The sequence below is a fragment of the Camelina sativa genome, chromosome 17 (genome assembly GCF_030686135.1).
Source record: "Camelina sativa cultivar CO46 ecotype springtype chromosome 17, ASM3068613v1".
NCBI lineage: Eukaryota > Viridiplantae > Streptophyta > Magnoliopsida > Brassicales > Brassicaceae > Camelina > Camelina sativa.
This window is the reverse complement of record NC_141896.1, coordinates 35,472,397-35,528,804: the sequence shown is the minus strand read 5'-3', so window position 1 is coordinate 35,528,804 and position 56,408 is coordinate 35,472,397. Positions and strand designations below refer to the sequence as shown.

General features: G+C 33.1%; 5 protein-coding genes, 1 long non-coding RNA gene, 2 other non-coding genes and 2 pseudogenes across 13 annotated transcripts; 4 read left to right on the top strand and 6 right to left on the bottom strand.

Annotated features, from left to right (window-relative positions):
* The first annotated feature begins 2,683 nt into the window (after positions 1 to 2,683).
* On the top strand, positions 2,684 to 4,083 carry LOC104757394 (aspartic proteinase CDR1 pseudogene; annotated as a pseudogene). The gene has a single exon (XR_015587713.1). The product of XR_015587713.1 is annotated as an aspartic proteinase CDR1 pseudogene (transcript).
* A 2,413-nt stretch (positions 4,084 to 6,496) lies between these two features.
* LOC104757395 (leucine--tRNA ligase, cytoplasmic pseudogene) lies at positions 6,497 to 10,046 on the bottom strand (annotated as a pseudogene). The gene is made up of 2 exons (XR_015587328.1): positions 9,907 to 10,046; positions 6,497 to 9,795 (listed from the first exon to the last, which is right to left on the bottom strand). The product of XR_015587328.1 is annotated as a leucine--tRNA ligase, cytoplasmic pseudogene (transcript).
* Positions 10,047 to 12,133: 2,087 nt separating this feature from the next.
* Positions 12,134 to 17,094, bottom strand: LOC104742546 (uncharacterized). 4 transcript variants are annotated; one of them, XR_015587326.1, is made up of 13 exons: positions 16,663 to 17,073; positions 16,134 to 16,551; positions 15,586 to 15,663; positions 15,297 to 15,454; positions 14,496 to 14,571; positions 14,278 to 14,345; positions 13,889 to 14,138; positions 13,456 to 13,572; positions 13,266 to 13,369; positions 13,123 to 13,176; positions 12,954 to 13,037; positions 12,674 to 12,837; positions 12,134 to 12,554 (listed from the first exon to the last, which is right to left on the bottom strand). XR_015587326.1 is itself a non-coding variant. In XM_087496243.1 (13 exons), exons 2-13 carry the CDS (start codon positions 16,438 to 16,440, stop codon positions 12,407 to 12,409), a joined length of 1,611 nt encoding a protein of 536 aa, XP_087352369.1. In that variant the 5' UTR covers positions 16,441 to 16,551; positions 16,663 to 17,094; the 3' UTR covers positions 12,134 to 12,406. The 4 variants fall into 4 exon arrangements, 2 of the variants coding, with proteins under 2 accessions (XP_087352369.1, XP_087352370.1); XR_015587327.1 differs by having other exon boundaries at positions 16,134 to 16,569; positions 16,663 to 17,058; XM_087496243.1 differs by having other exon boundaries at positions 13,266 to 13,372; positions 16,663 to 17,094.
* A 3,748-nt stretch (positions 17,095 to 20,842) lies between these two features.
* On the bottom strand, positions 20,843 to 21,427 carry LOC104757396 (uncharacterized). The gene has a single exon (XM_010480134.2). The coding sequence runs from the start codon at positions 21,379 to 21,381 to the stop codon at positions 20,989 to 20,991; it is 393 nt and encodes a 130-aa protein (XP_010478436.2). The 5' UTR covers positions 21,382 to 21,427; the 3' UTR covers positions 20,843 to 20,988.
* Positions 21,428 to 28,882: 7,455 nt separating this feature from the next.
* LOC104757397 (branched-chain-amino-acid aminotransferase 6-like) lies at positions 28,883 to 31,186 on the top strand. The gene is made up of 9 exons (XM_010480135.3): positions 28,883 to 29,037; positions 29,212 to 29,392; positions 29,587 to 29,763; positions 29,845 to 29,976; positions 30,079 to 30,174; positions 30,278 to 30,394; positions 30,491 to 30,586; positions 30,669 to 30,781; positions 30,870 to 31,186. Exons 1-9 carry the CDS (start codon positions 29,000 to 29,002, stop codon positions 30,997 to 30,999), a joined length of 1,080 nt encoding a protein of 359 aa, XP_010478437.2. The 5' UTR covers positions 28,883 to 28,999; the 3' UTR covers positions 31,000 to 31,186.
* A 151-nt stretch (positions 31,187 to 31,337) lies between these two features.
* On the bottom strand, positions 31,338 to 31,417 carry TRNAL-UAG (transfer RNA leucine (anticodon UAG)). The gene has a single exon. It is a non-coding gene; the product is annotated as a tRNA-Leu (tRNA).
* An 8,144-nt stretch (positions 31,418 to 39,561) lies between these two features.
* Positions 39,562 to 42,101, top strand: LOC104757398 (putative branched-chain-amino-acid aminotransferase 7). The gene is made up of 9 exons (XM_010480136.3): positions 39,562 to 39,811; positions 40,030 to 40,207; positions 40,312 to 40,488; positions 40,586 to 40,717; positions 40,935 to 41,030; positions 41,129 to 41,245; positions 41,349 to 41,444; positions 41,542 to 41,654; positions 41,778 to 42,101. Exons 1-9 carry the CDS (start codon positions 39,768 to 39,770, stop codon positions 41,893 to 41,895), a joined length of 1,071 nt encoding a protein of 356 aa, XP_010478438.1. The 5' UTR covers positions 39,562 to 39,767; the 3' UTR covers positions 41,896 to 42,101.
* A 238-nt stretch (positions 42,102 to 42,339) lies between these two features.
* TRNAL-UAG (transfer RNA leucine (anticodon UAG)) lies at positions 42,340 to 42,419 on the bottom strand. The gene has a single exon. It is a non-coding gene; the product is annotated as a tRNA-Leu (tRNA).
* A 2,324-nt stretch (positions 42,420 to 44,743) lies between these two features.
* On the bottom strand, positions 44,744 to 45,638 carry LOC104757399 (pathogenesis-related leaf protein 6-like). Its single transcript, XM_010480137.2, has 2 exons — positions 45,239 to 45,638; positions 44,744 to 45,079 (listed from the first exon to the last, which is right to left on the bottom strand). The coding sequence occupies exons 1-2, from the start codon at positions 45,570 to 45,572 to the stop codon at positions 44,931 to 44,933; spliced, it is 483 nt and encodes a 160-aa protein (XP_010478439.1). The 5' UTR covers positions 45,573 to 45,638; the 3' UTR covers positions 44,744 to 44,930.
* Positions 45,639 to 52,913: 7,275 nt separating this feature from the next.
* On the top strand, positions 52,914 to 55,401 carry LOC104757400 (uncharacterized). Its single transcript, XR_015587749.1, has 3 exons — positions 52,914 to 54,633; positions 54,764 to 54,824; positions 54,959 to 55,401. It is a non-coding gene; the product is annotated as an uncharacterized LOC104757400 (long non-coding RNA).
* The last annotated feature ends 1,007 nt before the right edge of the window (positions 55,402 to 56,408 follow it).

The following is a 56,408-nucleotide window of genomic DNA, read 5'->3' as shown; positions in this document are numbered from 1 at the left end:
CCCCACGGTGATCAGCGGATGGCGGACCAGTAGTGATGGAGTCTCTTCAAGCAACAAAACCAACGGCATCATGCGAGTGCTCTCGCTTCTTAACAGAGGAGAGCCTTTGTTCCTCACGAATCACACGTGAGTAAGCCTGCTCCAAATCTGGAGAAGGGTCGGCATCGACAATGGAGGTGATCACGTTTGCAAATCTGGATTCATCAAGACCCATAACAAACTGGTTCACCTTTTCTTCTTCACGCTCCTTGGCCACCGTTTCATAAACTCCACAAGTACAACCACCGCAAGAACGAACAGGAAGTGGTTTGTATGTGTACAACTCATCCCATAAACCAGCAATTTTCCCGTAATAATCAATCACAGGCTGACCATCTTGGCGACACAAAGCAATTTGAGAACGAAGGTGGTTAACACGAACCTTATTCCCGATGGAAAACCTTTTTCTCAAATTTTCCCAAAGCTCATGTGCATTAGTGAGAAAAAAAACATTTGAGCGTACACGCGGCGCAATCGATGTCCACAACCACCCAATGACCATGGAGTTCACCGAAGTCCATGACTCCAAGTCGGAGCTACCAGCCCTTGGTCTCTTCAACGTACCATCGATAAAACCCATCTTCTTCTTAGCCCGAAGTGCGTTGATCATCTCAGCAGCCCACTCATTATAATTGTCTCCAGTCAAGGTAACTGCAGTGATCATCGCTCCTGGATTGTCATTAGAAGAAGTGGTATATGCCGTCATCATCGTGTTATCTCCACCAGCGGAGCTGACGGCGAGAACACCGGATGAAGTAGATGATTGTGTGCCTACTGTCGCCATAGCACACAATAACCAAAAACAGAGTAATCAAAAACAAACGATCCAACCGAATCAAAGAGATCTCGTCAAAAGATTCGAAACAAGAAACAAGGAAACAAGAAATCTTGAAAAGAGATTCAAAACAAGAAGCTCATATCAACTGATCTAAAGAATAGGTTTCAGGATTTTGTGCTCTGATACCGTGTAGAACAAAGAGAATAAAGAGAATATTTGTGTGTTTTGATTTCAACGGCATTACATTCGTTTATATACATGACACAGTATCTTGGCAAACCCTATACAAGATTTGTCGGCCAAGCTAAATAACAGAAGACATTAACCAAGGCCCATAGGCCCAATAGATTCTAGACCTTTTGTTCTTCTTGTAACAGTTCTTGAATAGGCGTGTACGCAGCAGCAATGCATAGATTCTGCAATAATACCCACAAAAATAAATGAATCTATATTATGAAAGATGGTCAACTCTCTCCATCTGAGTGACACATCAGCTGTGGAGAGAGTGCCACATGTCTATCCTCATTAAAAGCAAAGAGACATATTCATGTATTTTATTCTTTTTTATATCACAAAAACAGTTTCAATATTTACATAAAATATTTAGAGAGGCTTATAACATGTCCCAAGAAAGTAGATGCATCACCAAAAGACAAAAAGGGCATCGGGATTGAATCAAAAAGCCACTTCTTCCTCTTGGCGTAAACCATTCTTCCTCTTGGCGTAAACCATGAATCTATGGATATATCGTTTAGGAGTTACAATTTGTCAATAGTTTGAAGAGTTGCAGCAGTGATAGAGATATTTGTTAATAATGTAGAGAAATTCATGAAAGTTTGTCCCTAAATTTTTTTTGAAGAAGATTGGAGTTTTGTTCACTATCAAATGGAAGATAATTGAATAAAATTGTAGAATGTTGATTTAGCAAAATACAGAGACAAAGAGAAAGGGATTTTTATATTCTAATATTTAAAAGGTTTCAAAAAGAAAATTAAATGAAATTCTTATAAAAAAATTCTAGAGTTATATTCATGAAATTGAAGAGATAGCATGAAAGGAAGATGTCTATCTTAATTATATCTATTAAAGAGCTAACCAAGCTGCAATCTTGAAAAATTAAAATGTTAGTATTTCATAGTATATAACTGAGAAGCTAAAAAACTCTTTATTACAAAATATGCATCCTTAGATCAAGCTTTCATTTGGAATATTTTTTAAAAAGTTTTAGACAAGAATTGTAGAATGTTTAAGCTCTCCAAACAAAGTTGTTCATGCATGTATCTAATAATTCAATTGCAAAATGAAAAAACCTATTTGAAGTATTAAAAAAATCAAAGTCAAAATTATATTTTTCAAGATTTCCACAATTAAAAAATAGATAAACTCTACATAAAAAAAACCAAATTAATAGCAAAATTGTTTAGAAAACGGTAAACCATAAGCTCGCGCATAGCACTGGTATTCATGAATAAAGAAAGAACTTACAAGTGCCGTCACAAGCTGGGAATAAATAAAAACGGATACCAGCCTTCAGATCACTACCAGAATAACCTTCAGTTTCCTTTGCAAGTTTGTCGAACTGGAAACCAGATTCAAGATTTTCTGGAGTTAGAAATATTTTCAGTATCTTTGACCTGTTTTCCGCATCTGGTAAGTCGACATATATCCTAGAGTCCACCGGAAATAAAAAGCTTTCAATTAGAAGACGATTCACAGATTACCGTTAGGAGAAAATATTAACTACAATCTTCACAAATGGAAATGGAAGTCAAATCAGATGTTACCGACTTGGTAGACGACGAATCACAGCATCATCAAGATCAAAGGGATAAATATATGCGCATCAATGCTTAACATTGCACTGTGTCTCAAAACCCCCAAAAAAAAAAAAAAAAAAAAAAACAGTTCTTCGATCATATGTCTCTTGCAACTACGATGATCTCTCTCTTTCTTCAAATCATAATAATATGTTTTATCTTTACCACCACAGCCTCATCACCTCACGGCTTCACCATCGACTTGATCCAGCGTCGCTCCAATGCATCTTCTTCTCGAGTCAGCTCTGATACTCAGCTCGGATCACCTTACGCTAACACCGTCTTTGATGAATTCGAGTATCTAATGAAACTACAGATAGGTACTCCTCCTTTCGAGATCGAAGCTGTCTTAGACACAGGAAGCGAACTCGTATGGACACAATGTTTGCCTTGTACTAACTGTTACGACCAATACGCTCCCATATTCGACCCTTCGAAATCCTCAACCTTCAAAGAGAAAAGATGCAATGACCACTCTTGCCCTTACGATCTTGTCTACTTAGACGGAAGCTATACCAAGGGAACCTTAGCAACCGAGACAGTCACGATCCATTCAACATCAGGGGAACCCTTTGTGATGCCTCAAACCATTATTGGTTGTAGCCACAATAGCTCAGGGATTAAAAGACCGAGTTCTTCGGGCATTGTTGGTCTAGCCTGGGGACCTTTATCGCTCGTCACTCAGATGGGAGGGGAGTACCCAGGTTTCATCTCTTACTGCTTCTCTGGTAAAGGAACTAGTAAGATCAACTTTGGAGGGAATGCTATTATAGCAGGAGATGGTGTTGTATCAACCACTATGTTTGTGACCACAGCAAAACCCGGTTTCTATTACCTAAACCTAGACGCGGTCAGCGTTGGGGACACCCGCATTGAAACATTGGGGACACCGTTTCATGCGTTGGAAGGGAACATGGTGATAGACTCTGGAACCACTTACACGTTTTTGCCTGAGAGCTACTGTAACCTTGTAAGAGAGGCAGTGGAAAAAGTTGTGAAAGCGGATCGAGTAGTTGACACGAGCGGCAATAACTGGTTGTGCTACAATTCGGACACCATAGAGATATTTCCGGTGATCACAATGCATTTTTCTGGCGGTGCGGATCTTGTCTTGGAAAAGTACAATATGTATGTGGAATCGGGGGGAGGAGGACTGTTTTGTTTGGCTATTTTATGTGGTAGTGCGACACAAGAAGCTATCTTTGGGAATAGGGCACAGAATAATTTTTGGGTGAGTTATGATTCTTCGTCACTGCTGGTTTCTTTTAAGCCCACCGATTGTTCTGCGTTGTGGAGTTGAAGAAACAAAGCAAGAGAGTGTCTCTTTACGAACTTTTTATTATTGTTTTTTACTTATCGGCTTGTTATTTATATTGTTCCTTTCAATAAGCACAAAATGAACATGGATATGTTTAATTGAATAATATAATATGCGAAGGTATCAATACAATAAAAGTAGAAGGGTGTTTCTCTCCAGTGTTGACACCTCAGCCTCAACATTGAAGCTGATGTTGACACATCAGTTAAAAACAACAACCTATATAATTATAACAATTAATACATGTCATCTTTTTTTGTCTAGGTGGAATGTCTTATTGTTTGTATCGATCAATTTCTCTAGCGAAAGTGGTTCGGACGAGGTCCGGTATCACTAATAACACGACTTTTCCGTTGTCGTGTGCTTGCCATCAACACAGCTTTTCCTTTGCCTTGTTCTTGCCGTTAACATGGTTTTTTGTGGCCATGTTTCTTTTGTTGTTTCAAATACTTTTTTTAACAAACTGTTATTTCAAATACTCATGTTGACATGTTGAAGATTTCAAGCTTGCGTGATTATAGACTGGGAGGGTTTGCTCTTTGCATGATCTAATTTCCTCTGCCTTGATTTGCTTTGCCGATGAGGTTTTGCTTGAGACTCTAGCGTGTTTTTTGGCGATGTTATGTGGTTTTGCTTGGATCCACAAGCTAATTTCCCTCTTCTGTTTCGTAAAATTAAGAGATTCAATTGAATACGGCTTGTGTAGACTACTCATTTTTCTAATTTTTTTTACCCGATTCGCTAATTCCATTGTCTTTTTAGCAACTGGATGAAATTAGTAGATTGAGCTTTGTCATGTAACCCGTTTGTTTCTGGTTTTAAAGGTTTTTTATTTTGGTTGTAAAATGCAAAAGCATCAAATGTGCTTGTGTTGGTGGTGTTGAGATTTCAGATGATAAGAGAATTGGTCGATGACCTTGGGAATTTTGTATTTGGTGGTATGGTGCTCGTTTTATATGGTAACATTAATGCCAGAGGCTTTGGATTACCATATTGGTCGTTATCTTCTAATATGTAATGTGATTTATTTTCTTTGTTTGTCATTTGGTTTTGTGCAATTAGAGAGGTACGGAGAGATTGAGCCATGGAGAGAGAGGTTAACTAATGAGACTTTATAAACCTTCCAGTTGTTGTGAGCGACTCCATGGAGGGAAGAGGGAAAGATGGAGCAAGAATTTGAGAAAAATGATTTAGTCCAGTTACGGAGTTTATTGACCGGATCTTCTAGAAACTGTGCAAGAAAGAGAGGAGCGATCTCCATAATGATCATAGTGAAGTGCAGGGCCATAAGACCAAGTACAAGATAATACAAGTTAAATATATGGAAAAATATAAAGAAATAAGAATAAGTAATAGGTTAGAGGAAAAGAAAAATTGGAATAAGAATAACTCACAAGCCCCAAGTTGGTTAGAGGAAAAGAAAAATTGTTTGATTAGAATAACAAAAAATAATAATGATGGAACAAATAATAACTAAAATACAAAAACAAAAAATTACCATTGACCATGATAAAAAACTTTGTTAATTATAATAGTGTAATTCTCATAAATACCACTAAAATAGGTTTTTCTAAAAATACCACTTTAGTTTTATTTTCCAAAAATTTCATTAAAATGAATTTTTTCGAAAAATACCACAAACTTATACTAAAGTTTTTATATTTAAAAGTAAACCCTAAATCCTACCCCCTAAAAACTATACCCAAATCTAAATTTATCAACCCAAACATAGAAAAATAAATTCTACATACTAGATTTTCAATTTTTTTTTTGTGTGTTTGTGGTATTTTTGGAAGAAAAAACTTAAAGTTTGGTATTTTTGAAAAAAAATTAAGATGTGGTATTTTGAGGAATTTCTCATTATAATATTTGATTCCAAACAACAGAAAAACAAATATTATTTCAAGAAAATACAAAACAAAAACACATAATAAAATACAAAATCTAAAAACAACCCGCGGTGCAGCGCGGGTACCAACCTAGTGTTGCTTAAAGAATCTAAAATGTTGTATTGGCAAATGATAATGTTATGTTTTGAATAGCAGAAAGAGATCTATATATAAAAGGAAACGTAAAACAACAATGACCAAGAAAGAGAGATATACTTGTATAATTAGAAAGAAAAAGAAGTTAGAAGAAGAATTATTTATCGGTCAACTGTTCGGTTCGAGAACCGATATCCGATAATGCTTGTATAATCGTATTTGTCCATCAGCTCAAATTGTCCCTTTTATTAGTAATAATTTAGACATTGAGATTATGGGTAGTGGCGACCGTTACAATTGAATAACAAAGGATTTTAAGAATACTCTAAAATCCTTAGAATGCCAAATTCAATATCCCTCTAAAAGCTCAAATTGTCCCTTTTATTAGTAATAATTTAGACATTGAGATTATGGGTAGTGGCGACCGTTACACAATCTCTTGATACAAGAAGAAAACTATTAAATCCATTTGGACACTGAGATATGGGTAGTGGCGAGTTAAGTAACCAAGTTTCATTTTTATCTATATATAAAACATAACTTTTGTAAAAAGATTAAATAGTTAAACGTCAGTGAAAAGTGACTTTGGTATGAAAGTGTACGTATAGTGTTAGAAAACAAAAATACAATTGTAGGACACAATGAACTGTACACAAACGAGTGTATGTAATGATGGGAGAGAGGGGTATGGGCTCAGTGCTATATCTTTTTTGTATCATTTTCAAATTTGATGTAAACTATAATGGAACACGAAACCTTCTAGAAGAATGAGTATTTAGGGCCTGAGCGCCAATAGATTTAGCCTTGTCCTTCTTGAACTTAAGGAAAGACATGCACTGTTCATGTTCAAATGTTTCTTCTGGTCGCTCCTTCTGTAATATCTCCTTTAGTTCTGCAAGTATCTCTTCATCAGGGGCAAAACGACAGGTTTGTTGGTTAAATTTTCTTTGCATGATATTGAGGCAGTGAGCTCTCCATCCATCAAATTGCTCGTTCACATATACTAGGCCTTTTAACTTCCTCTCTGGCACTGCTGTTACTTGAGCACCTTTCTTAGCAGCCCTCCTGGAACCCAAGAGCTGTTTTTGTAGAAGCTTTCTCATTAATACTATAGAATCTTGCAAATATTTGTTAGCAGTCTTGAGAACCAAATCTGGCTCATTTGATGTAGGCCAGCCAGCTGCCACCACACAACCTTCCTTCTTAAAAAGTTTCCTCCATACATATTCTGCAAACTGGGGACAGATTGGTTCAATGAGGCGTGTTTGCACATCCATGAATTTCAGTATCAAGTCATGGTTCATATTTCCGTCACTGCCACAGGAAATTCTATACTCATCTCGAGCAGCTTGTAAGTCGTAAAACCCATTCTTAAGTGCCTCCCTAAACAAACAATCTTTGTAAGCTTTTTCAGTCAACCTGATAGCAATGTTTATGTCATTTTCAAACACTTTATCAGCATATGTAGATGGAGGTCCCGTTCTCAAAGAAGATTCAGCAGCCAGAATATCTTCTTCCATCCATTTGAGCTGTTTCGTCAGCTTCAAAATTGCAGCATTTGCAGTTTCAAACACAAAGTTTGCATCGTCAAGGCCATCACCAGCATCAGCCAAAGAAAACCTTGTAGCACTGGCAGAGAATTCCTGGATAGCCTGGCGCAGGGTTCTGAAATTTCCAGTTGACTTTGACATTTTCTCAGAGTTGAGCATAATGTGACCATTACATCTGATGGCACGTGGCCAGTTACGACTCTCCATTAGTGCAGTGTGGTTGTAGATGAAAAATGTCAAATGATTCTGAATAAGATCCTTTCCTGAAACACGAAGATCTAGCGGGTACCAATAGTCAAACTCCTGCTTCATCTTACTTAAAACAGCTGAAGGAATATCAGTTGATTTTGGGTACGGACCATCACAGAAGAGATAATCCCAAACTTCATCATTCATCTGCTGAGGACGGATCAAAGACTTGTTGCCTTTATACATATCTCCATCGTGAAAGATATGAGCAACTGTATAATAGGCCATATAAATAGATGAATCAGATAAAGATTCAACAAGGAACTGCTCATCCCAGGGAATACGAGTTCCTAAACCAAAAGACCGTGAGCAAGCCCACTGATTGAGCCAGCTCAAAGTGTGCTCGAAGCCATGCCTTGTTTCTTCAGAGTAGAGATTCATTTTTGATAAGCATTCCTCAGCCATTTTCCTCCATTCTGATTCGCCGTAAGCTATGTACCACTGATCTGTAAGAGCCACAACACATTCATCACCCGATCTTGACATCACTGGCTTCTCGGGTTCACTGTATACGATAGCCTCGCCAGACTCTATGAGCTTTGTCTTGACAATGGGCTTGATTTCTTGAACTTTCCTACCAGCAAACTCTCCAATAAGCATTGTTCCTTCGGTGAATCCTTTCAGGTAAGTCAACCTCTTCGCCTCTGCAAGCTTGTCCTTATCATTTGGACTTTGAATTTTCAGATCCAGGCAAACCTTTTCGGCAGCCTTATCCCCAAATTCTGGGATGTTGATAACGGGTACGATATCAGAGGGTACCCACTCGTCTTTCACACCGTACTTTGCTCGACGATCAGGCTTTGCTTTTAAATCACGTAAAGCCATGTAGTCATCAGGGGAATCACTAGGAACGCTGGTGACAATACCAGTACCTTTGTTGGTCAGAATCGTTAACATGGGGAGAGCATAGATGATCTCGTTCACTGACAGAGGAGACTTCAAAGGGAGTCCAATCAGGTCATACCCGGTCAACTCAACCAAGCAGGAAGGCTTCTGAGGGATCTTTGAGAAGTTCTGGTAGGCAAGGTTGATTGCAGATCTCTCAGTAAGAATGAATACGTCAGTTTCACTGATTTCATAAGCTCCATATTTCCCATCAGGTAGCACCCAAGCGTTTGTTTGTCCATACATGGTCTCAGGCCTCAAAGTAGCTGCAGCCAAAAATACTCTCTTTCCTTCCAAAGGACCCAATTTTAGAGGAAATGGTTTCACTACTTCCATCTTTATGAGAGTATACTCTTGAGGCTGAACACCTTCACCAGTAGCACGGTCGTGATCAGCACAAGGCTGGCCATCTAAAGGTGAGAAAATTGTGTACCTACGGTCTTTGACAATCTTTCCCATAGATTTCAACTTCCTCATCTGCCACCTCACAAAGGCATCGAAAAAAGGATTAACATCAGTAGTCACGAATGAGCGTCTCCAATCACAGCCCAAACCATATGCCTTGAGGTCTTCAACAGCCAAAGGGGGAAAGTAATACAACCATTCATATGGATCTTGGAATCTTGCAATCTCACTGTCAGTAAGACCAAAGCTGCGCATAATCTCCCACTGATAAACCTGTCCACCAGATTTCGCAGCCACCTTAGACTTCTTTCCCTTGAACTGACCCGGTAAAGCTGGTTCATCACTGCTCTCCTCCTGAACTGTAGGAGCTTGGTTGGTATTGTTATCATCAGCAGGGAAGACAGGAGGGTTTCCAAACTGTTGGATCTCACGAGAAAGCTTATCCGCGGAAGCCTTGATTGGCATACCAGTACAGTGGAAACCAAAAGGAAGAAGCACGTTGGCACCTCTTAGCCTATGGTAAGCAGAAGCAAAATCAACCTTGGAGAGAGAGAAGGCATGACCAATGTGTAGATAACCATTCATATATGGGAAAGGGAAAGAGGAGAAGAACTTCTCTCCTGGCTTTGGAGGATTCTCACGAGATTCAGCCCTGAAAACATCCTCATCTTCCCACCACTTTCGAACAGCTTTTTCAATCTCAAGAAGACGATCTCTGCTCGCGAAGCTGTTTTTGTTTTTGGTTCCAGGTGCCATTAAGTGACCGTGCCTGCCCCCAAACAGAATCAAACCAAAAAGCAAACCTCAGATGATCGAAACAAAAGCAAATTTGAGTCCCTTTTTTTGTGGAAACACTAAAGAGAAGATATGCGTATCATACCTTGGAGATGAACTTGCAGGAATCACGAATCGATTTGACCGCGAAAGCAATCGGAGATTTGACAGAGACTGAGCCAGCGGAATCTGAAACACGCGAGAGAGAGAAGCTTAGTGGAAGGAGAGAAAGATATACGTCTAGACACGCAAGTCATAAAGATTTAGGGTTTTATTCCCTCTTTCAATTTTGGACATTTTCTATTTTAATTACTTTTCAAAGAAATTACTCCTAATCCATTTTTTTGGGAGATTTTAGATTTTATATTTTTGGAAATTACTCCTAATACTCTCTAGGATGTTTTTGGAAATTACTCCTAGAGAGTCTCTAGGATGTTAAAAGAAAAAAAAATCACGAATAAATAATTATGAGTTTATAGTAAATACTGTAGGATCCGACTAGGGGAATTCAAATACTGAGCGGTGCCTTGAACTTCACGAATAGGTCTACGTTCCCGATTTAACAAATTACCAAGATTGTGCCTAATTAGTAATTTCCTCTTCACTTTTCTTACAACTTGATTTTGAACTTCTGAAAATTTAATGTATTTAGTATATTTAGATACGTGAGTTTATTTAATATATTTAGATGAAATTATATATAATTGATGACAATTATAAAATATTAACTTCTGAAAATTTTAAGTTATTATTTAGATAATAATTTTAATAAGAAAATCTTAAGTTAAGAAAATTTGATTAAAAGAATCATGAACCAGTTTTGGTTTCTCATATTCAATTGAACACCACCACTTATGTCTTCGTGTTTTTCATTTACTATTTATATTCTTTCTCGTCATCTTCATTTTCAATTTTGTATGGTAGTTGTCATCGTTACTTTCACAATTGCTTCTTCGTTATACTCTTATTATTTTTAATAAGAAAAACTTAAGTTAAGAAAATTTGATCCAAAAGAATCATGAACCAATTTTGGTTTCTCATATTCAATTGAACACCACCACTTATGTCTTCGTATTTTTTTCATTTACTTCTCGTCATCTTCATTTTCAATTTTGCATGCATGATAGTTGTAATCGTTACTTTCACCGTTGTTTATTCGTTATACTCTTATTCTTTTTCTTCTTGTCTCATTTCCCGCTTTCTTCCACTCGATAATTATCGAGAACATTTTTGTTTTAAATACTATGTGAACATCTTAAGAAAAAATGTTAATTAGTGATATGTCTAATTCTTATTGGTGGATTAAAATCTCATGTGGACAGCCTTATAAGCTTATAACTCCTATTTTTTTATTAGTATATATTTGCTCTCATTATCTATATATACATTTTCCAAGTACATTTAGCAAATAAATGCTGAAGTTGCCACCTATTTACAATCATGCCATTGTTTTAAATATTTATATTTTTTAATAAGATTTATTAAATTATGATATAGTTACCTATTTTTGTAAACAATTATTCCTCCATAATCCTAACTTTCCAAAAAAATCGGAACCACTACTATTTACATTAAATACTAATTTGATAATTAATTAAATAAATATAACTTTCATTAAACTTGAAAAAAAATTTCTTCCTAATCAAATAATAATATTTTTGCGGGTTAAATTCATTAAATATGTTGCTGGTCAGACCTCACATGGCGGATTAATACATATTATCACGTTTTCACCATTAAAACAAAACTAGAATAATTGAATTAGTAAAATGTTCACATATCCTAATTTTGTAAACTCAAGCGGGACATATGGGTGCAGACTATATACTCCCATGGGTTTTGTAGGATAATTTTTTGCGGGTTAAAGTCATTAGATCTGTTCTAGAAGCGACCTGACATTACGGGATTGAACTAATGCTAAAAATATAAATTTATTTAATATATTATAGATTTTTAACTCACAAAATAATTAACCATATATCCTATGAAACTCGTGAAAGTATATACACGTCCGTAACCGTTTCAGTACATACATTTTATTAATTTTTAATGGTATAAATCTTTTAACTTATAAAATATTTTAAAAAAACATAACTAATATTAATGATAATTATTTCAAAAACAAATGTACATATATTTACTAAAATATTTAAATGTTTTAGAAAAAAAAAAAAAAAAAAATTAGTCCCGCGGTGTACCGCAAGTTCAAACCTAGTTCCTTAATACAAACATTAACATTACTTTTATGTTACTTAACAATTTGTTCTCATAGTTACTTTATGTTCCCAAAACTGATGAAAAATTACTGTAAGTAACCATTAAATAGGAAACAGTTTGTGATTCAAGATTTAAGATCTTTATCAAAACACAGCAAAAGAAAATTAAATATACAGTACAGTAAACCGAAGCAGAAAATATCATTTGTCTTTTAATAAACTAGTAATTAAAAAAAAAAGGTTTGTGGTAAATTTCTGCTTGAAAAACTATTGAGAAAAAAAAAAAAAAAAAAAAAAACAAATCATTGCATGAGATGATCTCTATATAGAGATACCAGAAACTATTTGAAAAATGATTTACCAAAATGAATATCTCACCAAGAGCGTGGTTCAGCTACGAATCCAAGACGGCTCCAAACCAAAAAGCTTATCTCCACGGTTTTGAGCACCTGATGCCCGAGGTGGCGGTGCATGTACAGTAATTGGAAGAACCCATTCGCTTTTTTCCCGCTCCAGTACTAACAACGGATGTTCGTACCTGTAATTACCACAAAACAGAACCAGAAACTGACTTTACAACTTGAGCACTTCAAAAGACTCAACCAGAGAATGAATCTTTTCAGTAGAAATCCGTTTTGGATATTCGGAGTAATATACCTGCTTAAGTGCACATTCTTTGGAGTAGTTAGGAACTCAAACCGAAGAATCCATTGCACAGAAACACGGGGTGTAGAAAACGACATTGGACCGTCCGTGGGAATTGAAAAAAGAAAGCTGGTTTGAATAAGGTCTGCCACCACCTCATGGTGATCGCTTTGTACCTTTTGAGGAAAAACAAATGTTGTAGTGTAAGATTGCAATTGTAAGGACATAGCATCCAGCTTAAAAAGAAAAGAAACAACATCCATCGCCAAATTATACTACGCTGCATTTGTACCTTAGTAAGCGTTGGAGAATTTCTCCTTGATGGATGAACAAATCTCCTGTTTATTGTCTCTAAAGTTTCTAGAGTAACCGAGACCTAAAAAAAGATACGGATCATCAGATCCAAATAGACCTCAATATAGCAGAATGTACACCAGAAGGTTTGTCTTGTATGGATTTACCTCGAGGCATCTTCTGGCTCCTTCTTCATGGAAGAAGGTAAGAGTTCCACCTATCTGCAAAAACAAAATTCATTCATGAAAACAGTGGTAAGATGCAGGCAATGTTTTAAACGAATGTGGGAAGAGATGAAACAGCCAATTACAGTATCACTGAAGTAATAAGTAGAGTCGGCATTCTTCGGGGAAAACCTAAGAAGGACTTGATCATCCATTCTAATGTTGTAAGATCTTCCTCTTGTAAATCCTTCTGCTGCAAGAAATGATTGCATCTGGATAAGTAGCTAGTTGCAGAATCTACATACAAGCGAAGACTACAAATGAAGAGTAGTTTACATGGAACTGGTTCTTTAGCTCCAGCTTCAGGTGACATAGATGCTCCTGCACCATTTGTCTGCTTCGGTTGTTGGCTCGAAACCACAGAATTTGATGATTTATGAGGCGAAGAGGCATCTAAAAGGAAAAAAGAGGAAGTATTCTTCAGTAATATCTTCCTTCCTCAAGAATATCATAGAGCTGATAAACAAAATATATGATGTGGGTATTTTTCGAAATTGCATATTTCCATCAACTATTTATTTGAGAACAGTACTGTGTTCAGCATTACTTTGAAACCAGCCTTTTTTTTTTGTAAAGACACAAACACTGATCATAATGAAATCAGCTTTTCTTATCTCTTCACCAAACAACATAGAGGCTACATGAACTGGTTCTCAGTGACCCCATTAAAATACTGTTTTAGGCATGTACTCGCAAATAAATCACTAACCGGTTCCGGAATCATAAGACACCACGGCAGCTGATAACTGAGAAAGCATCATCTTTGGAGATGATCCCACACGTTCTTCAACATATGACGTGTCTTTCATTGATAATCGCGGTCCAGAATTTAAGGACAATGAACTGCCAAACGTTCTGTTTAAATTGCTTTTGTTGGGATAGGAAGAAACAGATGAGATCTCATCACGTGAACTGTCATATCCATCCTCACCACTATCATATGCGTCATTTGCTCTAGTCTGCATTAAGCACATTATTCTTCATTGTTCTCTTGTTGACCAACAGACAAATGAAACCAATACGTATAAAACAACTAAAAGCCAAAAGTATACAAAAAACGATAAATAGTAGAATTCAATAGTTGTGAGCAAGCCATACCCATTCTGAGTCTCCATCCATCTCTTTCCAATATATTTCTGTCTGAATGGTAATGGTTGGAACAATCCCTGAGAGAAAATTTTAATAGCCCCATCAGGTTGCACCATTAATGTCAAAATAAGGGGGAAACCAAACTTTCCGACATACTGTAAGTTGTTTTCTAACAGAGTTTGACTTCTGATTTAAAATTCCCAGTCAAAACTTAAGAAAAAGCTTACCGTCGATTTGATCATCCTCTAATAGCAGCCCATTGTTTTTCTGAATTACCCATACTTGAAATGGTATTCGAGTCTCCTGTTGGTAATAACAAGATTATAAGAGTAAATAAGAAAACACAAGTGAAAAAGGGGAATATATATTGTACTTCAGAAAAATAAGAGGCCTATCACCAAATGCATTTACTTAATATTTTCTATCAAGCATCAGGACATAGGAGGCATGTAATTTGACTTTCAGCTCTGACATATAACCATGATTAAATCGTAGAGCAAGATTATTTTGATGCCAGAAGAATCAATTATATTTGATAAAAAAGTTGTGATAATCAACTGACTGAACTACTAAACTCCCTACAGTGATAAATGGGCCAAAGAAAACAAACTACGTACTATGTAGTTTGAATGACTCATACTTCAACTTCTAGACTAAGCTACGCTTTAAACCTCATGCATCAATTTTACATTTTGCACAGAAACCCTGGTGCATCTGCATTGCATCGCCACAGAGAAACAACAAGCTAGATGATCTAAGAATGTTAAACGACTAATCCAAAGTTGTGTGATTCTATCATTAATTAGGCATCAAGCAAACTAAAAACCAAGGATCCCGCCTGACTTAGCACTATTGTAAGAACCATGAGACGTGTAGCAACACAAGAGAGCTACAAATGTTTGTATTTAGTTTATATGTTTTCCACATACGGGAATAGAAAACATAGCGCGTTCAAGCAACCGTAAATGAAACACAATGTCTTGCACGTATAGCACCTATAGAGAACACGGAAAGTCAAGTAAACTAACCACTTCAATGAAATCTTTTGTCGAGTCTTTGTAAAATTGACTGTTTTCTAATGCCATCCATCTTCCGGATAATGTGCTCTTAATGTAGTAAAGGTAACGTAAAGTAGCACCTTTATAAGAAGGTGGTATAATCTGTGGGAGTACAGCTCGAACCATTACTGTAAATGAAAATTACAAACAAAGAATCTGTCAGCTTAAAGGGTTGACACTGTAAGCCTGTGCCATCAGCATCAAGCATATTATATGTTATTATTCATACAGTATTAGAGAAGGAATCAGGCAATGTTACATGTCATCTTAGCACCAGGGGATAGAAGTTGATTTGAAATCAAGGATGGTGTTGAACTGTCTAGGAAGATGTGTTCACCTGAAAATCTCCAAGAAAAATATATAATTAACGCACATCAATACAAAATTACAAGTAAAATGGCTAAGAGCATAATATCCTTCAGCTCCCTCAAACTTGTAGTTGCAGTGAACATCACGTGTTGAAATGCAATATACATAATGTCTCTAAAGAAGGAAAAACGAAAGTCTGAGAATCCTCTAAGTAAACGAAACATAACAAGAATAATTGCATAACTTCAATGCTAATTTCTATATCTCTTTTTTAAAAAACATAAGTAAACAAAGGCAATGTTACTCGATCATCTTCACAAGTTAGCCCACAGAAGTAAACTAGAAACAGCCCTACTTCTAATAGTGTGTCGTCAGCAAGTCTATGTTTGTGATATCAATATTACCAAACGCATCAAGACTGTAAATAATATCCATGAACTGAGAGAACATATAACAGTTGCAGTAAAACAAAACAAGAAAACAAAGCTTCTTGAATACCTCTACGTCCTTTGCTTCCCGGTGATGGTTTCTGAGTAGAAAACCACTGAATGTCCAATTTCTCTAGTCCTTTAACCTCAAAACTAAGCTTCTCAACCAAAAGCGAGGGATTTGCCCCGTTGTCATGATCCCTCACAGGAGAATTACACACCTCAATAGTAACAAATATGGAATCTCCAGGCCTGTAGACATCTTTATCCGTTTGCACAGTTAGAGACGGTTTGAGCTTGCTTCCAGAAACACCCACAGATTCATTGACTTCATTGGAACTGCCAATCCCCAAAAATGAAAACCTTGATGATAGCATCGCTTACAAACTGCTGTATGGTTCCTTAACCAAATACAACTATTCTGACGGAGGCACCAACAAGCAAACCATAGAAGCGGACTTGATGAAATTTTTAATTACGCATAAACCCTGTAAAATTTGACGGAACTGAGAGCATGCAAAAAAAATCACAATGTTTGTTTCAAAACATTGATCAAAGGTGAGAGCCGCACTGAGATCCCTGGAAATTAGATTACTTACACATGGATGGAGTTTGAAGCATTCAAGGTTCCGATTTCGTTTCACAAATTCATTGAAATTGGCGGAAGGTAGCTCAAGAATGAATGGTAATCAAATTACTTCAACCCAAAACTCAGATCCAGGGAGAAGACGACGCGAATCGGCGTAGATCACAGAACCAATTTGTGAGATTTCATTCTGATAGAGTGGAGCCTTATCTCAAGGAAAGAACGGGGATGAGATAATAGAAGAAATTGAAGGAGAAGGATCAGAAGAATGGCAAGGAGAAGAAAGGATCAGAGGAGAAAGAGTGTGATTTTCGTTTGATGATTTTTCTACAATTTTTTTGTTTTTTTTTTTGTTTTTTTTTTTTATATACCACCGTTTCTGAAAGCGTAGTTAAAATACGTACATAACAAAATACTCAGGGCCATCGGAGCCATCTTTATTGCTACAAGACATATTGTGGTCTGAAGAATTTTAAAATAATAAAAATGTTGAACAGTGGATATAACTGTTCTTAAGTAATTGAAAATTGTTCTTATACAAGAACTGTTGAATGTGTGTTCTTAAGTATAGACTATTATTTAATGATTTTAGTTTTTCTATATCATTACAACTGATCTACCGTTAAAGATGCCTTTCATGCTCTATAATCTCATGTACAGTAAGTATAATTTTTACACTTTGGTCTAATAAAACCTGTTGTGTGAATCTTTCCACCTACTAGATGTACCGCGAGCATATAATTTTTTTTATAATTTATATTTTATTTTGTATATATTTATTAAATATTGGATGTTTTTTAAATAAAGTAATAACTAAATTTTTCGATTGTTGTGCGGCTAAATATTTATATTATATTTTTAACTCGCAATTCACTTCATGACCATTAGTTTGTTATATTTAGTTTGTTTTGTTTAATTTTTGAGATTCTATTTTGATTTTTAATTATTATAACAAAAAATAAGAGATCTAAACACATAATCAGTAATTTATACGCTGTGATTAAATCACACTTTTCCTAATGATTTAATTATTTTATACAATTTTAGTTAAATCAACTTGATTTTATGTCAAATATTCTAATATTAATAGTGTTGATAAATAATTAAATGGATTTAATCCGTGTTAACACAAGTTTAATAATATTTTATTAATTCCAACATGTTCTCTTTATAACTCATCTACTATACAACCACATTACATAATATTTTAAACTTTTTTAATTTAACATATTCGTAATAATTAAAATTTTATCAAGTTTATATATGTTAATTATAATATTTAAATAAATGTCAAATGAAGTTTTTCTTACGTTAAGAATCAAAGCTCACAGGTTTTGGAAAACAAAATAGGAATCAAATTGTTGTTTTCTTTGTTTGCGAAATATTCAGATATAGAATATCTTCAAAACATAACAGAATGTGTGGTTAAATATATGATAGTTTCTATTTTCATATTGATTGCTGTTATTTTTTAGTTGAAATGAAATGTAAAATATTTAGGAAACAATATCTGGAGTAATGTTAGTTTTGAAAAATTGTTAGGGGTTAATGTTGTAAATAACTTTTTAAATAAACAAAACTAAAAGGGCATAACACAAAATGTACTTTAAAAATGTTAATATAGATATATGGTTAGATAATACAATCTAAACTATATTTGGACCCGTGGTAGAGTACGGGTTGAAATTGTTTTTATTTCTATTATAATTTAGAATAAATATAATTTATATGATTGTTTTAAAAAGTTTTTTGGATAAAACATTATGCAATAAAATCATATGCTAAATATGATGGCTTGAAAAAAATATATATTTTGTAAGTTTTATATTGTTTATTTTGTAATGTTATGTATAAGAAATAGTTATGTTTGTTGTTTGTTTTTATTTTAATTTTTAAACATGTTTGGTGAAAGTGTTTTAATATGACGCGTGCTTAGGTAAGATTTTTTTTAACTAGTTCCAGTGCATGGCACGTGCCAAGGTGACATCAAAAGTCTGATGAAAGAATGCGCCGTCTACGTGTAGCGTCCAGGCGCAATGGTAAACCCCTCCGCAGCGTGCTGCAAAGTCGTTAAGAGATCGGACATCCCTTGCGCATGTGGCCGTATCACAGCTTCAGTGCTAAAAATGATAAACATGGGTAAGGTTGTTCATGTCTCTGCCTTTTGTGGGAAGCCTCTAGCTCATGGTACCAAGTGCGGAAGTAAGTCTGATAGAGAAGTTTCATTCTTAATAATACGGTTTTTATCTTGTAAAAAAACTGAAGGTGTCGCTAGAGAAAGAGCTATATATATGTTGCAAAAATGTAGTAAAAGAACTTAGAAATATCGGTAAAGATCTTTTTTTAAAAAAAATTGTGTGCGTTTAAAAAATCCCCTATTTAATATTTGGGAAGTACATGACTTATTTTTGTAGACTATATAATAGGTATATATATGATTTTTTGGTTATAGACTTATGACATTCACGATTTAGGTGTATCATAATATATAGGTTAGTTTGATTTTTGGTAATTAGGGATAATATGCATTTAGTTAATTATAGTATCATATAAAATCAATTATATGTAACATTTAAAAGATAAGGAAATCTTTCAACCTAATTAAAACAAATATATGTGATTCTTCTTTCACTTTTATTTGATTTTATATTTAAATTATTTTAAATTATTATATAATATATTTAGTTAATAAAATTCATGATGTTTTCTACATATGATGTAATTTGAATTTTTTTAAACGAACATATATCGCTCAACTGATGAATAAAAAATGTATAAAATGTCTCAACCACATTGCCTAACAAAACTAGGCAAAGATTCAAAGTCATATTGTAAAAAAAATGACCAAAATGATTCTGAATACGAATGGGCATGAACTTTGATTTATCAGACATTGAAATCATACTATAAAGTCATAATTCAAAGTTATACTATTAAAATCAATATAAATTGTTCAATCTATAAAATATTCAAGCTTTAATAATATTAATCTCTTAAAAATATATATATTCAACTAAAATTTTGACTGTATAACGAGTAAAAGTTTGAATATTTAAATTCAATTTCATATATTTCTTTTGTTGAATTGTATAATTTTTTATATTATAATAAACTTTTTAAATAATTTAATTTGAAGTATTTAAAATATTAAATTTGATATTTTAAAAAATATTATAAATATATATGATAGATCAAAAATTTAAAATTATAAACACTCAAATTTGATTTGTTATAGCCTGGGTCAATAATATATCACTATAATATGAAAAAATTCCAAGAAATATGATTTTTTGCTAGAGCATTGGTTGAAATTTTAAGAAATATGATTTCCCAGATTAAATTAAAGTTTGGAATAATGTTGTTTGGTAGAGGCTTTTCCGGTCAAGATGATTTTGACAAACATGTGTTACATATTTGGTCCTAAAATTAATATGCGGTATATTGTGTGTTAAGTCATAGAATTAACAATCAAAATACAATATATAATTTTAAAAACTAAACAAATCAAATAAAATTAACAAACAAAAATTAATTTTTTTTAACAAATAAATTAACCCGCAATATACCACGGATCAAAATCTAAATCTACTAGACTATTTTACAAAATAGATATTATTTCATAAGTCATATAAGTCATATTCAGAACATGATTTCATGGCATAATGTTTCATCCCAAAAGAAAAAGACTTTTAAAACGAATAAAACAATCACATGTATATGTAGTAATTTAAATAAAAATTACAAAATATACAAAAGAAATTTCAATCCGTGCTCTAGCACGGGTCCAATTCTAGTATTGTTTTGTATGTAAACACAAAATTTGCGGTTTAAAACATCATATGATTTTGATCAAAAAAAAATTAACATCATATGATCTCTATTAATATATGGAATTGATCTCATGTGGCAGGTTACGTTGTGCCATGAGATTTGGGACCAGAACTTGGGAGCTAAAAGGGTTTCTAGAATAAATTGTTTGTGCATGAAGCTGTAGCTGCTGTACTATTTCGTATTTCCCCACTACTAAAATACTCTTGTAATCTCACTAAAATCCACTATCATTAAAATCTACTCTTTATGTTATATCTAATATTCCATGTTACGAGTCGAAAGACGAAAAGTATCTATATAGAGAGGAGAAAAGATCTTCCTATTATTTTTCACTTACGGTTAATGATTTTTAATACACAAAATAAGTGTTTTACACAAGAAAATCACAACTCTTGGACATGTTGATAGTTCGAAGAATGGAAATTGAAAAGAAAAAAAAAATTAAAGCAACAGTGATTTGAATAATCCAGAAGAATGATGAAGTCATTACAATCAGATCTGAGTTTCATTAAGATTTTGAAACCCTAGCAGAACATATGCTTGTGATACAAAAGAAAGCTCTAAAAGATAAATTGGTCAACAATAGAGAGAAACAAAAAAGAATGACAAGGAAATCAATCCTCCATAGCCAATCCTCGCCGTAGATGTTTAGACGCTTGGTATGCAAGTAAGCATAGTATGCCGAGTTGGTGTCAATCTCGTTGATTTGGTCACCAAAAGATGCCGAGTCGGTCTTCTCCATGATTGGATCATATTCCTCAGTTTGATAGTAATTTATTTGGACTCCATCACGAATGATGACCGGGACTTTCCAAGGACGGAGAGCGTCTGAAGCACCCACAAAAAGCAAGATGACGAAGATAATGAAAAAAAAGTTGCTTACTCCCAATCTAGTTGACATTAGTTGTTGTTGTAGATAAGGGCTATGATGTAGAAAAAGATCTCGAGAGAATAGTTTTGTGATTTGAAATATATGTCGTGTGTGTTTTATATATATAGAGGTTGGACGTATAGAAACCGACCTTTATTTCCTTTAGTAATTAGGAGACAGACTTTAATTTATTTCCTTTTTCTTTGTCTCCTAAACCCTGATGGAAAACCTATAAAATTGCTCAATCAAAACATGTTTAATTTGACTGTTTGATCAATGTTTTGCAGCAGAAAGCATTTAAATTGTTTTACCCTTATGTACAGATGACTTATAGTCTATCTTGAACTACGTTACGTACAACACATCTCTCCATTGTATCGGCGGAAGAAGAGATGTTGAGAAATCGAAGCAACAACGTAACATGTGCATCAGCACGTAAAAGTATGTATATTCAAGGAGTTTGGTTGGGTCATTTTGAACTTTTTTTTTGTATTATACTAAGATTTAACCCGCGGTACACCGCAGAACAATATTTTAATTTTAAAATTTTAAAATTTATATTGTATTTATTTGTTATTTTATTAATTTTACATGTATTTGATATAAATATTCAAAGTATAGGATTTTTGTAGTGTTTTCAAGGTTTTAACCCGTGTTGTATATGTATAATCTAGTAATACATTTATCTCCTGGTACACATCTAAAAATGTTTAAAAATAAAAAAAAAACAATTCCACTTAACTCCCTATATGGGATTAATACCAACCCGTCTCACCAAAATCAAAATAAGTTTTTGCGTAACAAAAAAAATCAAAATAAGTTTTTTTATCAAGTTTAATTATGTTAATTGTTTTACCAAATTAGCATATGTTTATAGTTTATAATTTTTCCATGTCAATATATATAGTTTATGATAATTAATAGAATTTTAATTTTTTTTGGTAATTCCTCAAAAAATAAAAAATAAACCAAATTATATGGGGGGTTTTCAACATATTAAATGTGACATTTTATAATTGGACTTTTGGTTTATGAAATTTATTAATGTTAATATAATTATGGATATTGTAAACTTTTGTTATGGAAAATATGTTGTATATCATTTAAATTTGAGAGATTATAGCATCTATAAAAATAGTTTTGGAGATTTAGTGGGTTAAAACTTTAATGGGTAGAGTTGTTTGGAAAAATCGGAATGTATAGATGTTGTTAAGATTTTATGGCAATAAATGTAACAAATGATGATCAATTTAAGAATGTTTAATATTTGAGTTTCTCTGCAATGTTATTTATGGAATTGTTTTAGGGTTTAATGTTGTAAAAAAAATTAAATAAGTAAAACTTAAAGGACATAAACCAAAATGTACTTCAGAAATGTTAATATAGATATTTTCCACACATAAATATTGTAAATACAAAATATTTTCAAATAATACAAAATATTTACTATCTCAATCCCTACGCTCCTAAAAAATAGTGAAAACACAATTACAGATCATCACATGAAGGGCTCATTGGATCAGATCTCGACACATCAACAACATAGAATTCCTTTCCTATGATGATTGAAGCCAAAATAAACATAAAAAAATGTCTCCATATTTGGGGTTTGTCCGTGTATTTGAGATTACCAAAATATTGATAGTGATATAATAAAGCACTATATTAAAGACCCGTGATAGATTAAAGAGGACGGATTGAAATTCATTTTATTTATATTATAATTTTTATATAAAATATAATTTCTGTAATTATTTTTAAAAGTTTTTTGGATAAAACATTATGCAATAAAAACATAGGCTAGATTAACCAATTAATCTATAACCTTTTTTTGTAACTAACATATATTTAATTTATAACATATTTTGTAATCAACTTATAAAAATTATATAATCTACAAAAAGGTTATGTACTTCTGTTTTATTATATAAAATATTAAATTGAGTACCAATTTCTGGTGGAAACTAAATAAAATGCGTTAAGAGATCTATTGGATGGACTCGGAGAAACTTTGAATCCAATTATTAGAACATGCATGGTTTAGATTTTTGAATTCTAGAAAAGTTTCGTCTTGGCAAAAGCTTTGTTAGCGTTTGATAAAATTCTCAAACTCTCTTATGAGAGAGTAGGGTACTATGTCAAGAAAACATAATTTAGAAAAGGATTTTTTGTTTATTATCAATGACCATAAGGCTTCATATATACACAAAGATATTTCATTAAATGGTAGATGTAAATCTTCCTAAAAATATGCAATCAAATCATATATTAAGTGACTAAGATTTCTCATTGATTCTCAAGGTAAGAGATATGATTTGATTACCAAATCATATCATACAATATCCTAATATCTTCCCTCAAGTTGGAACATGCCGCTTGCAAATGTCCAACTTGAATTTGACCATGTCCTCATCTTCACATCCTGGTTTCGGTATTCATTACGGTGTTATACTCCACCGTTGAGTCATCTCGGTTTTTCTTGTTGTAATCTGGTCCGTCACAACACAAGAGTTGTGTGTGACACAAGGATTCCTTCAAGTCGTGTTGGATTCCTTCAAGTCGTTTTCTTGTTTGTCGGGTTCGTCGATACATTTTTAATGTCCATCTTCTTGGACTCCATTGTCGGTTTTTTCATCATCAGATCTGGGGCACCATTGGATTGAACTTGAGTTAGTGGCTCATGAGTTCTCCGTCGTGGCATTACGCCGGTGCCATTGTTTTCGTTGTCGTGTCTTCATCACCATCTTCGTCTTTGATGGTCATCATAATCGATCCATAAGGATCAATCCGCTCTGATACCATGTTAAAAAAAGCATAATTTAGAAAAGGTTTTCTTGTTTATTATCAATGGCCATAAGACTCCATGTATACATAAAAATATTTCTTTAAATGGTAGATGTAAATCTTCCTAAAAATATGCAATCAAATCAAATAAATGGTAGACATATCATACAATATCCTAACATGCTAAAGAAGAAATATCTCTGATTTAGCGACTCTCTATAAAATCGATAAATCTTATATTTCGTTGTATATATATGGTGGAGTTTCATGGCAATCATGTTCATGTTCTTCCTAGATATTCACGAATAACCATAGGATCGGCGGGGATGCTTATGTGTGTTTGGATATACCCCATGAATTCCCACTACTCCACCTTGTCATGCGAGAGCTTTCTTGTCATATGAGATCCACATATTTATGTCGATAATTTGATTGATCTAGTCTCAAAACTGTCTATTATCATTCCATACATAATTTGACTCTCTTCTTTAAACCATAGAGTGCTTGAATAGGATTGGGATGACGAGTACATGTTTTGCCTCAAAAATGCATTGATCTCATTTCGTCGATTACCAATCTTTCTGAGTGACCTATCTTCGCGACATAACTCTACTACCTTTAAGGTCTTTAGATTCTAGTTTCTATCCTTTAGTATCATATATAGTTATCGATGTAACAATGTCTGAGTTGATTTACTTAAACATGTGGATCTTTTTTCCCCCATTTGTCGGGTCATGAATGGCTCTACTTAGAACAACTTTAAGAAATTTATTGGTAATATTGTATTAAACATCCTTTTGTTCGCATATCTTTTTTTATTAAGTTGATTTTTGATATATATCTTTAAAAATACTTTCTAACTAGATTTTTTTGTAATTAAAAAAATTAAAAATACAAATTATATAATTTTTTTATTGTTAATTTTAGAATTTAACCTGCATGACAACATTTTTTTTACATAATTGTAATTTAATCAACTTAATTAGATATGTTTAAAATTGCTTTATGTATAAACAAAATATTAATTTCATTTAGAATTTAATTAATCAAAATATTTTCATTTGGAATAATCAATCAAAATTATTTTCATTTGGAATTAATCAATCAAATTTAGTTGGTGTGAAACTAAACATATGTTATAATCACAAGTTTGGTGGTAAAATTATATATTTTTGCATATAGTACTGTTAGGGTTTTTAATATTGTGCATATGTTAAATTGGTAAATCAGTATTTACACAGATTTAGTTTTCTTATCACAAAGTAACATTGCTGATATGTATTACTCAGTCAGGAATAAATTTGATTTAGTCATATAAATTGTGTAATTGAACATAAAAAAAAAAATCATACAATTTGGTCTTTAGTTTAGTTTTCTGTTTTTTTTTTTTATCCATTTTGACAGCAATTGCTCTAATGTTTTAGAAAACTTGGAAGATGAGATCAAATAGAAAGAGGATGATTGTACATATTTTTATTTTCCTGCAAGAAATTAAAGAAAAATTATTAAAGATCTTAGATATTTGTTAAAATCAAATCAAAAAGAAAAGCACACATAGAAAACTTGTAAAAACAAAACATATATGATGAAGATAGTAAAGAAAAAACTTTAAAATATGTAGTAACCTTATAAAATTGTAAATTAAAAAAATAATTATAAATTTTAAAATTAAGAAATTTCATTATTATATGTACCCTTCAAAAAATAAAGAAAAATAATATATATGTTACTCTATAAAAGAAAATCGTTATAGACTTAAAAATCTGGGAGAAATAACCTTTGATTTGTTGAAATATAAGTTTTTCTTATATTAAAAAACCTAGTTTATTTTTTCTAAAACCAAGTCTTTAAAACAAAAGAAAAATCTATGAAAATGAAAACGAATCAGATTTTTTTGGAAAACAAAAGATTTATGCTCCTTATCCTTAAAAAAAAACTCATACGATGGACAAAAATATGGTGATGTATTCTATATCTCATAACATAAAAAATAAGAAAAACAGTTATTTAGAAGGAAAAAATAAAAATGAAAGATAAGACAAAATAGGAGAAGTTTTGATATAGACAAAAAAAGATGATGTTCATCTAAGAAAAATACTTAAAAGTTTATTATCACCATGATGTTCATGATGCAAATTGTGAAGAAATCTACTATTTTCTAACATAGATGAATTGAAAAAAAAAACTAATAACAAAGTACAAATGAGGTTATTTGGTAGATTGACCTTCATAGGTTATTTATAGTGTTAGTGTGCTATCAAATTGAGTAAATATTGGTGAGCAAACAAAAAGATTTGATGAAATAATTCAAAATATTTAATATTAACATAAGGAATATCTAATTAAATAGTCGTGTGTGTGTTTTAGTTAGTTTCTATTTGCAGTATTATAGGATTTTGTAGAGATATTGTAGAAATATTTAGTTATTACGATTATTATTATATTTTTCACTAAAATATTTAAATCTTTTAAGTTAAAAAGGAAAACATAAACTGATTTCCTAAAGATATTTTAGAATAATTGAGTTTAGGAATATTTTAATTATTGGGAGAGATAATTTAGGAACTTAATTGATTTTATTTAGTTATTGTGATCGATTAGAAATATTCAATTAGTGTGATCGATTTTGATTTTTCATATTTAACTTAATGTTATTTTGTGCAAATATGTAGGGGTTAACTTTGTAAATAAGTTTTTAAATAAGTACAAATAAAAGGGTATAACCCAAAATGTACTTCAAAAATGTATATATAGATTGTGATTGTAATCATTTCTTACTCAAATTCGGCTGTGTCATTTAAATTTAAGAAATCATACAGTTTCTAAAGATATTTTCAAATAGGTTTGGAGATTTTTATGGGATTAAAAATTTAATGAGTTTGTTTTTGGAAAAATTGAAATGTATAGATGTTGTCAATTTATTTATGGAAATAAACGTATCAAATTAGGTCGATTTAAATAGTTCCATTAATTGAGTTTCTTCGAAATGTTATTTTAGGAAAATCGTTAGGGGTTAATGTTGTAAATAAAACAAATTAAATAAGCAAAACTTAAAGGGCATAAACCAAAATGTACTTCAAAAATGTTAATATAGATACAGCTGAGATATTGAATGATTGATAGAGTAACTTAATATTAATATTAAAGATTAATATGAGATGAATCAATCTTTGTATAAAAATCTATATTAACATTTTTGAAGTACATTTTGTGTTATGCCCTTTTAGTTTTGCTTATTTAAAAATGTATTTACAACATTAACCCCTAATATATTTCTAAAAAAAAACATTACTTCAGATTTTGTTTCCTAAATATTTTACATTACATTCCAACTAAAAAAATTATAGCAAAATCAATATGGAAACACAAACTATGATTTATTTAACAACACTTTCTATTTTGTTTTGAAGATATTCTATCTCTGAATCATTTGCAAACAAAAAAAAAAAAACAATTTGATTCCCATTTTGTTTTCCAATACCTGTGAGCTTTGATTCTTAATATAAGAAAAACTTCGATTCACATTTATTTAAATATTATAATTAATATATATAAACTTAATAAAATTTTAAAATACTACGAATATGTAAAATTAAAAAAGTTTAAAATACTATATAATATGGTTATATATTAGATGAGTTATAAAGAGGACATGTTAGAATTAGTAAAATATCATTAAATTTGTGCTAACACAGGTTAAATCCTCATTTTATTATTATTTAACACTATTAATATTAAAATATTTGACATATAAAATTAAGTTGATTGAACTAAGATTGTGTAAAATAATTAAATCATTAGGAGCAATGTGACTTAATCATAACGTATAAATGATTTATTATGTAATTAGATCCCTTATTTTTTATTATAATAATTTAAAATCAAAATAAAATCTCAAACACTAAACAAAACAAACTAAATATAACACACAAATGGTCATGAAGTAGCGAGTTATAAAATTTAATCTAACCATTTTGTCATACAAACTGCCGAAAATTTTAGTTATTTCTCTATTTAAAAAATATCCAATATTTAACAAACAAATACAACATTAAATATAAATAATAATAAAAAATATATGCACGCGGTGTACCGCAAGTTAAAATCTAGTTAAATATGCAAAACCAAAATATTAGGAATGGGCACAAGTAATTCCAAAGTACTTTGGCTTTGCCTCGTACAAGTACTTGAACAAAATAGTTAGCGGCCCAATTTTGATTCTTGCTAGCTAGGAGGTATCAAATTCTCAAGGACCGAACTGATAGTCCTGTAAAGTAGGTTTCGTCAGCTTCGTACAACACACTATTACAACATGCATGTTGGTTAGACTGACACAGTGATGCATTTTGTACCATCTTGAGAAAATGCACATGATATGTTTCATCATCACAAGTTGCTTTCCCCCAAAATCGTTAGTTTACATATCACCATTGTGTTTGGAAACACATAACAACAACTTACATTTATCCAATTAACAAATAAAAACCATTGAAACAAATAAAAATAACAAACGCTTCATCGTGGATTAATACCTAACAAATAAAATTTATCCCAATACAAGAAAATATAGTGAAAATTAAAAAAAAAAATAACAAATATTAAAAGGTAAAAAAAATCAATACAAAGAGCTGCCACTTTAGCGGTCGTTGGCCTTAATAAAGAAATAATAGTTGAAGATTCCACAATTTAATTTTATATTCCCAACAAAATCAAACAAATACTAAAAACATAATTAAGATGGAAGGAATCAAAAGGGTTTGTTTGTTGTCACTATAAAAGAAGACTCCTAAAACCACGTGAACCGCTCCACGCCTCTCTCTGCCTTTCACCTCACTGCTCTCTATTCTATTTCTCTCCGCCAGCTATGGCTCCTTCTTCATCACCTACTCTTCGTACTACAAGGTAATACAAAATCTCAATCGTTTTTTAATGATAAACGAGAGAAAATGAAAACACAAAATGATTTTGGTTATTAGAATTCTCCTGATCTGGGTGTATTATATGGTGTTTGTTTATTTTTTGATATTTATAAATTTACTCATTGTTTTTTGGTTGCATGCACTGAGATGAAAACAGTGAAGCGGATGAGGAGAAGTATGCGAATGTGAAATGGGAAGAGCTTGGATTTGCTCTGACTCCAACAGATTACATGTATGTAGCCAAATGCAGACAAGGTGAGAGCTTTTCACAAGGAAAGATCCTTCCTTATGGGGATATTTCAATCAGCCCTTGTTCTCCGATTCTCAATTATGGCCAGGTATGTTTTTCTTCTCGTACCACTTGTGGCTACTCATTTCACCAAATTAAGAAATTTGAAGCCTTTAATTTGCAGAGTCATAAGTCATTGATTGTGTATAGTTGATTGAAGTGAGTGTGATAGCCAGCAAAAGTTTATAACTATAGCGTCTATATATATATATACCTTTTGATTATTGGTTTGTGTCTTTGTAGGGACTATTTGAAGGTCTCAAAGCTTACAGGACAGAAGACGACCGGGTTATGATTTTCAGGCCTGACCAAAACGCTCTTCGCATGCAAGCTGGTGCGGAGAGGCTTTGTATGACGTCCCCTTCTCTGGAGCTATTCGTTGATGCAGTTAAGCAAACTGTGCTTGCCAACAAGAAATGGGTATGGACTATTGGAACAATGTGTCTCTGCTTCCATTTGATGTGATTCTTTAACACAATTTCTGATGAGTCGCTTTTATAGGTTCCTCCTCCGGGTAAAGGAACTTTGTATATAAGGCCTCTGCTAATTGGGAGCGGTGATACCCTTGGAGTAGCTCCAGCACCTGAAAACACATTTCTCATATATGCATCTCCAGTGGGAGATTACCATAAGGTGAGTTTGTATTTGTTTGTTTCATATTCTCCGTGGAGTTAAACTCTGACTAAAGAGTCTTTTAAGTTGAAACAGTTAACTCTGGTTTTGTCTGTCTTGTAGGTGAGCTCAGGCTTGGACCTCAAAGTTGATCATAAGCATCACCGAGCCCATTCAGGTGGAACAGGTGGTGTCAAGAGTTGCACAAACTATTCTCCGGTAAGTAAAGAGACACCTGAAATATAATATTACATCTTCCATGGAAACAGGGGTTAATGAAATATCTAGTTCTCTGATTTCTTCTTGTGTAAATGTTTGAAAGGTTGTGAAATCGTTGTTTGAAGCAAAGTCATCGGGGTTCTCTGATATCCTGTTCCTGGATGCAGCAACTGGTAGAAACATCGAAGAGCTTAGTGCTTGTAACATCTTCATTGTCAAGGTAAAGAGTTTCAACATATATCACACGGAATATAGAATAGTTACCACCTTCTAGATTCCTATGCATATAACTTATTAGTAACCATTCATATTTTAGGGAAACATTGTGTCCACTCCACCAACTTCAGGAACCATTTTACCTGGAGTCACAAGGAAAAGCATAAGCGAGCTAGCTCGTGACATTGGCTACCAGGTTCAACCTCCTCTCATTTCATATTTAGACATTCTTACTAGTCAAGATTCGCAGATTGTGATTCACAATTAATGTATCACAGGTTCAAGAACGGGATGTTTCTGTGGATGAGCTACTAGAGGCAGAAGAAGTTTTCTGCACAGGGACTGCAGTGGTTGTTACAGCTGTTGAAACTGTGACCTTCCATGACAAGAAGTAATTAACTTTTTTAAAAACTTGATTAAATTAAAAACCCTTTCATCAAATCTTAAATGTTGATATTGGGCCATATCTTTGACGGCAGGGTAAAATACAGGACAGGAGAAGCAGCTTTGTCTAGGAAGCTTCGCTCGATGTTAACCAATATTCAGATGGGCATTGTTGAAGATAAGAAAGGTTGGATGGTAGAAATCGATCGTTGTCAAGGCTGGTGATCGTTGTAGTTTCTCCCTTTAAGTGTTTGTTTTCTATATGTGGGACATGTAATGGAAAAACCTTAAGGTACAATGATCACAGATGCAAGATCCTATAAAAACATCATTCAATAAGCGATACAAAATGATCCCTTTGTATTGCTGGAAAAGGAGATATCAAAACAATAAAAATCCTATTGAACTTTAATGATTCATAGAATCGTTGGGAAACTTGTAGCTGCTTTTTTCTTGTCATATAATTATGTTTCTAGGTTTGATGATATATCTGAAGGAATTGGCTTAGTTTTTTTGTTGACCAAAGAAAGAATAACTTCAAAATTAAAGAAAAAAAAAATTGTTGACAGCTGTGGGATTTGAACCCACGCCCTTTCGGACCAGAGCCTAAATCTGGCGCCTTAGACCGCTCGGCCAAACTATCAGATGTTGTTTACATTGTAATTTACTGAAAAACATATCCTCTTTTCATCAAATCTCTCGTCTCGTCACACTGTGCTTGCGTGTGACGCAAGTCCACATCACATGCAAGCATCATCAAAAGTCAAACCATTCGAGCACTCCAGGATCCAAAACCACTTAAAGCCTAATCATAAATAAACAAAAGTTGGGCAACGTTGTGGCTGTGGAAAATTCAAAGATCGACGAAAACTTGCTCTTTGAGAGATCTTCTATTTTTAGAACATTTAGGTTTGATTTTTTTATCACAATATCTATTCAAAAATTTACACGTGAAATAAAATACAATTGTATATTAAAGTTTGTTTAAAAATCGAATTTTATAACAGAATCTTTTTTTTTTTTTGTTAAAACAACAGAATCTTATACGTAGGATATAAATTTCACTAAAGTTAAGTTTAACCAATGGATTAAAATGAGAATAATCTATCTTCTGGAATCATATAAGATCATTTACTTTAGAAAATTAAAACATTGTACATTGTTTTTCTTGGTTCAGTTTAAATACAAAATCCTCTAAGTCTTTAATCAATTTCTTGATAAACAAGAATATATCCTTTTTGTTTCTTAATTGGTGGAATATGCGCTTAAAATAATAGACATCCATCATCTACTAGTTTGGCCAACATATATATATATATATATATATATATATATATATATATATTTTTTTTTTTGATATGAATGTAAATATCATAAATCAAAATGAAAAGTTTAGGATATACATAGTGAATAGCCTAAAAATTTGAAACCTTGCCCAAAAAAAGAAAAAAAACAAGGAAACAAAAGTTTGGCCGATATTGGTTTGTTCCTCTTTCTAACAAACCTAATCTACCATATGCTTTCCCAGTTTCCCTCATCCCCTACTTGAAAGTATTTGAGAAATAGTCTTAAGTTTTGTTTACACATGTCGGCTTTTAAATAACTTCACGAGTTATATTATGGTATTTTTTGCCAAAAAAAAAACACAGCAATTATCAATCAAATTTAATATATATTTTTTTTTATAAATTCACAAGAGTATTATAGACTTACACATCAGAACTAAAGTTAATTTATCTAAAAGAAATTAGAATATACTATATAATACATTACACTGAGTCTGTAGTTCGAAAGTTTGATTGCAATTAAATCTTATTACATTTTAATTAATTGTTGAGTTATAATGCCGAAGTACATATATCTCTTTATCATAATGGATCGAAACAAAATTTATTAATTTCTTGGAACTTCAAAGTTTATTCATGCAAATTTCGAATTTACACCATGGACACGAAAGTCAAAATTCATAATAAACTTAAATTATTAATTTCAAATTAAATTATATTCTTGAAAAATCTGTTATTTTAATGGACTAATCATCTAGTCAAGTACATAAATTAATTACCCACCACTTTGGTTATTTGAGTTTAAATTAATAAGAAGTTAGGTAATATTCCCATTTGCACATCATATGTTTAGAATAGTTGACTTCACTAAAGAAAATTAAATCTCTATAACTTGCATATGGGGACAAATGTATATATAAAATAAAGACTGGCTTTTTTGTTAAAAACAAAAAAATGGCCACTTTTAGAAGTTTCTTAATTGGTTATGATGTGCTCACCAGTAAACATGGTTATTGTGAACGGTTTTGAATAGTGTATATACAATACGCGTTTAAAATCAATTGTAAAACTTGTTTCGCACTGTTTCATGTCTTTGTAAAACATATCAAAATTCCAAATTAATTAAAACTCTGCATCGAAACATCCCAAGCTTTTGTGTGTAGTGAGAAAAAAGTACATGTATACGTTCTAACTTATCTTTCAAAGTGTGTTATATTGCATTCGCTCTATCAAAGATTATCATGCAAACACATCCAATTCTAGTCGCTTCATCAATCATATAAATAGTTTTACAAACACACCCGCATCCGCATTAATTGCAACTGAACTAGACGTGCCTTAACCGTAAGCTCTTTTGTTTGTTGGGTCAACTAAGGCATTTAATCTAATTAAAAATTACTAATATAGTTTAAGATGTTGTGAAACACTTAGTGGACTCACTAGACCGGCCCGTATCTTATTCATGGAGTCTCGGTCCATTGGCTATACTCAGTCCATACAGCTTCGGCCCATTAGCCGAAGCCTTACTCGGCCATTACTCTTTATGTCGGTTTAGGCTTTAGCCTTTGTACTCTACTATATATATTTGTAACCTCGAGCATAATCAATAAGAATTACAAGAGCTTTATCCCTAAACTCTATATTCATAACATGTTATCAGCACGATAATCTCAACCCTAAAACCCTAAAGACAGCCGCCGATTCTCTTCTTCCCTAAACACCCTAAACCGCCTCTTGTTCTTCATCTCCTTCGAGATTCTCTCTTGATCTCGAAGTTCTTTCTGTTGATACACGAGCATCCTTAGCTCGTGATCGAGTTTTTCTCAAAACCCTATCGAGGTTAACGGTTACACTGATCTGGTCGAGAGCAGTACACGGATCTGGTCGAGAGCGGTTCACGGATCTGGTCGATAGCGGTACGAGGTTCTGGGAAGCATCCGAGAGCGGTACGGGAGCGATACGAGGATCTGTCCGAGAGCAGTCCGGAAGCAGTTCGAGAGCGGTACGAGGATCGGGTCGATAGCAGTCTGTGGTCGAGGTTCGTGGTTCATAATCAGAAATCGAAGGTATATTTGAGGTCTTTAGATCCCAGATCAATTCTAGTCAACCCCTAATTGGTGAAAGGTAAACAAGATCAAAACTCTCTTAGAACCATAGTCGAACTTGGATCTAAAACTATTGAACCCTAAAACATCCAAGTACACAATCTAACAAAGTTTAAATTCCTTAAATCGGATTGTTAGGTTGTTAGATTGATTGATAATTGCACCAAACTTACATCAAGCTTAAAATCCGAATTGGTTGATTAAATTGTCTATGATTGCTTGATTGTTTGTGTTGCATAAGAACCCTAGAACTAAATTGTTAAATTCGAATATCATAAGAGTATTATTAATCTGATTGTTCTAGGATAGTTAAAACTTGGAACTGCATGCATCTTTGAAATTAAATCGATTTGCATAAGAGTATTGTTAATCGAATTTGGCATAGAATTTTCCTGTAAATTTAGGTTGCATAAGAACCCTAAAAACCAAACTAAAATCGGGATCCTAGAGAAAGTCTAGGTCCCTAAACTTTTGTTTAAATTCCTAATTGGAAAAGAAAAAGTTAAGAAAAAAGGAAAATTTCTAGATTATCTAAGAAAAGGAAACTGTTGCATGCTATTTAGTTTTGTTGTCTTGTGTGCATAGATTAAACCACGAAAATATAAGTAAAGATAAGGCATGATTCGATCTTAAATATCGCATGGCCTAAGGCATGGTTCGATCTCAAATATCGCATGTCCTAAGTTCGAAATTATGAGATAAAACACAAGACATATTAAACCACGAAAATTATAAGCAAAGATAAGGCATGGTTCGATCTTAAATATCGCATGGCCTAAAGCATGGTTCGATTTCAAATATCGCATGTCCTAAGTTCGAAATTATGAGATAAAACACCAAAGCCAAAAATTATAAGAAAGGCAAGGCATGTTTTAACATGGCCTATGAACAAATTAAAGGCATGGTAACGGGGGCAAATCCGCATGACCTATTTGCATGGTAACGGTAGCTAATACCTTATGCTAATGATATGATGCATGTCATAAATCTTGTGAATGTCAAAGATTAATAATCTCCAAATATGATCTATGCGAATGCATTAAGAACAATGATGATTGCACTGAAAATATAGATATCAATGATTATCTTGCTGAGAGCTTATAAAGCTAGTACCTCACAACAGATGATCCTATTGACCTTTGGACAGAGCTTAAAAGCAAATATGGACACCAAAAGATGGTGCTCCTACCAAAGGCTCAATTCGATTAGGAAAACCTAAGGAACCAGGATTTCAAATCCCTGGATGAGTATAACTCAGAGCTTTTAAAGATTGTCTCAATCCTAAGGTTGTGTGATACTAAGGTCATTGAGAAGGAATTGTTAGAGAAGACATTCTCGACATTTTACACAAATAACATTGTGCTCCAGCAGCAATATTGCGAGAAAGGTTTTAAAACCTACGCAGACCTAAAACTCTTGTTTAATGCTAGATGAGCAAAACAATGAGATATTATTGATGAAAAGTGTAATGAAGCCCACAAGGTTTATATGACTAAGAAACTCCTCAAGAGCCTATAGAGCCAAAAGAGACCAAGGAGTCTAACTATGTCCGTAGGGACAAGAGTGGCCGTGGCCAAGGAAGAAGTGGACATGGTGGTCCTGGTCGTGGGACTTACCAAAGGCATAATTATGATGGTCAAGGCCGTAGAAACCGATTAGGCTTCGGCCGTGGTCGGGGGAAAGGCCGCGGGTCATATCAAACCGCAACATAAGACCAAGTCCACTTGTCATAGATATGGTATGGAGAACCATTGGATAAAGACATGCATAACTCCTAAACATCTAATTAATCTCTATCAAGAGAATTTGAAAAGAATCCAGAAACTAATTTTGGTGCATCTCGATGGTGAAGGAAAATTGGCCATGAGAATGATGACCAATTAGATTATGAGATTTCTGGTTGCCTAAATATAGCTTTGGTTTAATTTCTATGTGGTTTAACTTCTTATCCATTATTGGAAATGGCTAAGGACAAGAAAATAAGTGTGGTGGATAGTGGATTAAGCCACACAATTTTGAAAATGCCAATATTAGCAAAGATAAGCGGGTATAGCAAGCCTAAGTGAAGGCTACGGCCAGGCATACATTTTATGGCACACATTTTGAGATAAGTGTTGCATTATATTCACCCAGCTCCAAGAGAAACTTGTTGAGCTTTAAAGATATAAGATTAAATGGTTATCATGTGGAAACCAAGGATGAAGGAACTAGAGAGTTCCTATATATTATAGAAAATGTAAAAGGACAAAAGAGAGTCCTAGAGACTATACCTGCACTAGCCACTGGTTTATACCATGCTAAGATTAACATGATAGAGGCTAACTTGGCAAAGCACAGAATGTTAAATGAACAAGATGTTCAATAATTCACTTTATGGCATGACTGGATTGGCCATCCGGGTCCTAACATGATGCGTAAGCTGGGCACACTCCTAAGAGAGAAGAGTTATCCCTAAGAATCTCACGTGTGTAGCGTGTACACAAGGGAAACTCATTATAAGGCCATCACCAGTAAATAAAGAGATTATCCACTCAAGACTATAAGTCTAGACAGTGCTGGTGAGCATATAACCCAAGCGTTTAATAATAATGGTATGTCCATGGGGGGAAGTGTGGACCACCCTGTGGAACATGAACATACAGAGAGTGGATTAGATGAATCCCTCATTAAATGTATTGCTCGACCATTACTCATGAGGTCGAAGCTTCTTGTGTCGGCTTGGGGACACACAATATTACATGCAGTAGAGCTTATACGCATCAGGCCATCTAGTGAGTATGAATATTCCCAATGACTAACGGGTCATAAGCCAGACATATCCCATTTAAGAACATTCGGGTGTGCCATATATATACCGAATTGCACCATCACAAAGAAAAAATGGGACCTCAAAGGAGGATGGGAATATATGTTGATATGATTCTCCCACCATTGTTAAGTATCTTGAGCCAACTATGGGTGATTTATTTTGTGGCCAGATACATGGATTGTCAGTTTGCTGAATCCGAATTCCCTATGTTGGGTGGAGAGAAATGCAGAGAAAGACAAGCTGGTCAAGGAAAATATTATGGAATCAAACATCCTTAAATTGGCAAGATCCTCGGACTCTAGCATGAGATGCAGAGGTTCAAAGAATTATATATATGTGAAAGCTAGCTAATAAATTGCCAGATTCCTTTTGACCCAAAGAGAGTAAGAAAATCGTACTTACCAGCTTGTAATGCACCAGTACGTATTGATGTTCAGAACGAACACAATAATCAAGTTGCTACAGAGTCTAGAACCCGTTTGAAACGAGGTAGACCAGTAGGTTCCAAAGATAAGAACCATCGGAAATCTAAAGGTGCAAAATAGACCGAGGTTAAGGGAATTACAGAAAATATAGACATGGCCGCGGCAAATCCTAAGGTACCAAATTGAGGTTTGGGACGCTGAACCTCAAGGAACTGAAGGTATTGATAATAATGAGATCTCAATAAGTTATATCATGTCTAGAATAAAATGGAACCGCAAAGATGATGTCGACATCAATGAAATATTTGCATACAAGGTAGCACTTGAAATAAATGAGGATCATGAACCCACGTCTATATTAGAGTATACTCAAAGCAAAGATTGGTTAGACGTGGAGATAAACTCTTAGAAGAAGAGTAATGTGTTTTGGTCCGACCTTAAGGACAACACTTGATAGAAAGCCAGTTGGACATAAGTTGGTCTTTGTAAGAAAGAGAAATGAGAGTAATGAAAGCGTGAGATAAGGCACGGCTTGAAGCACAAGGATTCTCTCAAAGACCTGGCAAAGATTATGAGGAGACATACTCCATTGTGATGGATGCAATGACTTTTAGATATCTAATAAGTCTGGCTGTAATTTGTGGTTAACGGATGTTGTCACCACATACTTATATGGTCCACTGGATAATGAAGTCTATATGAGATTACCAGAGGGAATAGAACTCAAAGATAAGAGTGGTTCTCGAGAACAGTACTGCATAAGGCTAGACAAATCGCTTTATGGACTGAAACAGAGTGGTCGAATGTGGTATAACTGATTAAGCGAATTTTTGGCAAAGAAAGGCTATCGGAACGACCCAATCAGTCTATGTATATTTATTAAGAAGTTTGCAAACAAAGGATTTGTGACAATGGCAGTCTATGTGGATGATTTGAACATCCTTGGGACCTCTGGGGAAATCGCCCAAACTGTGGAATATCTCAAAAGAGAGTTTGAGATGAAAGACCTAGGCAAGACAAAATTCTGTTTGGGATTGCAGCTTGAGTACAGAAACAATGGTATCCTTGTGCATCAGATGGGATATACAGAAAGGTACTCAAGAGTTTTAATAAGGACTAAGCTCACCCATTGACTAGCCCAATGGTTGTTAGGAGCATTGACTTGGATAAAGATCCATTTGTCCAAAGAAGGACAATGAGGAAGTTCTCAGTCCTAAAATGCCATAGCTCAGTGCTATAGGAGAGTTAATGTCTTGGCTAGCCACACTAGACCAAACATAAGTTTTGCCGTGAACCTCCTAGCAAGAATTAGTTCTTGACAAACCCAAAGGCACTAGAGTGAAATTAAGTATTTATTATGTTACCTACGGAGGAACATTTAATTTTTGGGTTTATATTTTACTAACTATAACAAGGAAGGTTTTAGTTGGTTTTAGCTGATGCAGGTTATAGCAAAGAAAGTTTAAGTATGTATGGTTGAGATTGAAGACTCAACATATCAGGACGGATTGCAGTATCGTCAAAGACGGCAAAGAAGCAACCGTAATTTATGAAGATAACACAGCCTGCATCGCACAAGGAAGGTTACATCAAGGGAGATCGGACGAAGCACATATTACCAAAGTCTTCTCTACACATGAACAACAAAAGGCCGGAGAAGTTCAGATAGTGCAAGTTCAGCCAAGTGACAACTCAGCCGATCTCTTCACCAAATCGTTACCGACAACAACTTTCAAGAAGCTCTCGCACCAGATTGGTATGCGGAGACTTAGGGACTTGGAGTGATGTTTGGAACAGGGGGAGCAATGTGTGCTGTACTCTTTTTCCTTCACCAAGGTTTTGTCCCAATGGGTTTTCCTGGTAAGGTTTTAATGAGGCAGCATCCCCTAAGCACATTGCAGCGATCCCATCCAACATAGGCACGGTCGTTCGTCCAAGGGGGAGTGTTGTGAAACACTTAGTGGACTCACTAGACCGGCCCGTATCTTATTCATGGAGTCTCGGTCCATTGGCTATACTCAGTCCATACAGCTTCGGCCCATTAGCCGAAGCCTTACTCGGCCATTACTCTTTATGTCGGTTTAGGCTTTAGCCTTTGTACTCTACTATATATATTTGTAACCTCGAGCATAATCAATAAGAATCACAAGAGCTTTATCCCTAAACTCTATATTCATAACATAAAATTCTTTTTTTCTTTTTTTTTGGGACAAATATAGTTTAAGATTCTAAAATTCATTTTTTTAAAAAGACTGATGGAATTCGAAGGGGTTGTTTGTTTATTTATCTCTATAAAAGCCAAGTGTTTTAGTTATTCTCAAAAGCTCAAACCACTTTCTTGCTCTCTTTGTCTTCATCTCTATATCCAATGGCTCCTTCTGCGCATCCTTCCTCATCACCTCTTCTTACAAGGTGAATATATATGTAATCTTTAAATAAAAATGGATGTTTTTTTTTGGAGCTCATATGAAGGTTTTCTTACGTTAATTATTTTCAAAGAACCATTCTTTAGTTATAAGAATCCTGATTTTGGTTTCTCGTGTTCATTTCCCATCTTCGTCCCTTCTCTATTTATTTAAAACCCTTTCATTCACTAATTTGGGTGTATGTGTGTGGCACGCATTATACAGTAGAGAAGAAGAAAAATATGCGGATGTGAAATGGGACGAGCTCGAATTCGCTTTGGTTCCAACAGATTATATGTATGTGGCGAAATACAAACAAGGAGAGAGCTTTTCAGAAGGAGAAATTGTTCCTTATGGGGATATTTCAATAAGCCCTTGTGCTGGGATTCTCAATTATGGCCAGGTTTACTTCTTGAGGATATATATAGTAACCGCGATATCAAAACGATTCTACTTAATTGTGAGAGTTGACACAAAAAAATAAACTTCTTGGCTTGGGTTTTGTAGGGACTATTTGAAGGTCTCAAGGCGTACAGGACAGAAAATGGACGGATCACACTTTTCAGGCCTGACGAAAACGCTCTTCGTATGCAAATAGGTGCGGATAGGCTTTGTATGACACCTCCTTCTCCGGACCAATTCGTAGAAGCAGTTAAGCAAACGGTGCTTGCCAACAACAAATGGGTATGAACTCTCTAGTTCCATGTGATCAGTATTCAGTACTACGTACGTGTTAATCTTTAAGTAGCTAAGATTTGTACTTTTTTTTTTTTGGTTTTAGGTACCTCCTCCCGGTAAAGGAGCTTTGTATATTAGGCCTCTACTCATAGGTACTGGTGCTATCCTTGGAGTAGCTTCAGCACCTGAATATACGTTCCTCATTTACACATCACCTGTTGGAAATTATCACAAGGTGAGTTTGTTTGTTATCAAATGCAATTGGTCAAGTAAACTCGGTTTAATATTTTAAGTATTGATCCAATCTGTATATAAAATAATAACGTTTAGGCTCTAACTTGTCAACAATCAATGGACTAGCACTTCTGTCACTTGCTTTAAATATATATGGCCACATGCCTAAAGATTCTTTATTACATCGAGACTCTTAATTTAATTTGTCTGTCTTGTAGGCAAGTTCAGGCTTGAACCTCAAAGTTGATGATAAGCATCGCCGAGCCCACTCCGGTGGAACAGGGGGTGTGAAGAGTTGCACCAACTATTCTCCAGTAAGTAATAAATAGACACCAGAGATAAATAGATGTCCAAGCAACAAGTTATACGTTGTTGAATTATATATCTAGCTAATTTCTGGTAAATTTGGAAGGTTCTAAAATCTTTGGTTGAAGCAAAATCCTCGGGTTTCTCTGATGTCTTGTTCCTGGACGCGGCGACTGGTAAAAACATCGAAGAGATTTCTACTTGTAACATCTTTATTCTCAAGGTCAAGAACATTATAAATAATATATCACATATATATGATATAACGTTTCAACGTACATTTAGATTCGTTTGCATGAACTCATAAGTAATCATTCATTTTATAGGGAAACATTGTGTCCACTCCACCAACTTCAGGAACCATTTTACCAGGAATCACAAGGAAAAGCATAAGCGAGCTAGCTCGTGATATTGGCTACCAGGTTCCAGCTCCATCTAACAATACTCTTTCGCGCATGTATAGACATTTCATGAATCTTGACAAGATTATATATATATATGTTTCACAATGTATCACAGATTCAAGAACGGGATGTTTCTGTTGATGAGCTACTAGAGGCAGAAGAAGTTTTCTGCACAGGGACTGCAATGGTCCTTAAAGCTGTTGAAACCGTGACCTTCCATGACAAAAAGTGATTATATATATCTTTCTCAAAAAATAAACCCTTACAAATCAGATATTTTCGCTTTGCCGGTTACCTTAATTAAGACTAAAGTTTATTTCGGGTCATTTATATCTATATCTTTGACCGCAGAATAAAATACAAGACAGGAGAAGAGGCATTGTCTACGAAGCTTCACTTGATGTTAACCAATATTCAAACTGGAGTTGTTGAAGATAACAAAGGTTGGATGGTGGATATCAGTAGTTGAATTGGAATAAATTCGTTTCCTGGTCAAATAAAAAAAGATATCAAAGAAGAAAGAAATCAAGGAAGAAAAGAGATTAGGCCAAAAAGAAACACTTAAGAATGATGAAAAGCTAGAAAAATTGTGTTATCTTTTGTTTAAAGAACTAATTTATATCTTGTTTCACAAGTTTAAAGCATCAATAAAGTCTCAAATATATATTAAAATAAGAGCAACTCGTACAAATTCTATTACTCAATGAAACCTGTCATAGAGAACACTAAAGAGGCAAGCTCCAGATAGAGTGATTGCAATTTCAGGGCATATATTATTGTGAAATATATATGCCGTGAAATTTGCAGATGATGTGTTTAGGCTTTTTTTATATGAGAGGATTAAAGCTAAGAAGAGTTTGTTGACCAAAGAATACAATACCTTTAAAAAAATAAAAAAAATAAATTGATGAGATGACAGCTGTGGGATTTGAACCCACGCCCTTTCGGACCAGAGCCTAAATCTGGCGCCTTAGACCACTCGGCCAAACTGTCAGATGCTGTTTTGATTGTCATTTGTTTAAAGACCACAACCTTGGCTCTGCAAACTGCTTACGTGTGGCGTAAGTCCACATGCATTTTCTAAATCGCATATGAAATGGAATAGACGTTGACTTTACTAGATCAATTTACGTCTGTGAAAGCAATGCATGTGGATGTGGTGGACAGACTGGCTTTTTTGGTTTTTGTTTTTTTTAAAAGATGCCCACCTTCAGTAAGTACATTGGTTGAAAACTCTTCATCACAAGATGGAATAACTGTGGCAAAAATAAATGTAACTTATCTCTCTCGTATTAAACTTTTGAAAAATACAAATTTTGTATTTAAATATAGTTTTTTTTGGCAAATATCAGACATTTGTGATTAGTTATATAATATGCCCATTATACATAAATTTATTTTCTATAGATTATTGGTGTTATTATTTTAATCACATTTCGATTCATTTTTATCAGGAAATCTATTGTATTGGTAATATATATCCAAATGCTATCCGTTCAGTGAAGTATAATTATCTTGCAAACGAATCCACACCTCTACTCTCTTCACTTATCGTACAAAAGTTAACATTCATAACTTGCAATTTGCAAACGTGTTCAACTCCCACAAAAAGGCATCCGCATTCATTACGTCTGAACTAGTCGTGCCCTTAAGGGTAAGTTTTTTTTTAATTTTTATTTTGGGTCAACGAAGGCCTTAAGTCTTTAAAAATACTATACTAGCTAAATTGGACATTCAAAATTCATAGTTAAATAATAACGATATCGATCGTGGACGAAACAAAATAAAATTAATGACTGATATGGAATTCGAAGGTTTTGTTTGTTGTTTATATCTCTATAAAAGCAAAGTGTTTTAGTCGTTCTCAAAGCTCAAACTCACTTCTTGCGTGCTCTCTTTGTCTTCATCTATATATCAAATGGCTCCATCATCTCTTCTTACAATAGTAAATATAACATATTTTGTAAAGATGAATTCTTTTTATTTATTTTACTAATCTTTCGTTAGTTATAAGAATCCTGATTTTATTTTGTAAAAAAGATTAATTTCTTTTATTTATATATTTTACTGCATGCATTAAAACAGTGATGCAGATGAAAGAAATGTGAATGTGAAATGGACGAGCTTAGATTCGCTCTTGTTCCAACAGATTATATGTATGTGGCCAAATGCAAACAAGGTGAGAGCTTTTCAAAAGGAGAGATCGTTCCTTATGGTGACATTTCAAATTTTCAATAAGCCCTTGTGCTGGTATTCTCAACTATGGCCAGGTACGGTTTCTTCTCTCGAACGTACCTCGCTAACTTACCATTTTTATTATGGGTATTCTTCCATGACAAAAAGTGATTAGTTTCTACAAAAAAAAAAAAACAAACGCTTTCATCCAATCTTTTCCGATTTTGTGGTTGATATAGCGTCATTTTTATCGATCTTTTACCGCAAGGTAACATACAAGATAGGAGAAGCATTGTGTACGAAGCTTCACATGATGCTAACAAATATTCAATTGGGAGTTATCGAAGATGCCAAGGGTTGGGTGGTCGAGATCGATGGTTGTGTTTAAGTAAATTTGTTTCTTGATAAAATATATAGAAGGAAAAAAAAAATGGAAATCAAAGGATAAAGAAGACCAAAAAATAAACCAAAGAAAAACAACTTAAGCATGTAGAACTCTAAAGATGCTATTGCTATGAGAGAGAGAGAGAGAGAGTAGTGTTTGACAACTAGCTCATGGCGCATGCGACGTCATTCAGTAGTGTTTTGCCCATGTGTACGTAGTTGATAACAAAAGAAACACAAAAAAAAAAAAAAAAGTTATCTGACGATATTATTGTTTATGTTCTAGTTTTCTACATTCGTGTTCGAGCTACGATTTATATGAATAAAGAGGAGGATCTCTTGATTTAAACTTGTACAAATTCCTTATTGTGCAAACTGATGCTGATGGTTTTGAAAAAAAAAACAAATGTTGACAGCTGTGGGATTTGAACCCACGCCCTTTCGGACTAGAGCCTAAATCCGGCGCCTTAGACCACTCGGCCAAACTGTCTGTAGTGGTACATGATCGTTGCTAACTTTACTAATTAACCAATGCAGTCATCGCATAATGCTCTGTTCCGATTCGTTCATAGAATTTTAACTGATTTAACAAGAAGAACAAAGTTAGTTAGCGAAATTGGACCGTTCTAAGTGTGACATGGAATTAATGATTTAATACTGAAATGTTGAATTTAATTCGATATTTCTGCAAATACGATTACAGTGTAAACGGATGTGTAAATAGGAAAAAGTCAACATTTTTTACGAGTAGAACATACTTTCGCACTAAAACAAACATTTGATTAATTGTAAAAGATGGCAAAACTCTTTATGTGAAAATCATAAATGGTTACACTTACATCCTTGAGAATTAAACAACATATATATTTTAATATGCAGTAGTTCAAATTAGATTTTTATTCATTATGCGTAATTATTATTTTAGGGTTATACAAGTGATCAGGATCAGTACGGGTACTCTCCGATCCAATTACCGGGTGCGTCATAGTTACAACTGACGAACCACCAACCATTGGTGCATTGAACCCTAGCACACCCTATCTTCACTGACTCTCTCCACACCACTTGCGTGTAATGCAAGCATTGTTGTCCACCTGTAGTTTTTAAAATTCAACAAGCTTAGTCAAATCTTTATTAATCACTTACACCCGATCAGATAATCGTGTTTTGCGTCTGTGTCTATGTTACTTATTGTGAAATTGTTGTATGGACCAGGGGATATAGATTTAATAATATTAGAGTTAGAGATATACCTGTGCAAGCATTGGTAGTGTAGCTGTAGTAAGGTTTCTCGTCGACCCAAAGTTTCACGGCCGCTATGGCTGTAAAGTTACCACTTCCCTTGGCTAGGTTCTCTCCATATGGTCCGTTGGAGTGAATAAGGCTGCAGTTGGCTTTTCTAGTATTTGCATAGTTCAATGCGTAGGTCGCTACCGTTGTGTCCCACACGAGGTTCGCTACTCCAACTTGCGTACGGGCATTGTTGTGAGCAGTAAGGTAGTCTTGTTGAGAGTTTTGAGCGTTGGTTGCAATAACCAGAAAGCTAATCGCAACGATTAGGAGTGATGGAGTTTTGAAAGTATTCATTATCGTATTTTACTTTTTTTAGTGATGATTCTAGGAAGAGGGAGATGTATATATGGTTTATGTTGTGAGTCTGAGGAGTGATTTGCCCTTATTTATATAGGCAAATATGTGACTATTACTCTATTCGGTTCAGTGGTTTTGGGAAAACTTTAACATTGGGACGTTGACTTTTCTTTTTATAAAATTCAAATTTATTTTTAAAGTGAAGTAAAATGATCAAAAGTGTTATCATGCCTTTAGTTATCGATCGCTAGCTATTACGTAATCTAAAGCTATATCTAAGGTCTGATCACAACAGAGAGCTTAGAATAAGCAAAAGAATGTAATTAGTGATCAAAAAGTCGTACTGCTTGCTAGGAATCAAAGTGACCACAAATAATAATAAAATAATGACAAAAGCATAAAACTGGAGAGGTTTACCAATTTATATGTATATAGAGGTTACTCTTGCTATGCACGGATTTATTTTTACTTTTATTTTACAATCAAATCCTATATATTAAATTATTGAAAAATATTATTTCTCTCTTCAAAAGAGAGTTATCCACAAGCTTAAACGAAAAAAATAGAAACTTCCTGTTCTTGTAAATTTTACTTGGTACATATATTATCCTTAAGAGATATGTCTAATACTAAATTCAACAAATCAATTTCTAAAAACCTAAAATCATTCATTTCTGATGAAAAGATCTGCTAATTGTCTATGTTTGACATCATCACCACACGAAAATTTGAACAATCCATAGCATAAATAATAATTTATCCATATCCAACCTCAACCAACAATCCATTACTAAAAACAAACCTTGATGTATAATTTAATTTATTAAATAACAAAATGTATAAAAGATTAAACTATCTCTCTGTTTTACAATTAGAATGTGTTGTTTTGGGATGCTACCAATTTGTAATACATATACGGTGAAATTTGAAATTTGTACTGTCTTCTTTTTATGTGGCTTGTATTTGTCTTTGCTTTGCAGATGAAACGACAAGTGATTTTATTCCCTTTTCCTGCTGGATTCTCCTAACATCAGAAGTTGTTTTACTTTTGTTGTTGTATTTCCTGTCAACAATAGACCAGTAATGTTAAAACCCCAATCAATGCCTTTATCCCTTGCAAATCTTGGAGAGACTTCAACCTCAATTTTAAGCTTTGGTTTACATCATCAGTAATTATCTGTTAAAATAACACAGGGAAAAATGTAAAATTGAAAATGTTAAAATTCAAGCGTAAATGGTTTATGATTCCTTGTTGGAAATTTTTCCACATGTGTGTCTCAAGTTCTAAGGTTAAGTGGTGTTGATCGTCTTTGATAGATGTGACAGACTGACAGTGAAACTCTGGTACATAAAGCCGTGAAATTGCATGTAGACTCTTTGATATTGGAATAGAATGTCTTCCCTATTAAGTCTTTGATGAGCTAAGCCACATAGTCATCCAATTCATCTAAGTTGGCCTAAGAATAAAAAAGTGACTTGGGTTGGCAATTTTAGTTTGAATAGTACCTTCAAATAGTTAGTACACAAAAAAAATTAAAAAAAATATGAAAAAACTATGAAATAACGGATTGCCACACTCTGGACTCATTGAAAACAACACACCGGAGTATTCCCACAGCTTCGGATGGAGAGAAAGTGTGACGTGTCAAGGTCAAACCAGAGTTTTTTATTTTCAAATTACAGTTAGTGCATGAAATGTAGTGCCACCTATTGCGCAATACACAACTTCAACCACTTTCGCTTTACACCAAAAACAAATATTCCTTAAAAATATCAAGACGATGTTTTAAGTAATAGTAGTAAAAATAAAATACAAATTGGTCATATTATCTGGCCTTCATCCTTGGGTCTTTTGGGCCTTCATCCTTGGGACGATGTTTTGTTCAATCATGTACAACTCTTTTGGGTCTTAATAAATTTTGCCAACTAAAATTGACGGGACAATACTTGCCTTGAAATAGTTACTGGGGAAAATAGTAAAGACTATAAGATTGTTGTTCACTTTAAAAGATTATTGTACGAATATCCGGAAAAACTGATGTGAAAAGTAAGACAAAAACTGATTTAATTGGAAGCAATATATATTACATTTTGGAGAATGGGGAAAAAACAAATACAGAATTAACCAGATGTATATGAAATATAATATCTTTTGCGGAATTGTTGGAGTTCAAAAAACATTGGGTTGACGATGTTGCATTCAAATAAAAATAGTCTGTCCAGAGTGTAAGAAGTTTGACATGTGTTCTAATGACAAGTTTTTCCCAAAGAGAGACACTGCTTTCCCCAATCAACAGATATTCGAACTTAGATAGGCGAGTTGCATGTCTGAAAGTAAATAAAAATTAGTTAGAGAGGAAGTTTTTAATATACAGTAGGTGAGATAGGTGTGGTGTGGATTAGGTAGTTGATTTACATTTTAAAGCTGAGTAAGAGATTGTTTCTTCTAAAGTATGGAGCTTCCCAAAAACAATCATATTTTTACTGGTGGTCATCGTTAGAGAGTAATTCTAGAGTAGAGTAGAGAGCAATTTTTTTAGGTTGTAACATTTTTAAAAGCGTAGTTAGTGTGTGGGGTGGGGGTGTTGATTTCCAGTAGATTGAGGGAGAGAGATTATAATAATAATAAAAGTAATCAGAAATTGAATTCTATTGGATTATAATTTTATGGAAAACAGATTACTAATATTTAATTGGAAATAAGTAAGAAAGCAATTATCAAATGACTTAATTTACTTTGATGGCAAGACGTTACGTTTTCAAAAGCAGAATGCAAAACTAAAACTAAATTCGAGCTTCAATTTAAATACCGTATGGGAGGAAGAGAAACACAGGGGTTGCATGTTCAAATCTCATTTGTTTGTTTGTTAAGACAAAATTTTTAATTACCAAGGGATTAAGTTGACAATTGTGGCCATATATAATTAGCAATAGACAAGTGTCAACTATATAAAGCGCCAGATCATCGCGTCAAACAAAGTTTAGAAGAAACCTTCTCTTATTATATTTGCATGTCTGAAAGCAAGTCAAAAATTAGTTAGAGAGGAGGTTTTTAACATACAGTAGGTGAGATAGGTGTGGTGTGGATTAGGTAGTTGATTTACATTTTAAAGCTGAGTAAGAGATTGTTTCTTCTAAAGTATGGAGCTTCCCAAAAACAATCCTATTTTTACCGGTGGTCATCGTTAGAGAGTAACTCTAGAGTAGAGTAGAGAGCACTTTTTTTAGGTTGTAACATTTTTAAAAGCGTAGTTAGTGTGTGGGGTGGGGGTGTTGATTTCCAGTAGATTGAGGGAGAGAGATTATAATAATAATAAAAGTAATCAGAAATTGAATCCTATTGGATTATAATTTTATAGAAAACAGATTACTAATATTTAATTGGAAATAAGTAAGAAAGCAATTATCAAATGACTTAATTTACTTTGGTGGCAAGACGTTACGTTTTCGAAAGCAGAATTCAAAACTAAAACTAAATTCGAGCTTCAATTTAAATACCGTATGGGAGGAAGAGAAATATAGGGGTTGCATGTTCAAATCTCATTTGTTTGTTTGTTAAGACAAAATTTTTAATTACCAAGGGATTAAGTTGACAATTGTGACCATATATAATTAGCAATGGACAAGTGTCAACTATATAAAGCGCCAGATATCATCGCGTCAAACAATGTTTAGAAGAAACCTTCTCTTGTTTATATAAGATATGACAATCAAAATAATATTCATGAAATTATTTTATTTTAGAATATTGATCTCAAAAAACAGAACAAATAGAGATTGCTTATTGTTTATCGATTGAAGCATTACCCATTTAGTATCTAGCATTGTCCAGTGAAACATAAATTTGAATAGATTTGTCGTCGTCTGTTTTCCTGCAGGATATATCCTGTAAATTTGTATTTGATCTGATTGATTAGATTTGTATTCGTCGTCTTTTTATCCTATATAGGTCATGTAAATTTGTATATGATTTGAAGATATATACATTTTAATATCAGTGTGTAATAAATTTTACATATGATTGCATGTGCATATGGCCGTGATTCTCCAAGTAACTTGATCTTGCATTATTATATAACTAGGATATATCCCGTGCTTTAAGCACGGATCAATACTTTAAAAAACATTTATAATATAATAATAAAAATTATTTTTTTAAATTATTTTGTTTGAGATAAAATTTATTTTTAATTGTTATGTAAATCTATTAGTCTATTTGAATACTAATTATTTTAGAATATTATAGTATTTTATTTTTGACATATTATTAGAGTTTTATATTGTTTATTTGTTGTATTTGCATCATTTTGTGAAATATAAAATAGTAATTTTAATATTATAATTGTGAGTAAATAACAATTATTAATTTATCATCTATATAAATTTAGTTTTACCAACCCGCCAATGTGGAAATTAAAACACACATTTTCATACATTGAGTAATATATCTTCGTTTTAAGAAAATTCAAATCATAACATATGCAGAAAAAAATATGCATTTGATTAATTATAAGTATTATATGAAAGTTCTAAATAAAATAAAATAAAGATGATAGGAGAATCATAATTTGAAATCTTAACAAAATCTTCGAATTTAGTTATTAAAAATAATTGTATTTATACTTGGATATAAAATCTTAGTTTTTAAAATTCTGATTGGTTTATATTTTTATTAAAAAAATAATTAGTAATTTCATCCATAATTTATTAGAGAGAGAAAATATTTTTTTAGATTTTTTAAAATTTTTTAATATTTGATCTGTGAGTGTTTTTTATTTTTTAGTTAATTATATTTATTTAAATAAATTAATTAAGCTTAATTAAAATTTTCTAATGGCAATTGAATGTAATTTTTTACACATTTTAAGGTTAGTTTCATATTTGTACTTCTCAATTAATATAGTAGGATTATATTTATACAGTATACATCCATGAAGAAGAACGACGAGACGAACACTCTTCTTAGCTCCTTTATATTTCATGGACTTCAATTTACTCTGATCTCGATCCTTTCATATGATTGAGATAAGTTACATTGTATCAACAATTTTTATTTTTATTGGGTAAGTATATTAAACTCTGCATCTCTTTAAATCGAATAGAGACAAACAAATCAGGAACCGGTTCACATTGCTACGAGCTATAGCCTATAGGTGATCGGCGGTACGACAACGGCATGCTCATGTGGTTTCAGTCTAGAGTCTAAGTCTTTCATATTTTTCTCAGCTTCTATGTTCAGTTAAACGTTGCACTCATGTACAAAAGTTATTTTTCTTTTGAATTAATTTTAACATTTCATTAAAAAAAAAGTATATCAACATATTACTCCATAGTCTCCATTCATAATGGCAAATATATATGTATCCCCAAAGTTTGGGATGAGAGTAAAGCTCACCTACAAATGAGCGTCAACATTTGTGCACTACAGAGCGTGGCCTTCAACGTTATTTGCCAGAACTTCTTAGTTGATGTAGTTTCCTCTGTATCTTTCTTTCTTCCAATTTTATGGGTTCATCAAAACCTTTTTTGTTTGATTTTAATTTTGTGCTATAGTGGATGTATTCTTACTTCTATTTTTTTCTTATGAAATTAGACATTACTTTATTTTTTACAATTTCTATATGAAAGTAAATTGATGTACAGTATAACTGATTCCAATAAACAACAAAGATATGTATTATTAAGTTTTCTTTTTTACAAAAGATATAGCATACACAGAAACACCAATATTAGTTTCATGCAGTTTTTCAGAAAAAAAAAATTGAAATTGAAAATTTACAATATTAATTACTCTAAGATTACATAACCAACATCAATCTTAATTATGATGCAAACTATAACTTTCTTATCATTTTAAAAGTGGCACTAAAAATATCAGTAGGAACACTTGGGAAAATAATAACCATAAATAAAAGATGCTAAAAATCAATTATAACATCACTTACAATTACAAAAGCGATAACGTTGTGTGTTTTTTTTTTCTTTTTTGAAATCCTTAATCCTGTTAAGCACAAGTCACTTGGCCAATCATATACTGCCACATAGATTTTTAAACGTATGATAATTAACAAAATTTTAATCTGATAAACAAATCTGATAATTAACAAAATTTTAAATGTTATTATTAAATATTAACTATTAGTAGGAAAACAATTTTTTCTTCTCTAACGCGAAACTTTCTGTGTATGAAAGAAAAACTATAAAACTATATTCCTAAAATTTCTCACACTAATACCACCACGATTAGGGATAAATCATGGCACAATCAATAACTGATTCATCTCTTATTTAACTCCAACTAGGTTCGGACCCGCACGTACGTGCGGGATTAATTTCAAAAACCAAATTTGTTATAAAGTTTATAATATATTACGTATGTGTGAGATTGTGGTTGTAAAAATATTTTTTAGGAGTATTAACAGTCATAATCCAAACTCATACCAGTTTAGTATTCAATTTTTCTTTTTTTCGACCAAACATTAAATTAAAAGATGACTCCTGGTTGGTAGCCCAAACCAGAGGGAAAGAGTTTACAAAAGAAATTTCATAAACTAAAGATCTTCAAGAACGTGCATGACAATATGCCCTCACATTTGACACACCCGGGATCTGGGTACGAGCAAAGGATGGAAAAGATGATAGGAGGGAAGTAAAATCGTCCAACAAATTTGAGAAGGCGAGCCAATCGTCAGGGGACTACACCATCGCGACTAACTCTCAGCAATCTGACTCAAAATTTTGACAGTCAACACCAACCACCAGGAGGGACTCCATTGCCCAAATCAAGGCTTGTAACTCCGAGTGTAGAGGTATAGGGCTGCGTCTAAGACTTCGTGCTCCCAAGAGTAGAGTCGTATCTTCACTATCACAAAATAGTGTTATATTATTTTCAGAATTACCTGTTTCCGTCTCATATCTATTTACTTGTCCTTTGAAATAAATAGATCAATGAAATTTCTTATATATATTTCTCAAAGCTTCTGAAGTTATTATATTTCATATGAAAAAAAAATTTAATTTATTATGTCTATGTGACTATGTGTTTTATATTTAATGGATTATATAGGTTAGACCATTAGAATTTCTTTAGCTTTTATAATTTTTAATGGTAAGGATCGTAAAAAGATTTTAGTTGCATTGTGGTTATTTTCATTTTTAGGAATCCTTGTGTTGAACATGATCGACTCTTCCTTCATGCGGTTGTTTTTTGGGTTATTGGGCTTGTTCTTGTATGGGCTTTGGCCTTTCATCTCATTTTATTTTTTGTCGATAATTTTCATTTTGTCATCTGTATAGCCCTTTCTATTTTAATAAAATGAGATGAAAAAAGAAAAAAATAACTCAAACCCCAAAAATAAAGAAACTGTAGACGACATCTTCTTAGTTATCTCTTGTCGGCTACATAACCTTATGTTCTTTGTTTTGAATCTGTTGTTTTGATTCGCGAAATTCTTAACAAAAAATGAGGAAGCGCATGCACTTGACTCATCTTGACGGGAAGGCCCACCAAACAAAGTTACAATCGAAGCTTTTTCGGCGATGTTGGAAACCAAATCTCCAAATTCAGTATCGATTACAAAAAACTCTCAATTGAATTCAGTAATGAGGTAATCCTATTCTGCATATTATAGTTCTATGTATGAATTGTTATTTTGATTTTCGTTTGTTTTCATATCTTCTGGGTTTTCAATCCCCTCTGTAAATATTGAAAAAGATGTGAATTTGGAATTTTGATTTGAGAGATAGATGATTACTCAAATTGTTTTTTTGGCATAAGGAAGATGATAGAGAGTTACAAAAAACTCCTGTTTGGTTACTATGTTTACATCAATTTTTTTCATCTCCGATTACCATTTGGTATTTGATTTGGATTCTGATTTTTTTTTTATTATCTGAATTTGATTATGGGGGTAAGAAATATAGACCTATTTAACTTTTGATTAAATTTTAGCTTTTTAGAATTCCGGACAACCATAAAATAATTCATAACCCAGAAAAGAAAATTATAAGATTTTCAACTAAAAATCATAGTATTAAGAAAAAAAGGCATCTCTTTTAATTGAATCTTAAATGTTATTTTTCTTTAAGGTGAGTTCTTCGCTAAACTGGATTGATTGATATGAACAATGACTATTCTCATATTTCACTTAAATTGTTTAAGTAATAAGTCTTGAACTTTATGAACACTAACGAAAGAAAGTTATACAGATTGATAATTTTCTAACATAGTTAAGAAAATAGGAACAATTAAAGAATGGAAAACTAAGATAAGATTTTAGATTTTCTTTTAAAAGAAATAACATATCATTCGTCTAAAAGACTTCTAAACATGCTTCCTTGTATGTCTTGTAGACAAATCTTTGTAAGTCCTTAAATCTTCACCCCATGTTGAACCTTTCGGAAAAGGAATAGGAGTTTCAAATGTGATTCTTGTTCTTTGCCTTCTTTGATTGTTGTGTTGCCCTCTTTGAGTGGAGTCAAATCTGTTTTCGTTTTGTTATAAAGGTTAGCAATAAGTTGTTGTAACTTTTATGCCAAATGAAATGCAGATTAATACATATTCAACAATGAAATAGTTAGATACACTGAAATAGTCCAATAAACAGGAAATACATTAGAAAATTTCAGTTGATGTTTGATTTAATATTATCATGGTTTTAAAAATAACTTTACCTCAATCATCTCAACGACTCTTTTGATTTGCTTCGTGGGGAACTGGAGATAGAAATCCTGCTTCTGTTCGCTTTCAAGTATTGATGAGTTATTAAAAAGCTTTACAAATAATAATATTTGATTTTTGATTTTTAGAGACCATGTTTCTACTATTTGTGTGTCATATATCTTCTTCTCCCTCCGAAGGTTTTGATTGTTGGTTTGCAAATTGTTTACTCTGTCTCTTCTCTTTCGCTTCCTTACGCAAAAGAATTCATCAAGGTTAGATGTCGCGATTCTATTCCACATACGATACTCGAGTTCATATTTTCTCCTCCCACCGCCATCACTGATCAATATTCTCTTTCGATGCTACCAAAGCCTATAGATACAATCGAGAGGCAATGTAATAACCACACTCTACTCTCTTGATTTGAAACTCAAAATATTGGTGAAACAGTTTATATCAACAATTTTTACTTCTTTTTGCTTTTTAGTTCTAAGATAAGAATCTTCCTATCTACTTCCTTTTGCAGGTTGCCAAGACAAAATGTAGGATAAGAATTGACAGAAACCATAGTTCTTCATATGTTTACGGTATCCATAATTTTTATATCTTTTGCTTCTTTCTGTTTCATCCTTTTGCAAGTGTTATTCAACTCTCACAACTCTTACTCTTTTCACTAAAGTTTTGGGAAGATAAGATTTTCTGTCTCTTTTTTTGGGTGCAGTTCATAACACTTGAAGACAACACCAAAAGTATCTATCACCGGAAAGGATGCACTACTCTGATGAGAAAGCAAAGCCAAGGCACATGCTCTTTTCTTTACTTAAGAAACAGTCCCAGAGAAAATGTGATGTGAAGGAAATCAACCCTCTCTGATTATCTCACAAGTCATAACGAAGCAAAATGTTCATTCTGGAAAGCACGCATGCGTTATGTGTTCATCATGTTAATGACGTAATCCATTATCCATGAGCTAAGTTTTTTTATCTACTGTTCAATTCAAACTAAAACACATTTTCAATATTTAATGGTTGAAACCTGTGAATAATACGATCTATTACGTACACTAAATCTTCTCTTACTTTTCTTTTGTAACTTCCAAACTTAAAATGAAAAGTCAAACTAGAAATGTGAACAATGCAAAACCTTTATATGGTTATAGAAAAATATTTATAACTCTGGACCTTAAATTTTGTCATTAATTTATAAATTCAGTCAAAATTACATTTTAGTTTTATAAAATTTTATATTTTATGAAAAGGAAACGGTATCCGTGCGTAGCACGGGAGACATACTAGTGATTCTATAACTCTTGCATCACTTTATATCCGATCAACGCTAACATTTTTTTTTTAAAAAGAATATGTTAGACTCATTCATTTTTGTAGGAAATGGGATTTAATGGTTTTCGAAAGATTTGTGATGATAAGGTTTCGAGCCAACCGGCTTTAAGTATATAAAAAATAGGGTATTATTAGTAGATACCACTAATTTGGAACATAATTAAGAAACTACCACTATGTCAGAAAAATTGGTTAAATACCATTTCTCTAAGGGATATTTTTACTAGATTGCCCTCAACACCTTAGGGTATTAGATAGCTGAAGCCGACAAGAGGGTGGGTTATGTAGGGGACAGTAGGAGTTGTAGGTAATGATTAGGACATGTATCTTGTTTTATTTTATGACGGTCCTAAAAATTAACATACATCTACAAATACAACATGCTATTTTACTATGTAGCATGATTTGTTTAACAAAGTTTGCACATCCATGTCGGCAGGTAGAGTATAGTTTGAAGTTTCCGTTTGTAATTGTGCCAAAGTAACGCTTTAGGGTCATTGAGGAAGAGTTCGAAATCGTCTGCCTAGATATCGCAATGGGACAGTGTAGCACAGGTTTTTGAAACAATAACATGTAATTTCAGTAAACAACCTAGGATTTTAATAAATGGGCTAAAGTATATACCGAAGTCAAGGAAGATGGTTAACAATCGAGTGGTAGGACAGCAACCACGGAAATAAATACAGCCTTTTTCATTATAAGACATGTTATTTTAGGAAACCGCTCTTTTATAAACCCAGACCGATATATAATTTCATTCTAATTGTAAAATCTAAACCCTAACCATCTCATTTGTAAACCCAAACCGACATATAATTTCGTTCTAATTGT

Bases quoted from the DNA above. Each gene is read 5' to 3' on its own strand.
- LOC104742546 (XM_087496243.1), bottom strand. From the start codon at position 16,440: ATGCTATCATCAAGGTTTTCATTTTTGGGGATTGGCAGTTCCAATGAA. The intron at 14,346-14,495 runs GTAAGCTTTTTC...ATTTTCTCTCAG, and splicing joins AGAGGATGATCAAATCGACG to GGATTGTTCCAACCATTACC. The intron at 13,373-13,455 runs GTAAACTACTCT...CATTTCTTGCAG, and splicing joins AGCTAAAGAACCAGTTCCAT to CAGAAGGATTTACAAGAGGA.
- LOC104757399 (XM_010480137.2), bottom strand. From the start codon at position 45,572: ATGAATACTTTCAAAACTCCATCACTCCTAATCGTTGCGATTAGCTTT. The intron at 45,080-45,238 runs GTATATCTCTAA...TAAAAACTACAG, and splicing joins CACTACCAATGCTTGCACAG to GTGGACAACAATGCTTGCAT.
- LOC104757398 (XM_010480136.3), top strand. From the start codon at position 39,768: ATGGCTCCTTCTGCGCATCCTTCCTCATCACCTCTTCTTACAAG. The intron at 40,208-40,311 runs GTTTACTTCTTG...TGGGTTTTGTAG, and splicing joins GGATTCTCAATTATGGCCAG to GGACTATTTGAAGGTCTCAA. The intron at 40,489-40,585 runs GTATGAACTCTC...TTTTGGTTTTAG, and splicing joins TGCTTGCCAACAACAAATGG to GTACCTCCTCCCGGTAAAGG.
- LOC104757396 (XM_010480134.2), bottom strand. From the start codon at position 21,381: ATGTCAACTAGATTGGGAGTAAGCAACTTTTTTTTCATTATCTTCGTC.
- LOC104757397 (XM_010480135.3), top strand. From the start codon at position 29,000: ATGGCTCCTTCTTCATCACCTACTCTTCGTACTACAAG. The intron at 29,764-29,844 runs GTATGGACTATT...TCGCTTTTATAG, and splicing joins TGCTTGCCAACAAGAAATGG to GTTCCTCCTCCGGGTAAAGG. The intron at 30,782-30,869 runs GTAATTAACTTT...CTTTGACGGCAG, and splicing joins GTGACCTTCCATGACAAGAA to GGTAAAATACAGGACAGGAG.